Here is a 69623-nt window from a genome sequence, read left to right as displayed (position 1 = left end):
TTTAGGCCCTTACAGGTCTTTACGAAGAACATTTGTACAATAAGCCACAAGCTTCAGGCTCTGCTTCTAGGGAACCCTACCTGTGATCGTATTATGATTTTTTTTTTTTTTGGCTTTTCAGGGCCACACCTGCAGCATATGGAAGTTCCCAGAATAGGGGTCTAATCAGAGCTGCAGCTACCGGCCTACACCACAGCCACAGCAACGCCAGATCCGAGGCTTGCCTTTGAGCTATACCACATCTCACTGCAACACTGGATCCTTAACCCATTGAGCGAGGCCAGGGATTGAACTCGTGTCCTCATGGATGCTGGCCAGGGATTGCACAGCGTCTGCGACGGCAGTGTCAGATCCTTAACCCACCGAGCAAGGCCAAGGATTGAACCCTCATCCTCATGGATAGTAGTAGGGTCTGTTACTGCTGAGCCATGACAGGAACCCCAGTATTATGATATTTTGATAGAAATCTTCCTGATATGTTATACTTTTCTTTGCCTTTTTAAGCAAAGAATCTTATATATAATTTGGGGGTAGAAAAATTTGCAAATCATATATCTGATAAGGGGTTAATATTCAAAAAATATAAAGAACCCATAGAACTCAATAGCAAAAAACTCAAAGCCAATCCAATTAAAAAGTGGGCAGAAGCTCTGAATAGGCATCTTTTCAAAGCCATATAGATGGCCAACAGACATGAAATGAAGCTCAACATCACTAATCATCAGGAAAATGCAAGTCAAAACCACAATGAAATATCACTTCACACCTGCTAAAATGGCTTTTATCAAAAAGACAAGGAGTTCCCGTCGTGGCGCAGTGGTTGACGAATCCAACTAGGAACCATGAGGTTGCGGGTTCGATCCCTGGCCTTGCTCAGTGGGTTAAGGATCCGGCGATGCCGTGAGCTGAGGTGTAGGTTGCAGATGCGGCTCGGATCCTACATTGCTGTGGCTCTGGCGTCGGCCAGTGGCTACAGCTCTGATTAGACTCCTAGCCTGGGAACCTCCATATGCCGCAGGAGCGGCCCAAGAAATGGCAAAAAGACAAAAAAAAAAAAAAGAGAGAGAGACAAAAAACAACAAATGTTGTCAAGGATGTGGAGAAAGGGGAATCCTTGTGCATTGTTGGTGGAAAACAGTATGGAAAGTCCTCAAAAAATTAAAAATAGAACTACTGTCTGATCCAGCAATTGACCCCTTGGTATTTATCTGAAGAAAACAAACACGCACATTTGAAAAAATACATGTACATCTTTGTCCATTGTGGCATTATTTACAATACCCAAGGAGTTCCCATTGTGGCTTAGCTATAACGAACCTGACTAATATCTATGAGGATGTGGGTTCGATCCCTGGTTTCGCTCCATGTGTTAAGGATCCAGTGTTGAGGTGAGCTGTGATGTAGGTCACAGCTTGGATCTGGCATTGCTGTGCTGTGGCAGCTGGAAGCTGTAACCCTGATTGGACCCCTAGACTGGGAGCTTCCCTATGCCATAGGAGAGGCCCTCAAAATAAAATACAATAGCCAAGATAGGGAAACAGCCTAAAGTGTCCATTGATGGATGACTAGATTAAGAAAATGTACGCACATACAATGGAGTACTATTCAGCCATAAAAAAGTGAAATCTTGCCGTTTGCAACAATGTGGATGGACCTAGAAGGCATTTTATGCTAAGTGAAATAAGTCAGACTGAGAAAGACAAATACAGTATTATCTCATTTATATGTAGAATTTAAAAAGAAAAACAAATGAAAAACAAATACTGGAGTTTCCTGGTGGCCTAGCAGTTAAGGATTCGACGTTGTCACTGCTGGGTCTTGGGTTTGATCCCTGACCTGGAAATTTCTGCATGCCTCAGGTACAGCCAAAAAAAACCCAAAACTAAGTTCATAGATACAGATAACAGATTGGTGGTTTCAGATATGTGTGTGGAGGGAAGGAGGTAGAGGATGGACGAAATGGGTGAAGGCGATTAAAAGGTACAATTTCTGGCGTGGCTGTGGTGTAGGCCAGCAGCTATAGCTCCAATTCGACCCCTAGCCTGGGAACTTCCATATGCCTCAGGTACAGCCCTAAAAAAAAATAAATAAAAACAAACTAAATTGCATATTTGAAAGTTGCTAGGAGAGTAGGTTTTTGTTTTGGGGTTTTTGTTTTTGTTTTTGTTTTTGTTTCTTTTAAGATCTTTTTAGGGCTGCACCTTCAGCATATGGAGGTTCCCAGACTAGGGGTTGAATCAGAGCTGTAACCACTGGCCTATGCCAAAAGCCACAGCAACGCCAGACAAGCTGGGTCCAAGACCTACACCACAGCTTATGGCAACCCTGGAGCCTTAACCTGCTGAGCAAGGCCAGGGATCGAATCTGCATCCTCATGGATACTAGTCAGATTCATTTCCAATGAGCCACGAAGGGAACTCCTAAGAGAGTAGTTCTTAAAAGTACTCATCTCAGGAAAGAAATTTTTCATAACTATATATGGAGACAGATGCTAACTAGACTCATTGTGGTGGTCTTTTTTTTGTCTTTTTTTTTGGTCTTTTTAGGGCCACACCTGGCTAGGGGTCAAATTGGAGCTGCACCTGCTGGCCTGCATCACAGCCACAGCCACGTGGGATCTGAGCCATGTCTGCGACCTACACCACAGCTCATGGCAATGCCAGACCCTTAACCCACTGAGTGAGGCCAGGGATCGAACCCGCGTCCTCATAGATAGAAGTCAGGTTCGTTAACTCCTAAGCCACGACAGGAACTCCCCAAAGTCAACTTTTTGTTCTGGAGGGTTGAGGCTTCCGGTAAAAGATTTTGAGGTTGAAAACAGTTTTACCGCATCAGTGGACACTGAAAGGGGAGAGAAGAGAGTGAATCTGATCTTCCAATTAATGTTAATACCAGGACTGAAATTCTGAATGTAACAGTTCTGCCTTTCTTTTCCACAGTCCCCACGATGGGCAGAGTGTCTTAATATGATGGGTTTTGCAAACGGTAGAGAAACCCAAGGGAAAAGCCACGGGGTGTTTGTGCCCTGCAGCTCCTAATCACCCTCCTGTCATTCTCCTTTGATGTCTTCCTTGTCTGTCTCCCTAAATGCCACAGATCCTCCCAGCCTATTTGCTAGGGCAGAGTTGTCTTCTGCTCTTGCAGAGTCAGACAGGAGCCAGATGAGAGAGAGCTAGGATGCTTAATCAGCTGTCTTTACTGCTCAGGCCACCAAGCAGGGGTGGGAGGGGAGACAGCCCCTCTGAGATCAAATTCTACAAAAGTGCTGCAGTGGTACATTTTGTTCACACGACAATTAAACTGGTTAAACACTGCCTGACCCCGGGATTGCTGGCTGGGAGCCCGGGTTTGGTTTTCTAATCTAACAGGAGCCTGCAATGCAAGAGTCCTTCGGGGCTGCCTTTAGGTCTAGTAAGGGAGTATATTTCTTTCTTATCTTAAAGGCCCAGCAGCTTCTGGGCAAACCTCATCTGGCCAAAATTCGGTGGAGACGGGGGCATCTCCTCTCACAATCATTACCACACAGTTTTCCCAGATCTAGTGGTCTCAACCTGCCTGCCCAGCAGAATCTCCCAGGGATATTTAAAGAGCTCTCCCATGCCCAGGCGGTCCCCCAGACCAGTGACCTCCGAATCTCTGGCAGAGGGACATAGACATCAGTGCAGCCAAGGTGGGAAATGAATTGCCTTGGGTGAAGACCACCATAGGAAAGATGAAAGGTTTTAAATGATGGAGCTCACAGAGCTCAAGCTCAAGATTCATCTTTACTAGAGAACAAAGCCAAGCCTTAGGAAGGCCCAGGGATGAGATAGAAAGAGAATCTTCTAGGTGGTATCAGACTCGTGGGACTCAGGCTTTGGGACTGCCACCTGCAACTCTGTGATCTTAGGAAGCCAACCCTGGGCTTCCACGTTCTCATCTATACAATGGGTTTTCTGCAGTAGATAATATATGGAAAATACCTTGTACATAACAGGTGTTCAAAACCTTGTCATTACTATTAACACAGGCAGTGCTACTTACCAGATTCAGACTGCTTTTTCTTGGTTGTCTCTTTTCTTCCTTTGATCTTTTTAGGGCATATGGAAGTTCCCAGGCTAGGGGCCCAATCAGAGCTGCAGCTGCCAGCCTATGCCACAGCTACAGCAATGCCAGATCCAAGCCACAGCTTCTTAATCCATTCATCTGTCGATGGACATTTAGGTTGTTTCCATGTCTTGGCTATTGTGAATAGGGCTGCAGTGAACATGCGGGTGCATGTGTCTTTTTCAAGGAAAGTTTTGTCCAGATATATGCCCAGGAATGGGTCATATGGTAGTCTGAGCCGACAAACTGTAGCTGGTAGGCCACCTCTTGCTTTGCAACAAAGAGGTGCCTGAATGCTATTTGTTAATTGAAAAAAATGAGACTTGGTTGTCCTAAATCAGAGATACTTTCTATTTTCATTTTCTGAGTGGATTTTCCCTTTTAAATCCTGGAATCTGGGCATCACTGGCATATGGGGCTTTTAAGAGACTTAACCGAAATCTTCCAATTTAGGATAAAGGGGAGAAAGGTAAATCTTTTCCTTCTCTAGATGAGGAAACAAGAGTTGATGGAAAAAAAAAAAAGACTCAGCACTGGAGAACCACTGGTTACAAAATAAAATAATTACAGCGTTAAATGAAAACTTCTCCATGTGAACAAATTTCTCTTTTCTTGCATGCACGGGCAGACCGATGTGTTCCAGCATCTGTATGAGTAGGTGTGTACTGAAAAGAGGAGAAATGAAATCTCCCGGGCACTATTTGCCAAGGGATTTGCTCTCCTCCTTTGTCTGTTCTGACTAATCCCAGAGTGGCTGAGAGCTGCCCATTTTGTCTCTGGGTTCAGGCGGAAGGGCGACATCTTTTCCAAAATAGCCCAGGAGATGGCTGGGCTCCCCGAGACAGGATTTGGGGAAGGACAAAGGCATCGTGTGCGTATTTTGTGAAAGGTGTCTGGATTGGGGGCCTGGCGTTTGGAAGGCATCTGCTCCTGCCATTTGCACATCTTACGGTAATCCTCTATCGACCGCCGCCTGGCGCTCCTTCCTGCCCACTTAGACTGCCCCTCCCCGCACTGCCCTCTGATGTCAGGCCCTCTATTTTACTGCTCTAATTCAATGGCTTCTAATTGGATGCTCTGCCTGGCTAATGGCTTCTTCCCAACTGCAGGGCTGACATTTACTTACTTGATTTCCACCCCTGCCTGCGCTCTCTGGCCTCCTTTGTGAGCAGAGCTTAAATTAGGCAGGATTTCAGATCCAGCACCTTTTTATATTTCAGCGTGGGCCTCTTTTTTTTGGGGGGGGGAATGTTGGCTATGCAGGGGAGAGCCTTGGAAATAGACCCCGGGCCGATCAATCCTGACACCTGCAGATACACCCAGCTTTGTGACTTATCTGTATCCCGGAGCCCCAGCTGACTCTGGGCTGCCTTCCTTTGTTTGCTCTTTAACCTGGACCCCAGCCTGCTAATTTCAACTGGAACATGCTTTGTTTATTTCATCACCTAACATCAGACCACTGCCAAAAAGCCATTGCTTGTTTTCATCACTGGCAATGATCCGGGCTGAACATCAGACCGTCTCATCACTAGGACTTCACATTCAGAACTGCAATTTAGGGCTACCGTCTTCTTTAAAAACAAATGGCTGCACCTGCAGCATGTGGAAGTTCCCTGGACCAGGGATTGAACCCAAGCCACAGCAGCAGCCCAAGCCTCTGCAGTGACAATGCCGGATCCTTAAGCCACTGCGCCACAAAAGAACTCCCAAGGCTACCATCTTTTTTTTTTTTTTTTTTGGTATTTTCTAGGGCCGCTCCCACGGCATATGGAGGTTCCCAGGCTAGGGGTCTAACCCTAGCTGTAGCCACCGGCCTACGCTAGAGCCACAGCAACACAGGATCCGAGCCACGTCTGCAACCTACACCACAGCTCACGGCAATGCCAGATCCTTAACCCACTGAACAAGGCCAGGGATCGAACCCAAAACCTCATGGTTCCTAGTCGGATTCGTTAACCACTGTACCACAACGGGAACTCCGCTACCATCTTCTTAATGGCTATCCTAGTTGTGACATTCTCAACTCATTTCCTTCTCTCCCCTGTCCCTAGATGTGAGCATCTTGGGTGACATGAAGAGTAATCCTGAAAGGATTTCATGTTTGAATCATCCTCACCCTATCATCTTTTTACATGTGTCTCTCACTCAGTCTTGTATCCTCAAACAAATCAGAAAAGGAAGAAGTCCGTGCCCCCAGACATTTACTTAGAATGGATGGTCAAAGATTGAGTTTAAAATTATTCTCAGATTACAGGAGTTCCCTGGTGGCTCAGTAGGTTAAGGATCTGGCATTGCCACTGCTGTGGCATGGGTTTAATCCCTGGCCCGGGAACTTCAACATGTCTCCGGAGCAACCAACAAAATAAAAAATAAAATAAAATCATTCTCAGATTATGGATTATGGAATTATTTATTTATAGGCATCATCTCATAGGACAAAGAGAAACAAGCAAGCTTCCCTTTGGTCTGGGGCCATCTGGCAGCATGGCTTCTGTCTCCAGCATCACCCAAGCAGCTATCGTTTAGACAAGCTGTTTGCTTGCAGTCTATCTGTCTCCAGGGATCAGTTTTACTTGATTCTTAATTATATTCTACTTTCTACCCCCTCCAGTCCCTTTACACATATGCGCATGCTCACACACACGCACATACGCACACTCACAATTCCTCTCTAATTGGGCTGTAGCAATCTCTCAGGCGTTTCTAATGCGGCACACGGTTTATTCCTGGCCTGCTCTGACAGACAGCTGTCTCCCTGGGCCAGTACTTCATTATGTGTGACAGCCCACAGCCAATGGCCACCACGCCACCCTGCTCAGGGGCCAAAGTGCAGCTCGGGGGAGTCTGGGAGACAAAGGGCAGCAGCAGCATTGGTGAGATGGCCCCTGGAACAGATGTATCAAGCTAACTGGAGTGCAGTTCACTTTCTTATACCAGGTTATGAAATCAGGAGCTGAGTTAATAAAGGAAACTCAGTTATCCAGGCATTGCCTCTGCAACTGAGAGGCTGACATTCAAGCTTCAGGAAACATCCAGAATAGCTGTCTCCATGGGGGGTCTATTACCTACAAAATCAATGTGGCCAGTGTACGAACACCTGTCCGCCGCTTCCCCCCACAGCCCCTGTACAATCCTCCTCTTTTATGTCCAGTGTTCTCTCTTTCCTGCCTTCGTGGGGAGAGGGTCAGAGGATAAGAAACGAAGGACCCTCTCTCATGTTCTAGACACTTATGTCAGATATACTTGCTTATATAAACTCATACAAAGATTAGGGTGTCATTTACATATAATAAAATCCACAGTTGGATGAGTTTTGACAAATACTAAGCCATCAAGTATAATCTCTTAATCCTCGCATTTAACTCCACAGTGAGTTAAATGGGTGAGATAGATGGGTGTTATTGGCTCACGTTTATAGCTGAGGAAACGGAGAAGGACCAGAAAGATTAGTAACGGTAGCAATAATAATGGTAAACAGGGAGTTCCCATTGCGGCTCAGTAGTTAATGAACCCAACCAGCATCCATGAGGACGAGGGTTCGATCCCTGGCCTCGCTCAGTGGGTTAAGGATTCAGCTTTGCCATGAGCTGTGGTGTAGGTCGCAGACGCAGCTCGCTCGGATCCCATGTTGCCTGGGAACCGCCATATGCCGCGGGCACAGCCCTAAAAAGACAACAATAGTAATAATAATAATGGTAAACAGTACCGACCAGGCACTGTCCTAAGTACTTTCCACATTACCGCACTTAACCTTCTCCACAATTCTATTAGCCCCCTTGTCAGATGAAGAAACTTGCCCCAAGTCTCACAGCTGAACAGTTGGAGCAGGATGTCTGGGGCTCAGATGACGTCCTCACCGCCACAGTACTTTCTTCTCAGTGAATAAAAAAAGTTCCCCTAGTCTGATTTTCTTTTACTCCAGAGAGACAATCCCCAGCCCACCCCCAAACACAGAGTCGAAGGATGGAGAAGCCGTGGATGACATCTCTGCAGCGCCCCTCACTGGCTCTTTCAGCTCTGGACTGTCTGCTCCAACCTCATGAACAGAAGAGGCGGGGCTTAAACACAGCCTTGTTTGGTTACCCCGGAAAACACTGTGCTTTTCATCTATGAAATTTCTGCGAGCCCTCTCCCCAAGCAAAGTGATCTAAATTGCCTAGAGATTCAGTGTGAACTGGTTTAACGTGTCTAGCTTTGCTAGCAGGGCTGAGCGTTTCTGAGGGAGCTGCTCTCCCTCTCTGAATCCTGATGCCCCCTCTGTGCATGGAGGGGCAGGGGTGTGGGGTGGCTATTTGGAACTCTAATAACCAAGAGGTCACCCCACCCCACTGCCTCTTACCCACAGCCCCAGCACAGCGGGGAAACTGGCAATTACTGGATTAGGGCTGAGATGGACATTTGCTCTTTGCATAAAAGCCCTGGCAGTGAGGCAAAGGACGGCCCCTTTCTCTCTTCTCTCCATTCTCTCCCATCTGGCAGAGGAGTCCGAGCTCCCCACATCTTTTTGTTGGTTAGTTTCCATGGCAGTTATTGTCTGTGTGTGTGAGCGTGTCCGCCCCCTCACCCTCTCTCCTTATGCAGTGGGTCCTCACAGCCGAGGCTCAGTGAAAACTGCCAGGGATCTGCGAGCAAGCGAGCAGGCTGTGGTCCTCCTGGTGGCGGGGGAGGGTGCAGGGGGTCACGCCTCCTGGGCTCAGGGACCCCCCAAGCATTCAGGGTGGGGCCCTCTGCCTAGGCTGCCTCCCAGCTCATTGGCTAGAGGCAGCAGCGGGGGACTTGTCAATCCTGGAGGAAGCCCCTGAGATCCTGGGGACCCTGTGGACTCTGCCCCCAGCCTGCCCTGAGGAGAAGCCTCCAGCTGACCCCTCCTCTCCTTTGTCTTTGGCAGATGATCACCTGATGTCCTTCTCTCCTGGTCAGGTAAGTTTTATTTCAATCCATCTGTGCAGTGTCACTTTGGCGTTCCCAGTGCCTGCTGCTGGGGAGACAGGCAGCCGTGGAGAGACAGGCTGATGTGGATTGGGAGAGGTGAGGCTCTTTTCGTGCCTTTCTCCTCAGCTGGGCACCTCTGGCTCTGCAGTTCAAGGTTCCTTTCCAGCTGGTTTTAACCTAGATAATTTGCTTCAGAGATCTTTGTCTCAGGCACAGACTGACATCCAGAACTTTGAGCTTCTGGTCTGAATTTGGCTCAACTTACTGAATATCAGTTATGTACAAATTGCTGTGCTTGGCTTCGAAGGGGTTGCAAGAATGACACACATCACGTTCTTGCCTTCAAAATGCTTAGCGTCTGGTGAGACAGCTAGAACCACTCCACACATGGTAGGTGGACTTGGGGGTTAGACAATCTGGCTTTTATGTCCTATTCTGGCTCTGTAAGCTTGAGGTCATTTAACCTAAGTCTCAGTTTCCTCATCTGCAAAATGGGGATCATAGTGCCTACTTTATAGGCTAAATTATACACACACAAATATATGAAACTTAGATCACTTCATGACACATAATAATTACCATATGATTGTTAACTATTCTTTTAACATAACCACATGAAGTTTAAATTATACAAATTATGTCAAGAGGGAGTTCCCATTGTGGCTAAGCGGGTTAAGAACCCAACTAGTATCCATAAGGATGCGGGTTCGATCTCTGGCCTTGCTCAGTGGGTTAAGGATCTGGTGTTGCTGAAAGCCGCATTGAAGGTGGCAGATGCAGCTGGGGTTTGGCATTGCTGTGGCTGTGGCATACATAGGCCGTCAGCTGCAGCTCTGATTCAACCCCTAGACCAGGAACTTCCATATGCTGCAGGTATGGCCCTTAAAAAAGAAAATATATACATACGTAAAGATTTTGGAGGAGTTCTCGTTGTGGCTCAGTGGTAATGAACTGATTAGGATCCTTGAGGACTCAGATTTGATCCCTGGCCTCACTCAATGGATTAAGGATCTGGTGTTGCCACCAGCTGCAGCGTAGTTTGCAGATGTAACTTGGATCTTGCATTGCTGTGGCTGTGGCATAGGCTGGCAGCTGCAGCTTCAATTCGACCCCTAGCCTGGGAACCCCCATAAGCCACAGGTGCAGCCCTAAAAAAGACTAAAGGGAAAAAAAAGAATTTGGACTGGTGCTCTGAATATCGGTGGTGGTTATTATCATGCAAGGCAGTTGGAAGCACTAAGATGGTTACAGATAAAGTTCTATGGAAACATGAGAAGATGGCTCTTGCCTGCCCAGATCATGCGAGGCTCCTGGAGGAGGTGATACGGAGTTTGAGCACTGAAGAAAGAATAGGACTTCAACACGCAGGGACACATAAATGCAGCAGAGAGCACCAAGCCACTGTCCAACGCTAGGAAATGAGAGGCCTATTGGGCATCACCTCTAGAGCAGTTTGGCTGGAGACCAGGCTTGGAGCCTGGTGGAGAGGCTGAGTTGGACTTTGGGTCCCAGCGTCTTGAGGACAAGGGCCAAGTTTGGGGTGTGACACTGTGAATACTGGAATAAGCAGCCCAGCCATGGGAGGAGGGGGAGTGTGACATTTGAAAGAGATCCAGGCTGGGAGCCCCGAGACTGAACTACCAGTTGAGCTGGGTGCTCTGAGGCTCATCTCTTCCCCTCGTTTGGGTTTGTTTTCTCACCTGTGAGAAAACTTGGTGCACCTCATAATTTTACCATAATTCTTAACCATGGCATATAAATGTGAAATTACAAATCAGTATGTAAAACGCAAGGTGCTATTCTTCAAGATAAAGAAGACTTAGTGGATCATCCGCACAGCTCTGATGGAAGTACAGAAGGATAAATCATTTACCAAGGAGACTTTTGAAAATCATCATGCCTGATTCATGACAATAGTTGAATGAATGATCTCTCCCATAATTGACTGATGGGTTGACTTATTTATTCATTAATTCAACAAATATTCTTGGAGTTCCCATTGCATGCCAGGCATTAGGTGTGGTGGCAGGACAGAGTGGTGAATAAGAGGCACAGACCTGCCCTGAGATGCCCATAAGCAACTCAGGACACTGGCAACCTGAGGACGTCCCTGTGCCCCATGGGAGCAGATTCCATCTTGCTGGCTGTCTTCCAGTTTCTTTCAAGGATTATTGCTGTTGGACATTTACTTGTATGGTTTTAGGCTCCTAAGACTCACAGGCCTCCACGAGTCTTGCGAACATCTCCTCTCTGCCCTCTGCTGGGGGGCAGTTGTAAGGGCTTTGCAGTAAACAGCTCAGCGTTCATTACTCATAAATACCATGAATTCCTCCCGCTTTCCATCACCCCCGAGATGAATTGAAGGGCTTTAATATTTAAAGAGAAATGAATTTGTAATTAGCACCTTAACTGTTATATCAGAGCCATTCCGGAGGTTTTCTATTTAAATGCAAATTGAATCTTCCCGAAGGAAAGCTAATAAGTGATGAAGTAGATAGCCAGAAATGAGGAAGCTGGAGGAGGGAGGTGGCACTGAAGGGAGCTGTCCCTGTTGTGTCATTGACCTGATGCCTGCGACACAGTCCCCTCCCCTAAAGTCCGGGCTCTGAGGCTGAGGGAACCTGAGGTGGGGTCTAGGGTGCCTGGAGCCTACGTCTCAGTTCCTGTTGGTGGGGATGACCAAATCAGTAGCTGTCTGGGTAGTTCCTCACTGGACTGTTGGAGGTCATCAGATGATACCGGAATCTGGGTTCTTGTTCAGGGCACTCGAAGAATGAACTCCACAAACACACAGGCAACAAGCAAGCAAAGTTTTTATTAAAGGAAAGTAGATGGCTCCCAGGGCTGCTGGGAGTGGGGAGAAGAGCCTCCTTTCTCTATTGTCCTATAGGGGTTTATATTCCTTAAAGTTGGGTGGGTACCAACGTGGGGTCCAGAGAGATGTGGTTTTCTCCCATTGGCCTTGCGCAGTTACCTATATCAGTCCTTGTCCAGTAGGGCCCTAGGGGTAGAAATATCCCATCAGTCTCATAGTTTCTTTGCCCTTCTCTCCCTATAAACTGAGTCACAGGGGATTAGAGATTAATGTCCCTTTGGGCGTAGGTACACTCTCTATCGCAAACAAGGCCTGTGGAGCCCTTAAGCCACAAATGTTAATTCAATGGCCATATCAAAGAATGCATCAAAGCCCATGCTTCTACACTGACTAGCTGAGTTACTATCCTGTCTCAATCTTGGAATCGTGGTGGCCTGGAGAAGATAGTGGTTTTGGAAGAAGATATTTTCAGAGAGACCTAGGTTTGAACCCAGAATCCTTTTCTGATTAGCCTCAAGGACTTGGGTGAGTTTCTGAATCCCTCTGAGCCCCCATGCCTTCATAACGTAAACTGCTATTAGTGCCTATACCTCTCAAGGTTGCTGTATGAAGTTCTCTGTGCCACAGTGAGTTAAAGATCCAGCCGGCATTGTCCCTGCAGTGGCTCAGATCTCTGCTGTGGCATGGATTCAATCCCTGGTCTGGGAACTTCCACATACTAAAGGCACCGCCAAAAAAAAAAAAAAAGGAGTTCCCGTAGTGGCACAGTGGATATAAATCCGACTAGGAATCGTGAGATTGCAAGTTCAATCCCTGGCTTTGCTCAGTAGGTTAAGGATCCAGCGTTGCCATGAGCTGTGGTGTAGGTTGCAGATGTGGCTCGGATCTGGCGTTGCTGTGGCTATGGCGTAGGTCGGCAGCCGATTAGACCCCTAGCCTGGGAACCTCCATATGCTGCGGGGTGTGGCCCTCAAAAGACACACACAAAAAATTGCTGTAAAGACTGCATAATAAGGGGGTTTCCCTGGTAACATAGCGGTTAATGATTCCACATTCTCACTGCTGTGACACCAGTTCAGTCCCTAGCCTGGGAACCTCTTCATGCCTTAGGCGAGTCCAAAAAAAAAAAGATTACATGATAAACAGAAAAAAACGTGCCTAGTGTACAGTAGGTGCTCAACAAATGTTAGTTTCCCTCCATTGTCACAAGATATTGCTGTGCCAACTAAGCATGTTAAGGTAATCGAGAAGCAAGTTGTCAAGAAAAAGGTGGTATCCCTCTGTCTCCCTTAAAGTAGCCTAAGGCATGTGGGGGCCACTAACATCTTCTATAAAGCACCAGATAGTAAATATTTGGCACTTTGCAGGCCATACGCTCTCTGTTCTCTGTTGCAACTATTTCTCTCCACTATATTGTAGTGGGAAAGCAGCCACAGACAACACATAAACGAATGAGCAAATGAGCGTGGCTGCGTTCCAATATAACCTTATTTATAGATTATGAAATGTGAATTTCACATAATGTTCACGTGTCACACAATATTTTTCTTCAGATTTTTTTCCCAACTATTTAAAAATGTAAAAACCGGGAGTTCCCGTTGTGGCTCAGCGGAAACGAATCTAACTAGCATCCATGAGAACGCAGGTTCGATCCCTGGTCTCGCTCAGTGGGTTGAGGATTTGGCATTGCCGTGAGCTCTGGTGTAGGTCTCAGACATGGCTCGGATCTGGTGTTGCTGTGGCTGTGGTGTAGGCCGGCAGTTGTAGCTTTGATTCAACCCCTAGCCTGGGAAACTCCATATGCCACAGGTACGGCCCTAAGGAGCAAAAAGTAAAATAAAATAAAATAAAAAACAAAAATGTAAAAACTAGGCGTTCTCATCATGGCTCAGCGGAAACAAATCTGACTAATCCATGAGGATGCAGGTTTGATTCCTGGACTGTATTGCTGTGGCTGTGGTGAAGGCCAGCAGCTGCAGCTCTGATTCAACCCATAGCCTGAGAACGTCCATATGTGCAGGTGCAGCCCTAAAAAAGCAAAAATTTTAAAAAGAAAGAAAGAAAAAATTAAAATGTAAAAATTGTTCTCAGATCACATGCCATGCAAAAACGGGTGGAGGACCGAATTTGGCCGAGTCATGTTTGCTCAGCCCTGCCCTAAAGTCTGACAAGGTATCTTCACCTGGAATTTGGGAGTGTCTGCACCCAGGAACCTCTCAGGACATAACTCCTGAGGCTGAGGCCACCGGGGAGGGATGTCATCCAAGAAAGAAAATAGGCCTTTGGGCCAGGACTGCCAAGAACAAAAGGAAACACAAGATCCCTGGTGGCAGTCTCTACTGGGGTGCCAGCCACTGGGTCAGGGCGTGAATAGAGGTGTCCTTGTACTTCTCGGCCTGGTGATGTCCAGGAAAGACTGGGAGAGAAGCAGCCATCTTCCCTTAACAGGCTACGGAGGCGCTGAAGGGCTCTCTCCTCAACCGGGAAAGCAGTGCAAGCTTTTTGCTCTCCTCAGACCTCCCAGTGGCATCCCGGCTGAAGAGGACGGACAGGCCCTCTGATTCAGCCAAGACTCAGCCTGTTTCCACCCTTCCCCGGGCTCGCTTACATCTATTCTTAAACATGCACGCACAAAACCCACTTGCAGCCAGCCCGTCACGCCTCCCCACCCCCCTTCTCCATCTCCAGCACAGAGAGAACACAGGTCACCATGCCAGATGGCAACCTTGCTGCTGTGGCAGATTGCTGAGCTCCTGTGGGAGGAAGGGTTAAAGCAGGGCACTGGATGATGCCAGCTCTGCAGTCCCCACCCCCCTCCCTCTTTAATGTGCCTCTGCCTGGTCCCTTCTCCTGAACCTCTGGGGAGGAGGGCATGTGTGCATGCACGTGTTTGTGTGTGTGTGTGTGTGTGAGATGTGAAGCACCAGAGGACAAGGGGAGGCGATCAGGAGAGACCTTGCCAGAGGGAACCACCCTGACTCTCTGTAGGGGTCCTTCCAGCTGGAGGATGGGCTGGACCCACTTCTCTGGCACCCATGGAGGATGGTGGGCTCCTGGAGGTGAGCAGAGCCAAGGGGCGGAGAATGAGGCTGCTCTGTCAGAAGCTGCCCCGAGACCTGGCAAGGAGGGAGAGCCCAAGACGGCTGGGACCTCTGAGGGTAACTTCTGTTGGGTCCCAGCTCTCTAGAGGCCCCGAGCTGACTGTCATCTCACACCAGTCCAATGTGTGGGCACCCATCATACTCCTCCCAGCCCCAGGAAAGGGCCCAGAGTCTTGGATTCCAATGCACACCAGGTTCACACAAAACTTGGTGCTAACAGGGAGGCAGGGAAGGAGAGTCAGGCCATGAGACGTCTTCCTTCTCATGTCAGCAGTGAGGATCGATAGAAAACCAATACATATGATTTTACCAGGTGAGCAATACCCACCTGGGAATAAGGGGCTCTCTAAGGAGCAGTTCCAAACAGAAGTGAGACAACAGCCTCGCAGCCTGAGCTTTGTCCCGGGGATGGGTGGTTTTACTGGGAAATAAGGGCCCCTGCGGGAGGTGAGCAGGAGAGTCTTTTGTCTGAGGAAGGTCTTGTTCCTGGGCCTCGGAGCTCTGTGGGACTGGACTGTGGGTCCACCGCCCTGCTAGCTTAGAGCCTGCCTGCAGGAGAGCCAGCCCCCGACACTCCCCTTTACCCCGCCCCCGCCACCCTTTACCCCGCCCACCACCATCTCCTCCTTTACCCCGCCCCCACCACTCCCCTTTACTCCACCCCCACCACCCCCTTTACCCCACCCCCCTTTACCCAGCCCCCACCACCGCCCTGCTTTACTCCGCCCCGCCGCGCGCATCTGCCAATCAATCTTCCCTGCCGATTTCCCAGCTGGAGCAGCGGGGCTGGTGTGTAAATCATTCAGAGCCCTCTCTTCGCTCGGCCAGGACGTGGAGCTCTTTTTAATTAAGAAGAATGGAGGATGCTGCTGGCTCTGGAAATGGCGATATTAACTTACTAATGGGCATTTAAAGAGCTATGTTTGAGTGCTCTGCGGCTGCCTGCCCCAGCCTGCGGCCTTTGCTCCTCAGCAGAGCCGCCCAGGGCCCCGGGAAGGCTCTGCTCTCCTCTGTATTTGAAGGGGTGGAGGATCAGCCCTACCAGTGCCCAGCCAGGCCCTGGCCTAGTGACCTGTGACAGACGGGCCCGTTTTCACGTTTAGAGGAACGGCCAGAATCCGGATGACTTGAGCCCTCCGCTGCCTGGCCTGCCGGGAGGAAAGGCACCCCAGAAGTGTCGGCGCCCAACAGGAAGTTTGATTTGGTTTCCAGGTGCATGGCCAAGGTCAACAAGGAGCCAGCCCATTAGCACCAGCTGCAGCTAACACAGGTTCCCGTGTCCCCAGCTGAGGAGAAGGAATGAGGGTGGTAGGGACAGCTGTGTCAAGGGAAGCTCCCCAGGAAAGTCCCTTCCGGTGACCGGGTAGCGGGCAGTGCCTATAAAAGCCGGTCAGGCCAGACCTCTGTGCGTTCGCACCACCCAGAAGAATGTGAGGATGTCCATTCTGAAACTTGCTGCTTTGTCGCTGCGGTTAAACGATTCTCCCTCTGGGGCTTCCCACCCCACAGGGCCCGCGGAGGAAGAACACTCCCGCTGAGAGAGACCTCAAGCAGGCGTCCTCTTCCTCTCCCTTCCTTCTCGTTTTACTCGCACCAGAATGGCTATGACTCGCCCAGAGGTGCACAACCTGGCTAGGACGAGCCGTGGGCTGGGACAGAGGTCTCCTGACTCTCAGTCCTGTGTCTTTCCTGTTTCAGTATCTCTCAGGGGAGGTGGCACCACGGCCTCTCACCTCACCTCCTGCAGCTATTTTCATTTTCTGAAGCTCCTGAGCAGGAAATTCTTCCTTTTTATAACCCAGATCCTCAGGCTTTATTATAAGCCCCATTTCCTCTTACAGTTTCCTCCATAAACACAGGGAAATGGCCAGGGTCTTTCAGAGACGGCTTCCCTTCCTGCTGTCATTATCATCTTAGGCATTAAACAGCAGGGGAGTCGGCGGCTATCCAATTCTTTCGGCTATCCAATTCTTTCTTTTCTAAATCTCGCAGCTGACCTCTCATCCCTTACCTGTATTCACCTTACATGTCTCCCGATTTTACCTAAATAGGCAGAAAGTTGCTCACGGGTGGATGGGTGTGTTCATAACTGATACCCATTAAGTCCCTCTAGGCTCCAAGCTCTGTGGTCCGAGCTGTGGGCTCTGGGGAAGGAGGAGAAAGCAAGGTGGGTCATGGAAGGAATGTGACTAATTCAACTCTTTAATCCAGACTGCATGGTCAGGAGGAGAAGCCCCCTTGTCTGAGGCCATTCTGTGGGACCCCAGATGGCCACCCCAAGGGTGGCAGCGCCATGTGAACAGGTGCAAATGATGTGTCGAACCATCTCCCATCAAGTCGGCTTGAGCCCCAAATCCTTCATCTGGGGCTCTCTTTCTGCAGTGCTCCACCATCTTCAGGGCAGTGGGAAGGTGTGTGAATTCTGGAATCAGACAGACAGGGCCTGAATCCTGGGACTGAGCAGGAGGGGACTCTGGCGAGGCTTTTTCATGTTGGGGGAGGAACTTATGCTTCCCATGGTCCGCCTCCATCCTGACTGGATGAGCCATGCTCACTCCGCACCCCCAGCCCAAGCTTTCTGGCAAGGAGTAAGAAGCTGATTATCTAAAGGAAGGGCCCCTGTTGTTCTCTAGATCCGAATGCTGTTTAGGCTGCTGCGGGAGGGATTCCAGTTAGCTAGGAAGAAAGATATCCTGTCCAAGCCTTAGGCCCAGGAATGGTGGATTATAGTTGGGGGGGGGGGGACTGGTAAGGTGCCTACCTGGTGAGATTGGCACCTGCTCTTTGGGTGAGCTGGCTGGAATACTCAGAAAGTCAGAGGTGCAGAAACCTGCCATCACAGACAGAGGGAAGCCAGCTCCCTTTACAGAGGGCCCACTGCATGCCCAGGAACCATGCCTGGCATCTTGTGCTCCCCTAATGCTAGAAAGTTCATTTTCTTCTTCCCTTTTTCACAGATGAGGAGCTGAGGTTTGGGGTATACGTGACTTCCTCATGGTCATAGAGCCAGGGGGCGACCCCAGATTCAGGCCCTGTCTTGTGTGATTCCAGAGTTCACACACCTTCCCACTGCCCTCAAGACAGTGGGGCACTGCAGAAAGAGAGCTCCAGAGGCAAGGGGGACCTGCAGCCTCAGGAGGCTCCGGATGTGCCCCTCCACCAGCATGGTGCCCACAGAGGGCATTCCAGGGGTGCCCACTGAAGAAGGTAAACTATATTTCAGGAGGGAGAAAGGAGCTACTTTAGCACTTAATAGCTAAACAAGTGCTCTTCCCACCCCACCCCATATGTGCCTCCATCTGGAATCCCACCCGTCCCTGGAGGCCCTGCCACAGTCGCTCCATCCACAGTCTCCCCCGCTGGGAATCTGCCTGGTTTCCTGGGAAGAAACTGCCCCTTCACCCATAGCCTCAGCTTCTTCACTTGCAATTCAGTGAAGTCCAGCCCCTGAATATCTAATAAACTCAATCGATACTGAATCAGACTGGGCATTCTGTTTTAGGTAAAGAAGACCTTAATAAACCCAAGATAACACTTTAAAAAAAAAAAAAACTGAGTGGGAATTCCCATTGTGGCTCAGGGGAAATAACAACCCACCTAGTATCCATGAGGATTCAGGTTCAATTCCTGGCGTCGCTCAGTGGGCTAAGGATCCAGCATTGCTGTGAGCCGAGGTGTAGGTCACAGACATGGCTTGGATCCTGCATTGCTGTGGCTGTGGCGTAGACCCGAAGCTGTAGCTCCAGTTCGACCCCTAGCCTGGGAACCTCCATATGCTGCACTTGCAACTAAAAAAAAAAAAAACAAAAAAAACTGAGTTATCTTTTCTGGGGCTGAGCACCCCTTCAGTGAACTTGACTGATGTCTCAAATCACAATAATCAAGACTCCAAAGTACCAAAGGCTTTATCTTTAGAGGCCTTCATGGACTTTCCTCTCCCCTCATCCCTACCTTCCCAGTGCCGCCTTGTAACCAAGGCAAAAACTCAGACAGTTTCCAAGAGAGAAGAGAAACCCAGGCCCGGTGCAACAAAAGCAAGAAGGATTTCGGCTTGACCTGAGGAAGAACTTCCTGACAGGGAAAGTGATTACGCACTGGAATGAGCTGGTGAGGAATCAAAAGGGGTCACTGGATGCCCCAGCTCTGCCTGGCACTCCTAAGTCCCCAGCTTGGTGCACTCAGCCCAGGCGTGGAAACCGCAGGTGACTCAGGGAATCTTAAGTGGCCGTTGCTAGGTTACAAGCTTCCTCAATGTGCTTTCAGCGTATGGACTAAAGGATGTCACCTGGCTGGGAGGAAGAGCCGAGGGGGGAAGGCATGGGGGAGATGGAGAGAAGCCAGGACTTCCAGAACAAGCAATTAGGCCATGGCCTGGAAGGCATCCTCTTCTTAGTACTTTTCCAAGAGTCTGAGTCCCTAGATCCCATGGTCCTCATTGAGGGGGATGCTTGCAGGACATGAACATGAGTTGAATTTTTAAAAATTATTTTATTTTCTTTTATTATTTGCTTTTTAGGGCCTCACCCACGGCACATGGAGGTTCCCAAGCTAGGGGTCCAATCAGAGATGTAACCACTGGCCTACGCCACAGCCACAGCAATGCTGGATCCTTAACCCACTGAGCAAGGCCAGGGATCGATCCTGCATCCTCATGGATGCTAGTGGGATTTGTTTCTGCTGAGCTACGACAGGATCTCCTGAACATGAGTTTAGAATGGGGCTGATTCTGGGGCTGTTTTCCAGTCCTTCCCCAGCTATGCTACCTGGCACAGACAGTCTGGCAATGGGGAGAGGGTAGTTACTAGAGTCCTTTGAGCATCTGGGCTCCTGCCTTCTCTGTTATTGGACAGAAAGCCAGGTGAGAGCAGCGAAGCTTGGTGTCCTTGATGATGCGCAATTCTTTCATTTGTGATGTAATTGTAATGAAGTGAAAGAGCATCAGATTTGGAATTCACAAACTAGACTCACCCTGAATGGCTCACATGGTCATAAGTCAGTTACTTCATTTCACTAGGTCTCAGAGTCTCCATCTGTAAGAAGTGAGTATTAATACCTGGATGGCAACCTTTCTTAGGATTTTTGGTTGCCGGGGGCGGGGTGGTGGTGGTGGTGGTGGTGGTGGTGCAGTTTGGCCATGCCTACAGTGTGCAGAAATTCTCTGGTCAGGGATCCAACACTAGTCACAGCAGTGACAATGCTGAGTCCTTAACCACTAGGCCACAAGGGAACTCCCTTTACGGTTATTTTTAAGACTGGGAAAGTGAATATGCCAGGGCTTAATTTAGCTTGAGTTATGCAGAAATAAAGTATTATGGAACTTTTTATACCTGCTTATTGAGTTGTGTGAGCTGGGGTGGGGGTGGGGAGCACAAGAAGCCTTACCTCACTGTGCCACAGTGGAAACTCCCAGCATGTTTTTGTTTTTGTTTTTGTTTTTAATATTTTTTCCACTGGCTGTTTCTCAAGTAACTTCAACTTTAAGTAATCAGTAAGCCATCATGGTATATCTTAGGCCAGTCTTCTCTGAGTCCCAACACAGCCTACAACTATGAAGATTCTAGAGGTATTTCTTTGCAAGTACAAAGAATTCAAATTAAAAAAAAAAAAAAGGTGGAGGAGTTCCTGCTGTGGCACAATGGATTAAGAATCTGAATGATGTGGCTTGGTTCACTGCAGAGGTGTGGGTTTGATCCCCAGTCTGGCACAGTGGGTTAAAGGATCCAGCATTGCCACACCTGTGGCATAGTTTGCAGTAGTGGTTTGGATTCAATCCCTGGCCCAGGGAACTTCCATATGCCATGGGTGTGACCATAAGAAGAAGAAAAAAAAAAAAAACCACAGTGGAATTTCTTAGCCAAGAATTCAAGATGTTAAAATGAGCCTATTGTGAGCTGTGACTTTTGTTTCTCACAGGAAGTCATTTCTAAGTGAGGGGCAAAATATTTTCACTTGTTCTCACTTTTCTTTTTTCTTGGTTGACAGTAGTTGTAGTAGTAATAGTATTAATAGCAACTTACCAGGACCTTGCTATGTGTCACCATGTGTCAGAAGCTGAACTGAATATTTTGCAAATATCATCTCATTTAATCTTCACAAAAATCTACAAGGATATATCTATATTATGGAATGCTACTCAGAAAAAAAAAAAAAAAGGGTGAAACAGGAGTTCCTGTCGTGGTGCAGGCAGAAACAAATCCAACTAGGAACCATGAGGTGGCAGGTTTGATCCCTGGCCTCACTCAGTGGGTTAAGGATCCCTTGTTGCCGCCGTGAGCTGTGGTATAGGTCACAGATGCGGCTCGGATCCTGCGTTGCTGTGGCTATGGCATTGGCCAGCCACTGCAGCTCCGATTAGACCCCTACCCTGGAAACCTCCATATGCTCCAGGAGCAGCCCCAAAAAGAAAAAAAAGAGTGAAACATGCAATGACTTGGATGAATCTCCACGGAATTATGCTGGGAGCAAAGAAAAAGCCAATCCCAAAAGGTTGCATAAAGATTATATTTATATAACACTCTTACACTCTTGAAGTGACAAAATTATGGAGAACAGATTAGTAGTTGCCAAGGAGGAGAGGGAAGGCATGGGTATAAAAAGGCAACACCTACACCTGAAATTAACACAATGTTGTTAATCAACTATACTTCGATCTTTTAAAAAAGCCAACATGAAAGGTTCTTGTGGTGATGGAAATACTCTGTATCTTGACTCATCAACTTCCATATCCTGGTTAGGATATTATTGTACTATACCTTTTGCAAGATGCTACTGCTGAGGAAAACTGGGTTAAAAGATGTTATTTCTTACAACTGCATGTGAATCCACAGTTTATCTCAAAATACAAGGTTTAACCTAAATAAAATAGGGAAACTTGGGCTCAGAGCAGTTAAATCATTTCAGAGTCAGAGTTCAAACCCAAGTCTGTTAGCCTCCCAAGCCAGAGTGTTTCAAGACTTGGCTCTATTCAAGGGAACCAGGTAGGAGGCCCCCAGGTGCCTGAAGTTCATCACACCAAGGGGTTGACAGGTGTCCTGGGCACTTTGTTACTGGGGACAACTGCCCTCATAAGGCCATTAGAGAATGGCTTAAAAGAATTATTTGGCAAGCCCTGTGGGTTGGTGCTGAGAACCAAGATGTGATGACCTGGTTTCCCCTTCCTGAGGTGTGTGAAGAGGGGTGATGTGGGAGGGACCACCCCCGCATTTGTCTTTACATGTTTGTGTCTCTGGCTGTGTCCACGTCACTGGGCATTTGTCAGTTTCCCCGGCTATGACTATTTCCCGGTGGAGGGAGAGAGGATGTGTGAGTTAAGGCATATGTGCGCAGGTCGGGGTGTACCTGCTGTTTGGATGCACCTGTGTCAGGTCTGCGCGTGTCACACCCACATCACTTGTTTCTAGCAGGTTAAACCATTTGATAATACCTCTCCAAAGCAAAGCCGACTACTGAGCCAGCCTGTCACGAACTGGGTCTTGTGTACTGTAGATAAACTGGGTAATTGGACTCTCCGCCTCCTCATCCAAAACAAACACTCACAAACCGCCCACCCCCACACTGGAGGGAGTCTGGTCCCTGTCATGTGGGTACTTGGCTCTAGTGCCCCGCTTTCCCTGAACGGTAGATAAGGTGAGCGTCTCCCGCCGGCCCTTTCCCTCCCCCGCGGGCTGGGTGCCAGCCAAGGCTTATGTAAAGAGGTCACGGCTCGCTCGGCCGCGGGGTGCACGCGGATTCCTGCACAGGTGGAGCAGGCTCGCCGGCCTCCCCTTACCCCACCCCCTGGCCGCAGCTCGGTTTCTCCTTCCCGCTGCTCATTTATTCTCCTCATCTGCATGTGTGACGGCGGCGATCGGACTGGGGAAGGACAGAGCGCCCTCTCCTCCGCTCCCCGCGCCGCTCTCGGGTAATGCGCTGCCTGCGCCTTGCCGCCGCGCTCCTCCGGCCTGGCTGTGTAAGTGGCGCGGGGGCGGGGACGGGGGATCGCCGGGAGCAGAGGCTGGGGGAGGCAGGCGTCGCGCAGAAAGGTGTTAACTCCTTGTTTCGCCGGGAAGCAGCCGGACCTCCCAATCCCGGACGCCCCCGGCCCCCCCTCGCTCCGCGGGTTTCCGCGAGCTGGGGAGCGGCGAGCGGCCAGCGGCGAGAGGCTGGGGACAAAGCGGAGCGGGCGTGATGCCGCCGCGGGGTGGCGCTCTCGCCGCCTCGTCTTCCCTTGAAAGTTGGCCGGGGGCTGGGAGCCGGCGCGCCCGCCCGCGCCAGGAGGCCAGGGCGCGTGGCCCCGGCTGCCCTTGATTCGCCCCCCATTCCTCCCGCAGGGCCGCGCGCGGACGCCGCCGGACCGCTGAGTCTAGAGGGACGGTGAAGCGCTGGCCGGCGTCGGGGCCCTTGCCGGGGGTCGGGCGGGAGCCGGCGGACGGGAGCGAGATGGAGGAGGCGAGAGGGGGCGCGGAGTAACTGGCGGATCCCCAGCCTCGCACCTCTCCCGGCCCCCTGGCGCTCCGCGGGGCCACGGCGGGCGGGGCCCTCGGGGCTGCCATGGAGGTGCCTAACGTCAAGGACTTCCAGTGGAAGCGCCTGGCGCCACTGCCCAGCCGCCGGGTCTACTGCTCCCTGCTGGAAACCGGGGGGCAGGTCTATGCCATCGGGGGATGTGACGACAACGGCGTCCCCATGGATTGCTTTGAGGTCTACTCCCCCGAGGCCGACCAGTGGACCGCCCTGCCCCCCCTGCCCACGGCCCGAGCCGGGGTGGCCGTCACCGCCCTGGGGAAGCGGATCATGGTGATCGGGGGTGTGGGCACCAGTCAGCTGCCCCTGAAGGTCGTGGAGATGTACAACATCGATGAGGGCAAGTGGAAGAAGAGGAGCATGCTGCGTGAGGCCGCCATGGGCATTTCGGTCACGGCCAAAGGCGAGTGGGGTCAGGGCTGAGGGCGGGCGGAGAGAGGGAGTGGGGGGTCCGTGGGGAAAGGGATGGAAGCCAACACTGCGTTGGAGGCCGCTGTCATATTCCTGGTACCGTTCGATCCTTATAGTGGACACTAAAACTAGAGACCCGCTGGCTTTATTTGACAGAAGGGAAAACTGAGACTTCAACAAGTGAAGTGTCAAGTAAATCCTTATTATGCCAGAGCTCCACTCCTCACACCCCCAGGCCGGTCCCAGCAAGCTGGGCAGGCGGGGCCAGAGGGGAGAGCCCGAGGGTTAGTGCAGTGTCTCTGTAGATATCCATCCCTTCCCACAGTGCCACGCAGGTGCCACCACCTCCAGACACATGTTTGGGGTTCTGGGAATGTTCGTGCCATCCTCATACCATCACCAGGCCCCACTGGAAGGACGTAGGGACCTGATTCCAGGACCTTCTCCCTCCCCACCATCTGTTTCCTAACGTCAAAGATACTGATGAGTGGAGACCCGAGGGTTGTGCTCCTGGGCCATCTTACTCAGGTTCACTGAGTTCTCGGATCATGCCTGTGCTGACCATGTGGTTTTGTGATTCCCATTTCACTTTCTCCAAGGCCATCCTTTCCTCCTTTCCAGGCATAGTACAGCCCAGACCATTGAGGGGGCTCTGAAAGCTCTTTTGCTAAAACACGCAAAGTTTCATGGGAAATGGTCCAACAGGAGTTAGGAGACCCCAAGTTCAGATCAGACAGGCTTAGTGGGAGGCAGCCTTCCCTCCTTCTCTGGACAAACCATTTCAGCTGCCTGTTGGGTCGACTGCAGATCACAAACCAGTATTTCTTGAGCATCTGCTCTGTCCCTGGCACGGTTCTAGGTCTCAGGGAGCAAGGAAAGAGGCAGAAGATCTGACCCCTGCCTTTAGGAGCCCAGGTCTGACCACTGAAGGTGACCAGAGAGAAACTCTAATTCAGAATGGCTCAGGGCAGAATGGTCAATAGGGCCTCCCAAACACACAGTAACAAAGATGGTCAGCAGGGAGGCTCATGGAGAGATAGAAAAGGAAAAGGTAATCTTTATCCCCAGGCCTCAATCATTGGTGCTGAAAGACGAAAAACGAACACTCATTGAGTCCTTGCCATATGTGCTTTATATATATTAACCCCTTTGACCCTCACAACCTGTCCGATGACTTAAGTGCTACCCTCATTTTAGAGAGAAGCAGTGTGAGGCCTACAGAGGTTAAATAACTCACCTGTGGTTACCCGGCTAGCAGGTGATGGTCGAGTCTGTGCTCTTAACTGTGGCATTGAATGAGTTCAACTGTTAGTTTACTAAGAATTGACATGCCTGTCTGCTGGGCTTTATACCAGATGTTGAGACCACCAATTAACAAATTCTCGAGGACTTAACCATCTAGTGAAAGGCACCAATAAAGATGATTTCAATAATGCATGGCAAGTAGGATGACGCAGGTGCCACGGGAGGTACTGAGCTGCTGCTCTTGGCCCAGCCTTGGAGCTCAGGGACACCCAGGTGACTCCAAAAGGATGATAAGAATCAAGTGCAGACGTGCTCGTCTGGGGGTGGATGGGAAGGTTCCAGCTGGAGGCGTGCAGGTAGACACCGGAATGGCAGAGGCAGAGTTTGTGTAAGGCAAATTTCTCATTAGTGGGCCCCATCTCCCAGCCACAGGCTAGGGCTAGGATCTTTTTTTTTTTTTTTTTTTTTGCTTTTTGCCATTTCTAGGGCCACTCCCGCGGCATATGGAGGTTCCCAGGCTAGGGGTCGAATTGGAGCTGTAGCCGCTGGCCTACACCAGAGCCACAGCAACACAGGATCCCAGCCGTGTCTTCGACCTACACCACAGCTCACGGCAACACCGGATCCTTAACCCACTGAGCAAGGCCAGGGATTGAACCCACAACCTCATGGTTCTTAGTCAGATTTGCTAACCACTGCACCATGATGGGAACTCCATAAGGCTGGAATTTTTTTTTTTTTTTCTCTCTCTCTCTTTCTCTTTAGTAAGATTGGAAAGTAGAAAGAAGCAGTCCTTAACCCTGAAAAATAAAGGCCCCTTAGAGCCAGAAGCGGTAAGGACTGGCCATGAGGAGACAGACTCCTGGGCAGGAGTGGATCCCTGGGAAAAAAAGGGCCCTGGGGGTAGGGCTGTGTCCTTAAGAGGCTGAATGAGATATCAGGGTGAGGCCCCGGGAAACGTGGACACCTTACCCATCCTTTCTGGTGCTATGTGTCATCAGCAGCCAAGAGCAGTAGAGAATGGGAGGGGACTCGATTCTCTTCTCAGAGTCCCCAGCTCACCGCCTGGGCAGGGTTTCTTCAAATTTTCTCTCCTCCATTCACCCCTAACCCTGTCCCATTCAGTGTGTGATGCCTCCTGGAGCCCACACGCTTTCCAGTCTGCAAAAAAAAGATGGCCCTCCCCTACGCAGACACAGAAAGAAACAGCAGCAGTCCGGCATCCCGCAAGGCCCATGACAGCAGGGCTGACCTTATTTCTAAAGGCTCCTGCTGGGTCTAGAGAGCTCTATACTCCGGGAGTGCCTGGGGAACAGGCCATGACTGGAGGGCATCGGAGGAATGCCCCTCCTCCTTGGCATCTCCTCTGGCTGCCCGGGAAGGGAGAACAAGGGACGAGGCACAGAACAACCCTTTGCACAAGGCCTGCAAAGGGTTGTCTGGGCCTAGACTGCACCACAGTTTACCTCTGTGCAAGGCTTAGTATTTCGGGCTTAACCAAGAGCCGGACACCAAGCAAGGCTAAGGCATGTAGCCCTGACATGGGTTCAAGAAGACCCAGGCTTGGAGTTCCCATTGTAGTTCAATGGTAATGAACCCGACTAGTATCCATGAGGATGTGGGATCGATCCATCCCTGGCCTCGCTCAGTGGGTTAAGGATCCGACGTTGCCATGGGCTGCGGTATAGGTCGCAGAGAGAGCTCGGATTCGGTGTTGCTGTGGCTGTGGCATAGGCCGGCAGCTGCAGTTCCAATTCGATCCGTAGCTGGTGCAGCACTAAAAAAAATAATAAAAATAAAAAAAGGAAGATCCAGCTGAACCATGGCGGGAACTTTTAATGGTGCCACCAACCTATTCTCTGGCAGAGCCGTGGTTGGGAACCTGGCCTGGCTTCGGTGCTGGTGTTCAAGGGGTTAACAGAGCCCGGCCACCACAGGGCATGAGGACGATGGGCCTCTCTCATGGCGTCTGTTGTGTGGCCTTTCTCCTTAGATTATCGCGTGTACGCGGCAGGCGGGATGGGCCTAGACCTCCGTCCACACAACCACCTCCAACACTATGACATGCTCAAGGACATGTGGGTGTCTCTGGCCCCCATGCCCACCCCAAGATATGCTGCCACCTCCTTCCTCCGAGGTTCCAAGATCTATGTGCTGGGTAAGGCAGGTTCTGTGTCCTATGTCTGTCCCTCCTTCCCTCCTCTGGGTCACTTCCTCTGGGAAGCAGGGCCTGTGTGCTGCGCATCTCCTGGGCCCCGGGGGTTAATCGCACTGCCCCATCCCTCAGGGAGCTTTTCGTCTGGTCCAATGACAGTAAGACGGGGAACACCCAGCCCTGTCCCCCGAGACTTACTCACCCTGCTCTGGCCTCCAGGCGGACGACAGTCCAAGTACGCAGTCAATGCCTTCGAGGTCTTTGACATCGAGACTCGCTCCTGGACCAAGTTCCCCAATATTCCCTGTAAGCGGGCCTTCTCCAGCTTCGTGACCCTGGATGACCGCTTGTACAGCCTGGGTGGCCTGCGGCAGGGTCGGCTCTACCGACAACCCAAGTTCCTCCGGACGATAGACGTGTTTGACATGGAACAGGGTAAGCTGGGTACCAGCCCGTGGCTGCCCCCCTCCCTTCTGGCTGAATCCGCCACCTTACCTGCACCCCATCCATCAGGCCCGCTTACCCAGAGGGGTGAGCCTTTCAGAAGTCTGCAAACCCCCCTCTATTCAGAGCTGCCCTTGGGATCAAATTCTCTCATCTGTACAACCCTTTGGTTGGCTGCTTGTTTTTACCAGAGCCTTTTCCACCTGTTGTCTTGTCTTCTGAGATCCAGGCAGGGCCGGGTGAGAGAGGGCTTTCTCTTGCTTTCTATTTATGGAGAAAGGGGAGGGTCCCTGACTCCCACAGTCTCTGCCTCTAGTCACCCTCCTCTCCGGCTGAGAGTCTGTGCGAACAGAGGCAGAACAAGGTGATTTGTTACGAGATTATGATTCCTTGGGCAGCAGGCAGCATGCAAGAGGGTAGGGTGTCATTTCTAATGGCAGGAGCCATGGGATATGCCCTGAGCACAAAGGGCAGATGGAGCGGAGATGCTGCCCAGGCCAAGAGCTGTGTGGGTGTCCTGTGTCTTTGGTGGGGGGTGGGTGGTCACAATCTCATTCTCTCTGTGAATCTCCTGCCATCATCCATGGCCTCTAGGGGGTTGGCTGAAGATGGAGCGCTCGTTCTTCCTCAAGAAGCGACGGGCAGACTTTGTGGCCGGCTCTGTGAGTGGACGGGTCATCGTGGCTGGAGGCCTTGGTAAGGGTAGAGCTTCCGGGCCAGCACTGTGGTCCTGGGGCTCGGTGGGTTCTTGGCATGCTGCAGGAGCAGGAGAAGATGCTGGCTCCTTCCTGCCACTGCCTACTGCTTTATTCCATAGTCTTCAAAGCACCCTGTTCCTCCCAGCTGGATGTCATGTCTCTGTGTATAGGCCTCACATGGGGTCTGGCGGTCCTTTCATACAAGGGAAACTGAGGCCCAGAAAGCAGAAGGGACATACCGACAACAAGGTGACACAGGCTGGCTGAGCACAGGTCCCTGGGGCCCTATCCAGGAATGACTGGAGGTACAAGTGTAGCAGGGATGGGCCCTGCTCTTCTTTTGCTGACTCATCTCTTCTCCCTGGATAGCCAGTTCTGTCGTGGAGTAGGAGAGCCATCTGACCAAATCAGTGATTCTAATGAATTCAGGATTTGCTGTATAAAAACCCTCCCAAAGCTTAAGGTATTGTGAAGGCAGGAATATCAACAGAGGAGAAACAGATGGGCAGCCAGGCTTCCAGGCACCCAGTGTTTACTCAGTGTGGATAGACCTCTCCACACACACTTTTTTTTTTTTATGGCATCACTGGGGGCACATGGAGGTTCCCAGGCTAGGGGTCAAATTGGAACTGCACCTGCTGACCTACCCCACAGCCACAGCCACAGCGATGCCAGATCCTTAGCCCGCTGAGTGAGGCCAGGGATCGAACCCTCCTCTGCATGGATACTATTTGGGTTCACTTCCCCTGAGTCACAGTGGGAACCCCAGATGTCACCCTCCCCACTTTACCCACACAAGAAAGGAGCTTGATGAGAACTACACCATGTGAGCTGTCCTTGTAGTAAAAGGCAGACGAGAGACAGCAGTGTCTAGAAACTCCTGGTAAAAGCAGGTGGTGGGGAAAGAAAGCTTACTCTGGAAGAGATGAAAAGATAGAGAAGGCAGGAAGGGCACAGGGACTGTTTGACCGAAGGTGGGGAAGGAGCAGGTCTGCAGCCAAGGGAAGTCAGGGTTGCTTGGCTTCTGCTTGTGGTCCCAAAGGGAGGGAGGGAGAGAGACTGCCGATTCGATTCGGATTGGTGGCTGGACTCCTTTGTAAGGTCTGGTTCCCGTGGCTCTTTCAGGGAACCAACCCACTGTCCTGGAGACGGCAGAGGCGTTCCACCCAGGGAAGAACAAGTGGGAGGTCCTCCCTGCCATGCCCACGCCCCGCTGTGCCTGCTCCAGCATCGTCATCAAGAACTGCCTCCTGGCCGTGGGGGGCGTCAACCAGGGTCTGAGCGACGCCGTGGAAGCCCTGTGTGTCTCTGACTCTTAGCTGGCCCTGGACCCAGAGCCTGTGGCCTGGACCAGATCACCCACTCTTGGCGAGAGCAATGGTCTCATCAAAGCAGTTTGGGGCTGCTTCTCAGGATGCCAGCTCCTGACAGCAGCCTGTGGGGTCAGTCGTTGGGGCTCTAAGTGACCTCTCCCCCCTCCAAAGCCTAGCGATCCCAGAAAACTGTAAGAGGTCTGGATGAGTCTGCCAACGCCACCCCCACCCCCACCGTCCCCCATTGGCGCTCATGTGACCTCTGGGGAGAGTCCTCACTCTCAGGCAGAGAAATGTACAGGAGGATCTGCTACCTCCCCTCCTGTGGGTTCACCTCTCCCCATCTCCAGGATAGGGGGAGGCAGGGCTGTCTGACCCAGAGGACAGCTGCTTGTAGCTGTCTCCCTCCCACCCCCGCCAGCTCTGCACTCATCTGAGGGTCTCCTGGATGGAAAATGGAGAAGGGCTGCAGGGGTCCCAGACCCCTCTTCTTTCCCTTGGTCTCCATCCCTTCTCCCTTAGGTGGCCATCTGTGGGCCTGCCCTGGACCTCAACTACTCAGCAAGCATTGGCCCTGGAGCTAGAGGTGGCTGACTTGGAAGGGAAGCCAGATTCCTGAGGACTGGTCCTGGTCAGCAGCCTGGGCCAGGAAGGACCCGTGCCTCTCGGGGCCCTGATGGGAGTGAGACGATGAGGAAGGCGCAGACCCCCAGCCCAGGGTCTGCTCCCCACCCTGCTCCTCATTCCATTTCTCCTTTGGTCACCCCTCTCCACCAGAAGCCTGGCCCTTTGTCACCGATGGTCCCAGAGTGTTTCTTTGTGAAACCTTCTCATTTACACTGTGGCATCAAAATCCATGAAGGATGGATTCATTGCACTCTGGTTAACAGCAGCAGCACAATGATTAAAACCTCTATTCCTATCTTCTCTGCACCCTGGTGCAGGGGTGGGAGTGGATGGTGTCTGGATGTGTGGCGCGGACCCCATGAAACCATCCCTCTGCCATCCTCGGGCTAAACGGGGCCCCAAGGGACCACTTGTTCTATGCTCTTCCCTCTGAGGAGGTCCCTTCCTGACCAGTCCTCTCATTTCCTCACTCACTCTTTTTCCATCTCTCCCAAACGTGGCTGCTCCACGAGTGTGTTGAGAAAAGGGAGCACCATTAACCGACTTCTTCATCGCCTTGTGTTTCTAGCCTCCGTTCATTCAGCTCCAGCTCATTTCTGCTTTGCCCAAAGTAGAAAGGGAATTGCTCACTCATGGAAAACCGCGAGGGACGGGCCTTCTCTTAGCTGGCACAGCACCTCTTTCTGATTCCCAGTTATTTTTCAAAAGCTGTGCTAACCCTGGGGATACAAAGAGGAAAAACAAAAACCAAAACCTGCCCTGGAGGGGCTGTGGGGGTCAGATAACACTCAGCAGGCAGTGGTATCATTATTTCTCATGAGGCAGGGACAGTGGCAGAACACCTGTCCCGCTCGGAGGGATTAGAGGGAGGCTCCTGGAGGAGGTGACACCTCCCCTGAATCTTCTGGGACAAGGGGTACGGGGGGTTTCCCTCTTTCTCTGGGTTCCTGGTCTTTCTTTACTGAGGCACTGGAGGACACTGCCACCTGCTGGCCCTGCCTTTCCTTCCAACACTGGTATCCTGTGGCCACGGGTGCCCCCTGGTGGGCAGACTGCAGAGAGACCCTCCCTACGGCTTCTAGATCCACCCCCTTCTGGCTTAGACCCCTAGAGTTGCACAAGGGGCTGGAGGATCAGATACTATGTGTGTGGGGGGGCGGGGGAGGGGGGTAGATGGCACATCCGGGCTTCGCCGTCCACTTCTGTCTCTGCACTGCCTCCTCCCACCCACCCCCGCCCCTCCCCCAGAAAGGCCTTTACAAACAGGGCTCCTTCTAAGAGGAAGCCTAGGCTTGTGTATACAGGGCTTTCCAAGCACACAAGATGGCACCAGATCCGTGCACGGGACTGAGGTGTTTTTAAGTAGTCCGGGTCCCTTAGGGGTACAGCCAGCCCTAAAACGTTCTTCCCGTTATGAGAATGAGGGACTGACCACTGGAACCTGTGAGCACCATGCAGGGCTCAAGCTGGTATCTGTTGGAGACTCACCTCTCAGATCCATTCTGGGAAGACTTTGGGGTTGTCTCCTTGAGGAGTGAGGGAAATGGGGAGTCAGCGGCAAACCTCGTGGCTGTACCTTGTGGTGCTAAGGCGGCTGCTCAAGATCTGGATCCGGTGGCCTGGCTCCGGGCGCCACTCCCCTCCCTGCTCGCCATAGGCCGCCTCCTCTGAATCCCTCTCTGGGAAGTTCCCTCCTCTTGTCTTCGTTTCCCAGTCTGGAAAACAAGAGCAGTGACGATGCCATCCCACCAGGCACCTTCCATACTCCGATCAATGCTACTGGGGTAGGTAGTATCGTGGTATTTCACACATGAGAAAACTAAGGCTCAAAGAGATTATATAACTTGTCCAAGGCCACAAGCTAGTAAGTGACTGAACCAGGTCTGATCCCCAAACCAGTGACCACAGCAGTGCATTGCCCCAGATGGAGCACATCAGCTGCCCCGCGCAATGTCAGGGGCTCAAAATGCCAAGCTTGGAAAGATGGAGACTGTGTTTCCCAACGAATGAGGATGAGGATTAGCAAGGAAAGACTGAGAAAGGCTGCTGACATGAAATGCGCAGGCAGCATTCTAAATGTACATCCCGAGAAAGTTCCCTTCTGGCTCTTTCACTCCATCAGCTATTCCAAGGCATTGTTGAGCATTGAACACCGATTATGTGTATGACATGGTCCCGGACGTGGAGTTCCTGCCCTCCAGCAGCAGCGATCTTGGGAGGGAGACTGGACTGAATCTGCTGTTATGATTTGATGAAGGTGTCAGGCAGGTTTCTAGGCAACAGTTCTCAAACATCACTTTGAAGGAAGAGGGAGACCAGGCAGGCAGAGGAGGATGACCCCAGGCTTTGAAGCAAGAGCTTCGAATCATGATTGTCATGTGCTGATTGATCTCCGGTACATTGTTAACTCCTAAGTCTCAGGTTCCTTATTTGTTTGTTTTGTTTTGTTTTGTCTTTGCTGTTTCTAGGGCCGCTTCTGCGGCATATGGAGATTCCCTGGCTAGGGGTCTAATCTGAGCTGTAGCCACCGGCCTACACCACAGCCACAGCAACTTGGGATCTGAGCCGTGTCTGCAACCTACACCACAGCTCATGGCAACGCCGGATCCTTAACCCACTGAGCCAGGCCAGGGATCGAACCCGCAACCTCATGGTTCCTAGTCGGATTCATTAACCACTGAGCCATGATGGGAACTCCTCGGTTTCCTTATTTGTAAAGTGAACAAAATAAGGCCTCACTGTGAGATGAAGAGCTACCTAATTTACATAACTTGAGATGCATATATAAGGTGAGTAGCTGCATTATGATTTTTATTGTTGAGGGGGAGACAGGTGTTCTCAAGCCCACTTCGAGAACAGCATGTAGCAGAGAACCTAGGGAAATGGGCTGGAAGTGTAGGCAGGCAGATCAAGAAAGAACTCACGTGCCTTGCTGAGGACTCTGAACTCTCTCCATATGGAAACTGCGAGCAAATTAAGTGTTTTAAGTGGAGAAGCCCCATGATCGGATTTGTGCCATTGGAACATGGGATAGTTTCTCCTCAGAGGAAAATGAAGTGAAGTCAAATCACCAAGGCATCATCGAAGATCAGAAAGAACTCGAGATTCTGCTACGGTGCAGTGGGTTAGGGATCTGGCGTTGCCACCATGGGTCGAAGATGCGGCTCCAGTTTGATCCCTGGCCCAGGGAACTAACATGTGCCACGCACGTGGCCGAAGAAAGGAAGCAACAACAACAGAAGGAACTCCATCTGGGGTTGGAATCCTCTGAAAAACATGCAGCCCTTCAGGCCTCTTTGGAGAAGGTCCACACAAAGTGCTAGGAGAATAGATCCCTCCCTTCCATCGCTTCCTTTCCTCCAGAATTTCTTTCTAATGATTTCTTGCATTTACATTGAGCTTTCTGGCCCACAGAGACCCTGCACGGGAGGTGGGATACCCTTGGCCTTTTCCAGTCTTCGTCTTGCAGAAGAAGAAACCAGGAACTGGAAACCCTGTTGAAACTGTGACAGTATTAAGGGCCTGAACCCAGCCTAAACCCAGATTGGGACTTGAACCCAGTGCTGGGACTCAAACCCAGCCTAAACCCAGATTGGAACTTGAACCCAAGGTTTTAAATTAGAATCACTCATCCTGTGTCTGGACTCACTGAGGTTCAGGTTCTTCATGTCTCTGCACAGAACGATTCAGCAAGAGACAAAGTGATAGCAAGAAAGAGATTTATTAAGATAGGATGCTTGTGAGAGATGCAAGCGGGCAGGCACGGAAGCTCTGCCCCAAGGATCCAGTGGGCTATAGTTTTATCCAGTGGGGGTTGGAAAAGCCTGCCTCTTCCTTTCTGGGAGTACCAGCTGCTCCCTGGTATCTGGTAAGATGCATATTCAAATCCGCAGAAGGCTGGTCCTCAAACTCTTGCCCTTGGTCTGAATCTGAATGCAGCCCTCACCCCATCCCCCAGCCTGAGGCAATTCTCAAGTCTCCACTAATGAAGCAAAGCTGCCTTGTTCTGGTGGCTTTTCTGAGCAATCTATTTACTTACAGGGTTATCCCACTGTCCCCTAAGTTTCCCTCGTTATCTGTGGTCCTTTATAGGGGCTTCTAAAACTACCTGCATCTGCTCCATCCCTATCACTGTGACTAGCCTTTGGTGGCTCAGCTAAGAAGTGATGGGAAGGAAGGAAAGGAAATTCTAACCCAGTTGGGCAGGGGCGAGGGTGGGTTGGGGGGAGTGCCAAACACCCCCTGCCCCTGCCGTTCTAAGCTCTGCCCTAAGAGACGGCATCCCTGCCCCCAGATCACTGCAGAACAGGATCAAAGCCTCCAGAGAACTGGAGACGAGGCCACCAGGTGAGATCAAAGAGCTGAGGGGGCAGGTGCATTCTGACCCTGAAGGAGACAGACCTCATTCAGGGTCAGAAAGAGGCAACCGCAGAAGTGAAAGCAGGAGGTAGGGCCTGGGCAAGAGCTGAAGAGGCGGGCACATCAAAGGACCCATAAAAGGACCCAGGTGGGCTGGGCCACTGTATTTCCATTTCCTCAGTTTCCCAGGGCTGCTGTAACAAAACACGGCACACCGGTTGCTTCAAACAGCAGAAATTGCCTCATGATCTTGGAAAGTCTATCATCTCACGAGTCTGGAAGTCTGAAATCCAGCGCAGGGAGAACCCCGTTTGCCTCTTCTTAGCTCCTGGTGGGTGCCGGCAATCCTTGGTGTTCCCAGGCTTGTGACAGTGTAACTCCAGCCTCTGTCTCTGTCTTCTGTGCCCTGTGTGTCCAGATGTCTCTCCTCCTGTAAGGACACCAGTCATTGGATTAGGGCCATCCTGACCCTGTATGGCCACATTTTAATTTGATAACATTTGTAAAGGCCCTATTCCCAAAAAAGCCACACGGATCCCAGGGATTAGGACTTCAACGAGGTCCTATGTACAGCACAGGGAGCTATATCCAGTCTCTTGGGATAGACCAGGATGGAAAATAATATAAGAAAGGGAATGTATATAAATGCATAACTGGGTCATTTTGCTGTACAGCAGAAATTGGAACTACTTTGCAAATCAGCTACACTTTAATTTTTAAAAATTGTTTGAAAAAAAAGAAATAAATTTTTTTTTGGTTTTTTAGGGGGGGGGAGGGGGCCATACCCGCAGCATACGGAGGTTCCCAGCATAGCGAGAAACCCTCTCTGGGAAAGGGTGACAGGCCCGCTGGCTGCAAGGGCACCATGTCTCTAGAATGCCCTGTGTTGCGTCCTTGTAGAGCCGGCATTCTCCCTTGGGATGTGATGCTTTCGTGATTTAAACTACAGGCTCTTTTCCCAAAAATTCCAGTTCATTTGTGTGCCTGCTTCAAAGAACCCCCAGAGCCAGTGCTCCTGAAGCAGAGCACTGAGAAACCACCGTCTGCAGCCCAGTGGCCAGAGTGTCCCTCTTTCCAAGAGCGAGGGAACCCCTTTCAGACTATGTGTAAGTTGGTGTTTCACACCGGATGAACTTCCTGCAAATCTACCCAGCATGCTCTGGGTCAGCCTGAGCCCCTGCACATGTACACACTCACACACACACACACTCTCACCTCACACTTCCACATACCCCTCGCTCTTACACAGACACAACTTACATGCACATAATCACGTATTTACAGTCATGTAATCACTCATGTTCACACACATGACTCACGCCTCACTCTCCTGCTTCACACACACCTCATGCCCTCACAACAGAGCTCACAGATGTACCTTAAGATCTTACGCACCTCAGGAGTTCCCATCATAGCGCAGTGGAAATGAATCCGATTAGGAACCATGAGGTTGTGGGTTTGATCCCTGGCCTTGCTCAGTGGGTTAAGGATCCGACATTGCCGGGAGCTGTGGTGTAGGCCGCAGATGCAGCTCGGATCTGGCGTTGCTGCAGCTGTGGTGTAGGCCCGAAGCTATAGCTCCTATTGGACCCCCAGCTTGGGAACCTCCCTACGCCATGGGTGAGGCCCTAGAAAAGACCAAAAAAACCTTACACACTTCAAATACACCTCACACATGCACCCATTTGGATACACACCTCATACCTGGGCACATACCTGTTCACGCATGTATTTATGCTCTTACACGTACCTTACACTATTTACACGCTGGTGCTCACACAGGGAACAGGTGACCAGGCTCAGAATCCCTTTAAGGTGGGTGATGAGTTGCAGTCTCCCCAGTGCAGGAGCCTCTGCTGCTTTGATGTCCACACTGCCGGCCCCTCCAGAACCCAATGCCAGGATTGGCAGGTTGGCTGTAAAAGTTAGAGGGACCTTTGCACCCTTGTTTCCCCAGGAGCTTGGGAAAGACTAGGATCCAATTGTTTTACAGATGAAGGACCCGAGATCCAAAGGAGTCCTGTGACTTCCCCAAGCTGCCCCCAGCTCCGAAAAAGGGGAACTGGATCTTTTCCGTTTATTTTCCTGGGCTCAGCCTCTGGTCCGAGCCTGGCACACAGCCAGCACTTGATAAACAAGGGCTGCAGGAATGAGTGGATGCTTCCTTTAGGGAAAGAATGGGGGGAAGATGCTGGCGCCCCAGTCCCAGTTCCTAATTTAGCCAGACTGGATTCTCCTGATTCCTGAGACCGTTTTCTGCAAAAATTCCCAGCCACCTACCCCCTCCAAAGAGGAGATATCTGGCAGGTGACTCAGAAGGTCAATGGGGTGAGGGACCAGAAGCCAGGCAAGTGTCTAAAGACTTGATGCCTGAGGCGACACTTTAGAAGCGATGGGTTTTCTAGGTGGCTCAGGGAGGACTCTGTCTCCCTCAGGCTCTGGGGTCACCTTTCCCCTCCCCGCACCCAACGTTGCTGCACCACGGAGACAGGGGGCCAGTGAGGGTGACAGGGACAGTTGGTGGCCTTCTAACCCGCTTGGACTCCAGTGGCGCTGTCTAGGCTCCAGTCTTGGTCAGCCATGGGAGGTGCTGTGCCAGCAGGGCCAGGGACCCCTAAAGCCACATTTACTGTCTCCTGAGGGTGGCCTGCCCTGCTCCCCCTTATCTGAAGGACCAGGAGGAGGATTTTAGGGTACTGGGCCTCCCATTCAACAGAAAATTGGCCATGGTCCTAATCTCGGTTTAGCAATACACATTCTTTTTTTTTTTTCCTTTTTTCTCTTTATGTCTGCACCCTGCTAGGGGTCTAATCAGAGCTGCAGTTGCCAGCCTACACCACAGCCACAGCAACGTGGGATCCGAGCTGCGTCTGCGACCTACACCACAGCTCACAGCAACACTGGATCCTCAACCCACTGAGAGAGGCCAGAGATCGAACCCACATCCTCATGGATAACCCACTGAGCCACAATGGGAGCTCCAGTAATTCACATTCTTAAAAACTAACATTTAGAAGGGAATGCTAATTCCAAATCTTTTTCCCAGGCTCCCCACTCCAGATCCAGGGTCCCCATCTGTAGAAGAAGGGGACTGGATTGGAACTGCCCTTCCAGCGTGGTTTTACTCTACCTCAGACCACCTGGGGGAAGCCGGCCCAAACCTGGGTGGGAAAAGACCACCTCATTGCTCTCCAACCCACCCTCCAGGTCACTGATCGATTCCCCTGCCCTTCCAGAAGCATTCTCTTCTACAAGTCTGCCTACACTGTTACAGACCCTAAACACCTTCCCTCAGCTTCCCCTGGTCTTTCAGGTGAATCCCAGCTTCCATCTTTTTTTTTTTTAATAGCATTCTGTCGTTTTACTTATTTATTTATCTGCTTTTTAGGGCCACACCTGCAGCATATGGAAGTTCCCACACTAGGGGTCAAATCAGAGCAATAGCTGCCAGCCTATACCACAGCCACAGCAACCAGGGATCTGAGCCGCATCTGCAGCCTACACCCCAGCCAGAGCAATGCAGGATCCAAGCCATGTGTGCCACTTACACCACAGCTCATAGCAATGCTGGATCCTTAACCCACTGAGCAAGGCCAGGGATCGAACTCACATCCTCATGGATCCTAGTAAGGTTCGTTAACCGCTGAGCCACAGCGGGAACTCCCCCCAGGTTCCATCTTGACCTCTAACACCATTATTCACAAAAGTTCTGTCCTTCCAGCATCCCCTCCTCACATCTGTCCTCTGTGGCCTGCAGGGGACCACTGAGAGCAAGCCGTTCCCTGAACTGTCCCTGCTGCTCGCCTCCCTGTCCTGGCCCAGCCTGTCCCTCCCTCCAGACTGCAGAATGCCCCATCCCTTGTGTACCTGATAAATACAAGCCCCTGTGTCCCCACCTCACGGCCATCCACACAGGTTCTCTCCAGGACCACGACGATGTCATTAACCCTTGTGGGTCCAGAGCATCCCAGTCCTGGGCATGAGGCGCCTAAATGTGTAACAAGGAACAGAATGGAATAAATGTGGAGCACACACTGAATGCAAGTCAGAAGTCCAAGAGCCCTGAGAGTCCCAGCTTTGAGAGTAAACTTGACCCTCTGAGGGCATCTGGCGGCCCCAGGGAACCAGATCCATGAAATCAGCAATACTTCAAATCCCCCTGCCTAGGGAGTGGGTTCCCTTTCCCCTCTGCCGGGGGACTCTAACAGGAGTGATAGGTCAGGATTGGGCTTTTCATGAGTTCCCTGGTAGCTCAGTGGATTAAAGATCCCGGTGTTGTTGCTGCTGTGGTATGGGGTCAGTCCCTGTCCCAGGAACATCTATATGCCATGGGTGCAGACAAAAATAAATAAATAAAGGCTAGGGCTTTTCATAAACGGTGGGCGACAGCCAGCCTATTAATCCAGGCTGGTAGTAACCGCCCTGGCACCAGAACGCACTAGAGTCATTCAGGGCCAAGAGAAATGCTAGCTCCTGCCCTCCCTTACCGAGAGCCAGGAACTGGTGACCTGGCTAAAGAATGTGCTTGGCTTGGGGTGCACATTCCAGGACCAGCTTGGGAGGCAAAGGGCTCGGGTTGCCAGTGGGAGCCAGGCACAGGCAGGGAGGCGGAACCAGACAGACCCTCCCCCCTCCCCCTCCTGGGCACACCTCCCGTGCCCTGGCCGCCCCGGTCCTGCCTGGACCTCCCTGAGGGCAGCTGTGGAGGCAGGGCCAGGAGGAAGTGGACACTCAGCCCTTTCAAGGGAGCAGCATTTAAGAGGGGTGTGAAGTACTGAGCTTTGAGTTACAGTAGCCACAGCCTGAAACCCCTGGCTGCCAGGGAGCCTTTTTTGGTTTACAAAATGTCTCTCTGTCCAGGGTCTCCTTTGACCAATAGGAGCTGAGGCCTCCAGGGGCCAGAGTTAGGTATGGAAACTCATTCTCTGACCGCCATTCTGAGGCTTATGTACCTACCACCCCCACCGCCCCACTCCCGCCTCCACTTTGTCAACATCAATAGCCTCTGTGCTCCAGAATTTAACACAAGGGCCTGATTTCACAGAGTCAATAGAGTGGGTATGAAGGGAGGTCCCGTTGTGGCTCAATGGGAATGAATCTGAGTAATATCCATGAAGACGCAGGTTCGATCCCTGGCTTCACTCAGTGGGCCAAGGATCTGGTGTTGCCGTGAGCTGTGGGGTAGGTCGCAGACAAAGTTTGGATCCCCTGTTGCTGTGGCTGTGGCACAGGCCAGCAACTGTAGCTCTGATTCAAGCCCTAGCCTGGGAACTTCCATACGCCATGGGTGTGGCCCTCAAAAGTCCCCCTCCCCCCCAAAAAAAGTGGGAGTGAAATTCTTGACCCTGTAACAATAGGGGTTTATTTTTATTTTCTTATTCTCTGTCTCATCCCATCAAGGATCTCAGACGACTTACAGCAACAACACACCAGAATTAGTGGAAGGCACTCGGGGCTTGGGTACCCAGTGGATGAACCCCATGAAAGTGTTGGCCCCAGTTGTAAGCACAGGTGACACCCTCCACTTCTCTACCCACCAGCAATGGGAGTTACACAACCTCAGAGAAAAGAACATAGAAGTGAGGGGCAGAATAAGAGGTCTGTTCATTTTGCTGTTAAGGATAGAATAAGGAGACCCTTTCCCAAAATACTGACTAGAAGCCCTCGATTTTAAATCTACACAGATATCCACCCACCCCACCTCTCGACTCTCAAAAAGAAACCTCGTCTGGCATTAAAAAGCCAACAGCGGGAGTGATTCAAAGGCCCTTCCTTCTCCTCCAACCGCAGAGCTACAGCCTGAGGCATTTTCAATGATTGCTTCCTAGCTCTGAGCTTATCTTAACTGTCCTTAGTTCCAGATCAGATCATCTGTAGCTCAGGGAGTCTGAAAAACCCCTTGCCGTCATAGCTCCCACCGTCACCACACAGACACACGCTTGGGTGTCTGCCAGAATCCAAGGGAGGGGACTTGGGAGGACCAGATCCCAGCAAAACCCAAAGCCAACGAAGAGGAAACCATCAGTCTGACAGTTTCACATCTTGTATCATCCCACAGCCAGCCCCCGAGGCACATTTCAGGTTGAGTGAACTATGATTTAGAGAGCTTCGTCTATTTAAGACTTGGGCAAAACAAGAATCCTCTCCAAGGAGGTCCCATTGTGGCTCAGCGGGTTAAGATCCTGACACAGTATCTGTGGGGATGCGGGTTCGATCCCTGGCCTTGCTCAGGGGGTTAAGGATCCGGCATCGTCACAAACTGCAGCATAGATCACATATGTGGCTTGGATCCGTACAGCTCCCATTTGACCCCTAGCCCAGGAACTTCCATATGCTACAGGAGTGGCCATTTAAAAAAAAAAAAAAAAATCCTCTTGAAGCCAAATAGTGCTAGCTGAGAGTGCTGTTTCTCAAACCAGGTCACCTGGACTCCAATCTGTCTCCATCCCTTGCCAGCTCTGTAACCCTGCGTGGACACTTACGTAATTTCTCTGTGTCTCAGTTTCCTTATCTGTGTAATGGGAATAATCGGCTCTGCTTTAAGAGTTGCGGTGAGGATTGACTTCATCCATCCAGCGACTAGCTGTTATAATAAGTGTGTTAGCTACAGAAAAGAGAATGATTCTTAACCATAAAGTTGCCAAGAGATGAGGGATAGTCATAGTCAGTTAGTGGGAGAGCAGAGCCTAGAACCCAGGGTGCGAGACTCCTGAACCAAAACATCATGCCAGCCTGGGGTGGCAGAGTGAATGGGGCTCCTGAGTGTCCTGTAGTGAGGGAATCAGTTGTCAGGTAGGCAAAAGAACAGGTGTGACAGGTTTCTAATTTGTACCTGCTTAAATATCACAGAGAAGTTATAGCAGAGTTGAGGAGTTCCCGTCATGGCACAGCGCAAATGAATCCGACTAGGAACCATGAGGTTTCGGGTTCGATCCCTGGCCTCGCTCAGTGGGTTGGGGATCCGGCGTTGCCGTGAGCTGTGGTGTCAGTCGCAGATGCGGCTGAGATCCCAAGTTGCTGTGGCTCTGGCATAGGCCTGCAGCTGCAGCTCCAATTAGACCCCTAGCCTGGGAACCTCCATATGCCATGAGTGCAGCCCTCAAAAGACCGAAAAAAAAAAAAAAAAGAGAGAGAGAGAGAGAGAAAGAGAAGTTAGAGCAGAGTTGAAACGAAACTCTGAGTTGATGTAACCAAATCTCTTTCTATCAATGAGGAAACTGCCCCTAAGAGAGAAAGTCCTTGGCCATGACCACAGGGTGAATTGTTGGTAAACAGGTAAATAAATGCTCTGGAACGCAGGACTCCTGACTCTTGTCCATCTGTGCTCCAGGCGGGAGACAGAACAAGCCCTCTGGCTTGAGGAGAAGGGCTAGTTTCTCCTTAGGTCACATTCCTCCCAGGCCTGGCCCAGGAATAACATTCAACTTTCCATTGTCATCAAGAGCTTGGGGTCTGTTTTCAGTGTTTGCAGCATAAAACTCCCCCAACTCCTTGTAAGACTGACTAAAATTTAGATTGTAAGCAGCTCGCCAGTTCCATCGGGTATTTCCAGAGACCCTTTGGGCACCACCAAACAATGTGATCCTTTGGGACCTAAGCTGTGACATCAGACTCACAGGGTTTTCTTCCCAACTCTGTTACTCCCAGCTAGGACTGGGTGGTCTCAGACATAACACTGTATCTAAGATGCTTAGAACCAGGGCTGGCTCAATAAATGTTAAATAATATACCTATTACTGTAGTTGCTCAGTACATCTTTTTTGAACGAATGAATAGCTTGCTGATTAAAAGAACAAATTGCCTAAGTAGACTCCCACTTATGGTCACAGCTTTGGGCATCCTATAAAACTTGCTAGGCTTCGTTTGGTCAGCAGAGAGCAGCATTGAGTCAAGCATCCCAATTTGCTGAGGACCTGGATGTCACAACCCTCTCTTTGCATTCCCACCTCCCAATCCTGGAGGACCACCTCTGATGTGTAGGTTCCTATCCTATCCAGGCAGTTCCACCAGCCCCTGAGAAAGGAAGGTTGGCACCTTTTAAGGCCACATTGACTGCCACCAGAGAGTGACAGTGACTGAGGGCTGTAATTCGCAATTCTGAGGAAGGGCAATATAATGGTTGAGGTCTCAGGCTAGGTGATGGTAAGCTAAGCCCTGCAGCAGCCCTTTCCCAGAGAAAAGGAAAGAGGAGCCCAGGCACCCAAATGGAGATAAATCCCAAGGCAGGAGATGCCCTAAGACCTGGGAGCCCCCCTGTAGCTCATCAGACCCAGAGAGCAGAGTACTCAGCCGGCCCCCACTACTCTCTCAGCATCTCGCCTCTCTCTCACCCCACCCCCATCCCATCCCTCAAAGCCTTTTCTCACAGTCTACACACTCTCCCCTCTCTTTAGGTTCCAGCTGACCTTCCGTGAGCCCCTCCCTCAAATCCATGAGCCAGCATAAGACCCATCCTTTCAGCCCCCCATGGCATTTTCGACCTGTCTTGAGAGCCTTCCCAATTTCTGCTTCGGATTAGATGGTAGGTTGTATATTTATCTTGTTTCCCTTACTACACTGTGAACTTCCTGAGAGCCAGGAGGTAATTCTTAGTCATCCATCAAGAGTCATCTTAGATATACTTTTTTCCAGGAGAACTGCCCCACTCCTCAACTCCCCCCGCCCCAAGCATGGCCGTGGTACCCCCTACTTGGCCTCCCACGAGTAACCTGTACTTGGCACATCGCAGCAGTCCTTACTCTGAGTCACATTAACTTTCTCTTCTGCTGGTCTGGACCCACAAAGACACACACACACACACACACACACACACACACACACAGGTTGTGAGGTGTGTAAGGACTGGAACAGATGCGGGTTCCTAATTGTTTTCCCAGTGAGGCACCTAGTAGGCTCAACAAATGGTTAATCAATAAATGGTTCATCCCAGAGCCCTTCACACAGCGATCACCACCAGCAGCCACATCCACCCCCACCCCAGTCGCCGCACCCCCAACCACCTCTGCTTACCCCTAACACTGGATGTTGAGGTGGGCAGGATTGAGATGGCTCAGCTCAGCTCAGATTCCTGGGCACATCCGAGCACATGACCCAGGAATTCCCCAATATCTGCCGGCAGCCAAATCCCCTGACGTAATCAGATTCCCTGTCAGGCATTCACTCCACAGTAGACCAGGTCTCCCTTTAAGGAATTTGAGCTTCAGCAGTTAAGATCATTTCCGAGTCGCAAGCTCTTCCGGCTCTGTGTCTGTTTGTCTGCATCCCTTGCCTGTCTGCTGTGGACAGACAACAGCCAGGTCCATTTATCACTAAAGCCCTGTCTCGCAGTTTCTCAGGGGGCCCCCAGGCTGCGTCATGACTGAAACTGAGCAGATCTGTTTTCTCTGGAGACTTTGGTTATCATGGCTTGTCCCCTAAACGGGGATTTACATTCTGGTCAAAGGAAGCTGAAGAAGGGGTGGGGAAGGTCTGAGAGGTGCAGGAGATCTATCCCTAGCCCCCTCCCCATCCCCAGCCGCCACCCTCCTCCCTGCAATCATCTGTTTAGCTGGGAATGGAAGTAAATCACTTCAGTCTTTGAATTCCACTGCCCGTGCATTCCTTTGGTTCATAAGCATCTATTGAGCGCCTTTTTTTGTGTGCCTAGCAGTGGGCTAGGTGTTGGGGATAACCAGAAGCTCGATTAAGTCCTAAGTAATCTAGACTTCATAGGAGTCTACATTAAGCATGACACAGAATTTTATGCTCATCTGTACGAGCCTTTCATCTTATGAGAAAATGTTGATTCATCGGGCCGACTGTCTCCCATTTTGCTGGTATCAGTCTAAAAGGCCCTGTCTGGGAGTTTTCATTGTGGCTCAGTGGAAAGGAATCCATCTAGTGTCCATGAGGATGCAGGTTCGATCCCTGGTCTCGCTCAGTGGGTTAAGGATCCGGCGTGGCTGTGAGCTGTGGTGTAGGTCGCAGACGCAGCCTGGATCCCACATTGCTGTGGCTCTGATGTCGCCGGCAGCTATAGCTCCAATTCGACCCCTATCCTGGGAAATTCCATAGGCTGTGGGCGTTGCCCTAAAAAGCACAAAAATAAAATAAAATAAAAAATAAAAGGCCCTGTCTGCAGGAAGCTGCCCCAGATCGACCTCTTCCTGTCTGGCCCAGAGGTTCCCTCCTTTATATCCCCCAACAGCATTCTGTTCTCCCCCCATTATGGACACATCTTCCTCTATTAGGATTTGCTTGTTTATTTCTCACTGGACTGAGCACTCTCTGAGGGCAGAGACCGCGTCCATCCTATCCCCATCATATCCATAGGCCAGCACCTAGTGGGCACCAGTATTTGTAGAATGACTAAGTGATTGGTAAAAGGCCATCAAAGGGGTTGGTGTCCATCAGGACTAAAATTCGTGTCTCAACACTCAGCCCTGTGCTTGCTCTTTATTACCCATGCTTCCTCTTGACAGCCCTAATCTATCTGGATGGCCCCAGCTACCTGGACCCTAGGAATGATGTAGATCTAATTGGGGAAAGGAGACAGGTGATCAGGGGAACTGTCCCCTGGGCCTCATTCTCTTTTCACGGGTAACCCAGAGCCAGAGGGGAGGCTGGCGGAGAGAAGAGTGCCAAACTGGCTACCACCTCCTATGACCTTCAAGATTTGGGGAAAGAGATTGGTTTCCTGCATAAGTGTGTCCTCTTCTGCCACAAAGAAAGCAAAGGGCCCCATTCTCCATCCCTAACTCACAATAGAAAGGATCAAAGGATCAGTGGAAGTAGGAAAGTAGGCAGATGCTAAATGCAAAATTCAGTCCCTGGGGATCTGGTCCTTCTTGATCCTCAGGGCATCCTGAATTCACAGCTGGAGGCACCATCCTGCTGGTGCCTGTGAATCCCATCTCTGCCAGTTTCTTACCAGTTGTGTGGTCTTGGACAGAATAATACCTCCTTCATAGGAGTGGGCAACCATGAAGCCTCAAGGAGAAATGTTCCTTTCTCCCCACACTCTCCACATTTAAAGGAAGAAGGGGAGCCTACAGATATTCTCATTTCACTCTAAATGACACTCAGAATGGGGATTCTGGACCTGGGGATTCTGCCCTAGGTCTTAAAAACCAAGCCACACCTCATGATCTACCTGGCTCCAAAACCACAGAAAGAAAAACTTAGGTGGGCAGCTATTTACTGGTTTAACAACACAAGTTGTATAGGAGGAGTGTATTGTATTTTTTAAATGTTTCGTGGAGTTCCCATCGTGGCTCAGAGGTAACGAGCCTGACTAGTATCCATGAGGATGCAGGTTCAAACCCTGGCTTCGCTCAGTGGGTTGAGGATCCGGTGTTGCTGTGAGCTGTGGTGTAGCTCAAAGACAAGGCTCAGATCCCACACTGCTGTGGCTGTGGTACAGGCCAGCCTCTGTGGCTCAGATTCAACCCCTAGCCTGGGAATTCCATATGCTGTGTGCGTGGCCCTGAAAAGACAAAAAAAAAAATAACATAGCAATGAATAAATATCTCCTTTTGGCTCTCTCTACCTCCTTCCAACATTTCATAAATTCTACCACATTTCGAGAACTTGGTACTTCTACTCAGCCCTAGAAGCCTTCTTTGGTGAAGTACTTTCTGGAACCACATTTTGGGGATACAATTAAGGTTGATCCAACTGAGGAGAGGTGAACTCAAGAACCCTGGAACAGCTCTCCATCAGCCCTTCCTCTTGACTGCAGTCTGTCTCCATCCCATTCCGTCCCTCCTTCCTCCTTATGGCCTTATCCAAGTGGTCAAGTGACTGTATAGATTTCTGCTAGAAAGAAGCAAAGCTCTCAGAACGGAGAAACACGTTGGGGACTTCTAGTACTGTCATATTGTCCCTTGCTAACTGAGAACAGCAAATAGAAGGGGAACAGGTGGCTCTAACCAGGACCAAGAGATTCTCAGAAGCAAGAGCAGTTTCAGGGGCCCTCAAAGGTTCCGGACCCCAGTAGCGTCAACAGCAGTAGCCTCTCCCCTCCCCCCCTCCGAGTAGCCGCCACTGTCGTCCACTGTTCCCTTGCCTGCCCCTCAGGGGCCCAGGTGGGCGGGGCTCCATTGACACCTTTCCCTGCAGCGCGGAGGGGAGGAGGCGTGGCCGGAGCCAGGGAAGCCAGTGTGGGCGGCCCTGGTTACACGCATAAGGGAACTGGCCAATGGATGGACACTGGGGGGCGTGGCCAGAGCCTCCGGCTTGGGGCGTTTATAACAACTTGGAATGCGGCGCCTGGTCGCGCGCGCTGGTGTGGCCGTGGGTTCCCGGCCGGGGTGTAAGACGGGTTCCCCGGCTCTACCTCTCCCCGTGCAGCCAATTCCCCCTCTGCTCTCGCTCACCTGCTCGCCATGGAGTCCTTGGCTTTCCCCCGGCGCCTCGGCCCGGCTCCCTCGGCCACCGCTGCCCTGGCAGCGGAGCTCGTTCGGCCTTTGGCCGACGGGCTCCTCAAATCGCCCAAACCCCTGATGAAGAAGCAGGCAGTGAAGCGGCACCACCACAAGCACAACCTGAGACACCGCTACGAGTTCCTGGAGACCCTGGGCAAGGGCACCTACGGGAAAGTGAAGAAGGCGCGGGAGAGCTCGGGGCGCCTGGTAAGTGCACTTCCCTGTCCCGGCGCGCAGTGCCGGGCTCCGGGGCTCGTGGGGTCTCGGGGCTTGGCCGCCAGCGGTGGGTGATGGAGAGTGGGACTGAGGCTAGTGCCTTGCTCCGTGGAGAGGCCCGCATTGTCTTTACCGCACCAAGGTTGCGTATGTGTGTGGGTTGCTGGTGGTGTCCGCTGTAGTTCGTCTCTCTGATATTGCAGTGCTAATGGTCATGGACCTGAGAACCCCAACAGCTCAGCATATGATGATTGCCAAATGAGTGAGGCGGGGCGCATAGAGGACGAGGAATAGGGTTCTGTCTTGGGATGAGAAAGCTCCTAAAGAACGAAAATGGGTTTTAAGTGGAATTTTTGCTGGTAACAGACTATCTATCCAATAGACTGGGATGGGAAGAGGAAGTAGAAAACACCTGATCTTAGAAGGACGTTAGTAAAAGTGTGTCGTTGAGTACATGAATGAGGTAACTAATTCCTCAATTCAGTGTGGATAGTTCCGCAGCCCAGCACACTATGGAGATTACCCCCCACCACCACCCCATCAGGGGGTGCTGGTGAATTTGAACTTTAGGCCGTTTCCAGCTTTAAGACTGAGTCCAACTTTCATTATGATGGGTTTTTAATTCTGAGAATATGAAACCAAGCTCTGGTGCAAAGTCCACTGTGGGCCTCAGGATACCTTTGGGACTGGGGCCTTTTCAGGTATATGCCTTATTAATTTGGGGGGGTGTGTATATATTCTGTGGGCAATTCACTTTATCTCTATGCGCTTGTTTCCCCTTCTGCAAAAATGAAATAAAAGAGTCTCAGTCATGGATGCTTATGAGGACCGAATGAGATACAAATATGAATTTAAATTGTTCCTGAGATTGAGAACTGATATTTATATCTGGAAAAGAAGGCCAGCCCTGAAAGGATGGCAAGTTTCTCCAAGTTAACAGTGGTTCCCAAACTGGAGTTTATATACACAGGAATCACATGGGTGCTTGTTTAATAATTCCCTGCTTCCACGCTCAGAGGATTTTACTCGGAAGGTCTGGAAGGGGCCAAGTCATCTATATTATAACAAGGCTTTTAGGGCAGGTGGTTTAGGGATTGTTTTGCCAAATCCAGTTGCATGCTGGGTGTGAGATGTGCCTGGATGTGTGTGTGCCCGTGTGTGTGGCCATGGTTTGCCTTATCAGCTATGGCAGCAGTCACCTCCCCAGATTGTTTGCTTTTGCAGCCAGTAGCTGGTTTGAAATTCGAGAAGTCATTTCATTGGCGAAGGAGAGTGGACTCTGGGGAAAGGAGGCTGGATTATGGCCCCATCAATAGGACCGAGTATGTTTTTCCTGCTAACGCCTGGCACAGTCCCCAGTTGCCCGCTGCCAGGTTACAGCTATTGGGCAATCATGTACTTCCTGGCTTTCCTTTTCATTCCCTTTCTATAAAGTGTGAGGGCCTCGTCAGGCTCCAGGCTTGAGACTGCTGGGCTCAGGCTTTGTCAGGGGCTCAGCTGGAGGATAACTGCTTGTGGCTCATGCCTCTTTTGGGGGGCAGACTGGATTGGGGGAACTGGGATGGCCTGGAAACTGAGACTGAAGTTCAGAAATTCCACTGAGTTCTTGACCTAGGTCGCTGCGTGTGTGTGTGTGTGTGTGTGTGTGTGTGTGTGTGTGTGCGCGCGCAAGAGAGAGAGAGAGAGAGAGAGAGAGAGAGAGAGAGAGAAAGAGAGATGTCATTGATTCTGGAGTGAGAGAAACCAGCTTTCAGTTTTCAAACCTCATTGGCTGTAGGCAGGGATTCCAGCTCTTATTACATCAGAACAGAGAGAATTCAGAAGGTGCTCTCTGGCCACTTGTACACAGGGAGCCAAGACCAGTAGGAGTGGGAACCTGCCCTAAAGCTCCCTGATCCATAGACGTGCCCCCACCCCACCCCCCGCAACCTTGCCATACTTCTGCTGGGAATCTGCTCAGGGTCTCCCTCCTCCTTGAAAGGCAGCTCCCAACCCTCATGTTTTCTCATTCTGGGGAGGAGTCCTCTTCTCCACCCCACCCCCATTCCTGCCTCTTTACTCTTCTCCCTGAAGAGGGACCCACCTGGTGCCTTGGGATCTTCAGTGGGGGACGGGGTGTGGGAGCAGCCCACCACCTCCCTCAAAGTGAACGGAGGTTGTTGGGGGGGGGACTAGGTTCAGAGGAAAGCCTGCGGGGTGGGGTGTCTTCCATCCCATTTTCTCTCCGCTACATTTCCCATCCCCAGCCTTGCCCAGATGAGATTATCAGGGGCAGATGGGATTGTCTAGAGGGAGGGGCAGGCGGGCAGGACTAATGGCTGCTCCAGGAGGGCATTAAAGGAAAAACAAATATTTGCTCTGGATCTGCTAGCTCGGAGGACGTTCCTGGTATCCAGATGACATTTCCTCTTGTGGTTCTTGTAGCTCTCCTGACCACGCCTCCCCCCTCAAACGAAAAACACCTGCTGGGGTCCCTGCAGCGGTGGAGTCCACAAAGGCCTTTAGGATGGTCTGCCTGGAATTCTTTTTTTTTTTTTTTTTTGTCTTTCTGCCATTTCTTGCACCACTCCCGTGGCATGTGGAGGTTCCCAGGCTAGGGGTCAAATCGGAGCTGTAGCCACCGGCCTACACCGCAGCCACAGCAACATGGGATCCGAGCTGCATCTGCAACCTACACCACAGCTCATGGCAACGCCAGATCCTGAACCCACTGAGCAACACCAGGAATCGAACCCAAAACCTCATGGTTCCTAGTCAGATTCGTTAACCACTGAGCCACAATGGGAATTCCTGCCTGGAATTCTTACCCCCACAAGGAGCATAAGGGGAAGCCAAATGGGCAGGGGTGCTACTGTCTCATTTATACATTGGATGGCTACATGGGATTTTAGAATGTTTGAGAATGACTGAGAGTTTGCTTCCCTCATTGACAGGTGGGAAAACTGAGACCAGGGAAGGCAGGTGACTTGTCCTATGGCTGGTGAATGGCAAGCCTGCAACCTAAGCTGCTGACTTCAGCACCGCAGGCACTAGATGACCAACACCGAGTCTGGGAGTTGGCTTTGAGCTGAGCCCAGGCTTGCCTCCATGTGCTTTGTCATTCCAACAGACTGCCTTTCCCAGAGCTCCAGGCACGCCGAGGGTGGGAGGAGCCACAGGGAACAGCCCCCACCCCTACATGCACACTGACTCTCTTGAGGGATCCTGAGTGGGTGAACTATACAGTACATTAGAGGCTCAGACTTTGTCAGGAAGACTGCTCAGCTCAGCATCAGCGTGCAAGCCGTCCAAATCCTGGCTCTCCTGCTCCGTAGCCTTGTGACCTGTCCATATCTCAGTTTCCTCATCTGTAAAGTAGGGATTATAATAATTCCTACCTCATGGGGTTCTCATAGGATTAAATAAGATAACATATGCAAGTACTCAGCATAGTAACTGACACACGCAGGTTTATGACCCCGGCAAGGCTGGCTTTGTCGAGGTGCTACCCTCCCTCTTTGGGTGGGGTGAGGTAGTAGGGGAGTCCCTCCATCAGAGTCTGTCCTGCTCTGGACAGTTGAATGGGCCGTGCTGGAATTCCCCAAGCCAAACCACTTTGGTCTCTGCTTTGTTCAGAGTTCCAGGCTCTCCTTCAGCTCTTGATCCAGAGAAGAGCTCCTGCCTGGCCAGCGGCCAACAGCCTCTTCTGCATGATGCTGCCCTTGCGGCTTCTCCTGCACCTGCCTGCTCAGTGGCAGGGAGGGAGACTCCGGCTGCAGGCAACTCTTGTCCTTGGGCTCTTGCCAAACCACACAAGAGGGCTGGACGGGGAAGCGCCTTGCCCAGCGGCCTGGCTGAGTGGGCAGGAGGCTGGCAAAGAGGGGGTGGACACTGCATGGGGTTTAGGGAAGGTGGCTCAGACCCCCTTTGAGCTCATTCCTGCTCCCTCCCTGGTTCTCTGGCAGGCTTGGTGAGATGGTGAACCACTCCCACCCCATCAGGGCCATCCCCACTTTGCCAAGCCCAGGCCAGCCCAGCCCAAACTCTCCTCCGTTATCTAAATGGGTCATCCTCCAGCTCCTTGCCCTGTCTCCCAGAGGCAGCTGCTCTTTGAAAGGCCAAAAAAAGAGTCAAGGGTCTTGGCTCCAACTCAGGGCAATAGCCATGACCAGGGATGCCCAGCTGGTACTCTCTCTCCCAGCACCTGAAATGAGTGTCTATAGATCTTTTTCTAAGACCTCTCTGCCATCCTCTGTTGAATCCAGATTATTCTTTTTTTTTTTTTTTTTGCCTTTTTAGGGCTGCACCTGTGGCACATGGAGATTCCCAGGCTTGGGGTCGAATTGGAGCTGTTGCTGCCAGCCTACACCAGAGCCATAGCAACACCAGGTCCCAGCCATGTCTGTGACCTACATCACAGCTCACACACGGCAACACTGGATCCTTAACCCACTGAGCGAGGCCGGGGATCGAACCCGAAACCTCATGGTTCCTAGTCAGATTCATTTCTGCTGCGCCAAGACGGGATCTCCCAGATTATTCTTGATCTGAGTTCCTGCAGGGCCTGGGGGTTGAGGAGGCAGTGTCTAACTAGTTGAGCCCCAGCACCCATCTCTCTGCCGTGTCTCCATATCTGTAAGTGGGATGAGGGTGGCTAGTGGTACTGCCCAGCCTGGCCCACAGCAGACAGTGGAGGCATTCCCTTCTTCAGAGGTAGGAGGCAGGGAGCTGGAGGCAGGGCATAGCATCTTTGTAAGGCACTTTTGTCTTCTGAGATGACAGACACTCCTCCGTCTTGGATCCTGACTGCCTCGATGTGTTGGGGGGCCTGGGAAGCGTCACCTTTCTGGCCTTCAGTGTTTGCCATTTGCAAGGCAGAATAGGAAAGTAGCCCTGCTTTCCAGCACGCTGGCCACAGGGGCAAGAAAATCCCTAGGCTAGCATCAATAGGAATTTTGCTCTGGCAGGTTAACACAGGCATAGTATGGGGCCTCCAAACAAGCCCATTATAATAATCCTTGGCTAGCACTTTCCTGGCATAGCACCCATTTCTGAAGAAGCTCAGCAGAGAAGTCTAGAGTTTGGAAGAGAGCTTAAGAGATCCTAACTTGCAAATTCATGAAGGGTTCCTTTCCTTTGGCCTGTGAGCAAACATTTCTCTCTGCCTGGAATGCCCTGGTTGCACCCCTCCCCTCACTGAAGGCCTGCCCTAGAGATAATGGGAGTTGGCTTGACAAACCCCACTCTTCCTTCAAAATCTAAAACGAAGTTTTCCCCCAGGGGTGGTTCACCCTGCTCCTCCAGGCAAAAGGAGCTCTCCAGGGCTGCTGGAGCCCCTGGGCAGGCGATGGACCTCCATTGGCATGTTCATTACACTAGACTGGAGCGAGGGTTGGGCTCAGGGACTGTCCAATTTTTGCCCTAATCCCTAGCACCCACCATAGCACCAGACACATAGTAGGTGTTCAGCAAATGTTTAGAGAATAAACGTCTTTTTATTTTTCAGATGAAGACGTTAAAACAAACCATACCGGTTAACCAGATCGCTTAAGTGACTTGTCTTGAGTTGCATAGCTCCAAAGGGGCAAATAAAGATTCGTTACCTGGGCTCTTGACACCCCTCTACGGACCTGGTGGTCACATTTATCTTGTCACTGTTGTGCCTAGGTTTCCTGCTCTTTCTGAATAGGGCAGTCATATAATATGTCTCAACTTGAAAACACTGGAGAGTGAATGGGGCACCATTAATAATTATATGGGGGAGTTCCCACTATGGTGCAGTGGGTTAAGAATCCAACTGCAGAAGTTCCTGTCGTGGCTCAGTGGTTAACAAATCCAACTAGGAACCATAAGTTTGCGGGTTCGATTCCTGGCCTCGCTCAGTGGGCTGGGGATCCAGTGTTGCTATGGCTGTGGTATATAGGCCAGTGGCTACAGCTCTGATTCAACCCCTAGCCTGGGAACCTCCATGTGCCGCAGGAGCGGCCCTAGAAAAAGCAAAAAGACAAAAAAAAAAAAAAAAGAATCCAACTGCCACAGCTCAGGTTTCTGCTGCAGTGCGAGTTCAATCCCCAGCCCAGCACAGTGGGTTAAAGGATCTGACGTTACTGCAGCTGAGGCATAGGTCACAGCTAGCTGCAGCTCAGATTTAATCCCTAGCCCAGGAATTCCATATGCCTCATAGTGTGTCCATAAAAAAAAATTGTATGGGAAGAACCAGGACGGTTCCCAGGCCCGTGGCCTTTCCTAACTCTGGGTGATCCATTCAGTCACTGCTTTTCGCCTCCTTTCCTCTAGTCACCGTATTTTTATTCTAGAGAATATGGTTGCTCAACTATCTTGAAGAGGAGAACAAAGTTCCCTCAAAATGAGTTCTCATAAACAAGGTTGACTCTCCACCCATTCCTCAGAAGAAAGGCAGAAAATCTCCTCTGGGCACCGGTCCCATCAGTCAGGGATCAGCCCAATGGCTTAACCAATAAATATTTATTTGTATTCACCAGTCAACAGTTGTTGAATGCTCTCAGTGCACTGAGCTCCTTCTAAGCCTAAGCTGTTGCTGTATCTCATGTACTTTGACAGGCTCATCAGCAGATAGTTCAAGGCCTTTCCAGTAAGGCTGGGACAGAGGCCCAGCCCCACCAAGGCAGCGGCACCTACTCTTCTTGTCTGCCACCTGCTTGGTGACTTGGTGGCGGCATGATGACCTTAACTTGTTTCTTTCCTGGCAAGTGCCAGCCAAGCTGTGGTCTCCTAAGACCTAACACAAAGGGGGTGGGGTGGGGCAGTGGTCCTTGACCTTGTCCTCTGAGGCCTGAGCCTGAGCTTGCAGGAGGATGGAACTGTCCACTGAGGATAAACAACTGTGATTTAAAATCATTGGCTTCCACAGAGTTCCCGTTGTGACTCAGTGGTAAATGAACCAGGCTGGTATCCATGAGGATGCAGGTTCAATCCCTGGCCCCATTCAATGGGTTAAGGATCTGGCATTGCCATAAGCTGTAGTCACAGGCTTTGGCTTGGATCCTGTGTTGCTGTGACTGTGGCATAGGCTGGCAGCTGCAGCTCTGATTAGACTCCTAGCCTGGAACTTCTTTATGCCAAGAATACGGCCCTAAAAAGATGAAAACAAAACAAACAAAAAAACACAACCAAAATAATAAAAATCAAATCAAATCAAATCAAATCATAAGCTTCCAGAGTTGAAAGAAAGGGATCTCAGGGTTCAACTTGTATACTCTCTACCCACGCAGGGACTCGTAGCATTTCACAGAGCCCTTTATTTGTTTTGAAACCTCGTTTCTTTTCGGCCTTGTCTCCTTTAGAGCTATGCCCCCTAGCCTATGATGATTTATCTCATTGTATATGTTTATGTGTACTCAACTGTACATCCAAGATATGCCTTGTGTTTGCATACTTGTGTATTTTAGGCTCTTAAATATTTGTTTCATTATCTAGGTATGTGTTTTATATGGTGTTTTGTTTTTTTTTTTACTGTCTATTAATTCAATTTTTATGGCCCTTTATCTGAAGAGCTCATGGTATTTTATCTATTGTCTGGTTTTTAAAACAAAGAATTTAGAAAGAAAAGAACTAGTCCGTAAAATCTGCCCTTCAGGGAGAGAAAAATGTATGGAAAGTTGTTGGGGAACCAAGCTCCAGGTCAGTTCCTCAGAGGTGGGGGAGCATTTAAGCCCCTCCCCCCCATCGCCACCCCCTGTCCGATTCTAAGCCAGGGATTTTTCTGTTTAGCTCTTGGGGTGGTTTGGAACAGAAGGGGTGCGGGGCGTGAAGAGAGCGCCTGGGGTCCAGTCTGGTCCCTGCAGCTGCAAGCGTGGGCCTCTCGGGGGGCTTGCCCAGGAGGTATGGTGACCGTCCCTCCTTGCTGCCATTGTCCTGTCGGCCCCGAGCAGGGGGCGGGAGAGAGCCGGGCCTCCCCTCTTTCAAGGATGCAGCTCCAGGGCAGGAGCGGGGCGGAGGCCACGCCATCCCTGGCCTGTTGCCGGGGTGACCGGGCCCGGGGGGGGGGGGGGGGGGGCATTGTGAGCTGCGCCTCTTACGGGATTACGGCTGTTCCGGCTGTTCCGCATTCTTGTCCGAGGGGGACACAGGCCCACAGGCCCGCAGGCCCGCAGTCCCAGAGCCGGAAGCCTTTGTCTGCCTCCAGAGCCCTCTGAAAGGGGGATTAGACGCCCCGCCCCTTGGGCCCTGGGTTGCTTTTGTGTGTCTCCTTTTGAACCTCGAGGGGAGGCAAACCCTCCTGGGAAATCGATGAGGAGCTGTTTTCCTCCGCCCGCGCCTTCCAAGTTCTCTTACCCTGCCCTGCTCTCCTAAAGGCGAAGTCTTGTATTTACCCTTCGTGTCCTTGGTCGGGACCTGTCAGGAACTGACCAGCCCTGGGACGCCGCCCCATCCCCGCCCAGCACCTGATGCCGGCATTGCAGCCCCGTGGCGTGTATATGGTCATTTCACAGAATCAGAGCCGGGAAAGGACCTCGGAAGGCGTAGTCCAGCCTGTTTGTGTCACGGAAAAGAAAACTGAGGCCCTGCCCTCGAGAACAGCCACAGAGCCTGGAGGGCCCAGGGCCTCTGACTCCCCACGCAGTGTCTCCCACACACACCACGTACACTGCTGGTCTTCGGCTCCCACGGCTGCAGAAAGCCGCGGAACAGACAAAGGGGCCAGCCGCCTCCGTCTCTAAGAGCGCCGCTTCAAACTGCTTCTTGGCAGTTCTTTCTCCACTTCCTTTTGCCTCACCCCACCCTTCCTGAACCCACCACAGATACCAGCCAGAGAGTTGACTCCTTATATGGCTTTTTCACCTTTGCAGACAAAATAACAAAGCCCAGAGAACTCTGTTTAATTGTCTTGTTGGTCTGTTGGTTGGAGAAGAGACATCACAGACCTTGACTGAAGAAACTGGCACTTTTCAAATGACCTTTTTGGGTGATATTGTGTGTGTGCGCTCAGTAAAACATATATAAGCTAAAATTTACCATTTCAATCATTGTAAGGGGACAATTCAGTACATTCTGAGTGTGGTAAGGCATCACCACTATGCATCTTCAAACCCTTTTCATCATAACCCTTTTCATCATTTCAGAGGGAGGCTCTGTATGCATTAAACAATAACCCCCTACCTCCCCACCCCCAGCCCTCGTAGCCACTCTTCTTTCTGTCCAATGCATTTGCCTATTCTAGTTACTTCCTATAAGTAGCATTGTACAATACTTGTCCTTGTGTGTCTGGCTTTTTTCACTGAGCGCAGTTTTCAAGGTTCATCCACATGGGGCTTATATCAATACTTCATTCCCTTTTATGGCTGATTAATATTCCATTGTATGAATAAACCATATCTTGTCTGAGCAGTCATCTGTTCATGGATATTTGGGTTATTTTCCACCTTTTAGCCAGAGAGGGTTTGTAGCAAATGAGAATGCTGTGGCAGAAAAAATACCAGACACGGGATCGGGTGGTCAGTTGTGCAACCCAGCCTGTGCCAGTGAGTGACTGTGTGACTTTGAACAGGTCGTTTAGCCTCTCTAGGAACCAGCTTCCTCACCTGGAAGTGGGGGTGATGAGGCTTTCCGTGTCTACCTCCCCAGAGTGGTTGCAAGAGCCAGTTCATTGTCCGCTGCAACCAATGATTATCTGGTCAGTGCAGTTAGCGCCTACTGTGTGCCAGGCGCTGTGCTCAGCATCCAGTGGAGTTCCCGTCGTGGCTCAGTGGTTTAATGAACCCAACTAGCATCCATGAGGACTGGGGTTCAATCCCTGGCCTTGCTCCGTGGCTTGAGGATCTGGCGTTGCTGTGAGCTGTGGTGTAGGTGGCAGACACTGCTCGGGGTGGTGTAGGCCGGCAGCTGTAGCTCTGATTTGACCCCCAGCCTGGGAACCTCCAGGGGCCTAAAAAGACAAAAAAAATAAATAAATAAAAATAATAGCCCAATCCTTTCCTGGCAGTGGAGTATGCAAATTTGCTTTGAATCATAAAGCTTTAAAAATTCAGCTTGTTATCTACCTTCTTCACTCTGAATAAGGTCATTGCTCCCTTTTCCTTCCTGCTCCATAAACTGCACCTGACTCAGGGGAGGCCTTTCTCTACGGAGGGTGCTCTCCAGCTTCTCTGCCACCCACCCCAGTGAAGGATGGAGAGGCTTCTCTGTGTGCGTCCTGTGGCCTTTGTAGCATCTGCAAGGCAGATCACCAGGGTCAGGGCTCCCAGAGCGTCCTCAGCGACACCTTTACCTGCCAGACCTCACTCTCCTGCATTCTCTGTTCTCAGGTGGCCATCAAGTCAATCCGGAAAGACAGAATCAAAGATGAGCAAGATCTGATGCACATTCGGCGAGAGATTGAGATCATGTCGTCACTCAACCACCCCCACATCATTGCCATCCATGAAGGTACAGAGGCAGAGCATTAGAAGTTGAACTCGAAGCTGAGTATGCGTGTGTGCGCGCGCGCGTGCGCACGTGCAGTCAGAACAGATGATCCAAAGAAATAAAAAAGACACAGGTTTTAGGGTTTGGCAAAAGCTGGATTTGAAACTGAGCATTATGACTTTGGGCAACTAATTTAACGTAGTCTCTGGGCCTCAGTTCCTCATTTGTACAACGGGATAATCCCTCCTGTATCACAAGGTTGTTGGAACTTAAATATCACCCAGTGCTCAGCTCATGGGGGGAATTCCACAGATTGTAGGCATTTTTGTTGTTAGGTCTTCTTTTTTCTTTTCTTTTCTTTTTTTTTTTTTTTGGCTGAAACTGCAGCATGTGGAAGTTCCTGGGCCAGGGATTGAACCTGCATCAAAGTTGCAGCCTGTGTCACAGTCAAGTCAGATCCTTAACTCATGTGGGAACTTCCTGTTAGTTCTTCTATACTTGAATGCTGCCTCCCTAAACCAAGGAGATCCTAGGAGGCTAGGGGAGGCTGAAACATATAGAGGCTTACACCTGCCTCAGGTGCGTGCGTGGGTGCTATTTTTCTTTTTCTTTTTTTTTGGTCTTTTTCTAGGGCCGCATCCTCTGCATATGGAGGTTCCCAGGCTAGGAGTCGAATCGGAGCTACAGCTGCCGGCCTACGCCACAGCCACTGCAACGCAGGATCCACTGAGCAAGGCCAGGGATCGAATTCGCAACCTCATAGTTCCTAGTCGGATTCGTTAACCACTGAGCCACGATGGGAACTCCCTATGTTTCTTCGTACATCCCAAGAGCCAGGCCTCCTGTCCTCTGAATCATTCCCACGGGGCTGGCTCCTACCTCTCCGCATCTCTTTCAGCCTCCTCTCTCTCTGACATCAGTGCTGCCTTTCTACTCCAGCTGCCCTGTTCCCTGTGACCCCGACAGAAAAGTGAGCAAGAGAGGGTGAGGAGGAAAAAGGAGAGGCAGCCTCCCACACACCTGTCCGATTCCAGCTTTTACGTAATATCCGTTAGACAGGAAGCAGGGAAGGGCAGAGGAGCAGCAGGAGGGAGAGGAGGGAGTCTGTGGCTTCACCTTCAGTCTGAATATTCCTGGTGGGAAGAAAGAGAGGTCTCCTCTCTTGCGTTCTGTTTAGAGGAAGACTAAGAGCAGAGCCACTGAAGTGACCCCATGGTCTGAGCCTGTCCCACAAGAAGCCCAGGCAAGTGGCTGAGAAAGCTAATTGTGTATCTCCAAGTATCCCCCTCACTCGCTCCCTGGAAGAATAGGCAGATGGCAGGGTATGGGTTAAGCCAAACTTGGTGATTGGGCTGTGTGTGCACGTGTATGCGTGCATTCTTCCCCACATGCCTATCTCTGGCTAAGGCTGAGAATTGAGCTTTGCTGCTTAGGATGTAACTTCTACCTACTGCACCTTCAGATTCAGCAGATGCTGGGGCATAACGGTTACTGTGTATCTGGCAGGGCTCCCCCAGATCCATCCCGTCCACAGCCTTCAAGAGGTAGGGACTGGGGGCTCCAGTCCCCAAAACTGACCTTTAACCTAGCTGCCCTCCAGAATGTGCCCTGGCTGGCTCCTGACCCCCAGTGTCATGGCACAAAGTTTGCACACACCCTACAGAGATTTAGAGAACCAGAGGGGTGGAGCCTCAGCTAGGCACCCCTGGGCCCCCATGCTCCCCTGGGGAAAAGCACAGTCCTCTTGGCCATGGATCCAGTTGCCTGGGAGCTAGGACTCCTCTTGGGAGAAGGCTCCTCTCTCAGGCCCTTCTTACAGGCTAGACAGTTGCTCTGGAGCTGGCTGAGCAAGCCAAACTCATAGGACCCGTTTGACACAAAGATGCAATGTCATAGACATGCATGTTTGGACACACACCCAGCTGAAGGGCCAGTTTGGTGAACCAGCCATTCCCTACTTTTCCAGGAGGCAAGACACGACCTGAGGTGGCAGAAGAGCCCCACCCACACATGGAGATGAGCCAGCTAGAGTAGGCTGACTGCCAGGAGTCCAGCCAATTAATCATGAAATATTTATTGATTGTTTCTGCATACAAGGCCCCAGCCAGGATCCTCTAGAAAGAGATATTAAGGGTGATGATTAGCTCAGCGCTCCACAGTACTTTACAGTTTACAAACTACTTTTATATACTTTTATCCCTCTTCTGATCCTTAAGACAAGGCATTATTGTAGGCATTATTTTTCAACTTTACGCATAAGGATGCTGAGAATAAATATATCAGTAGGTACCCTCTGCTGAGCGCGTGCGTGTGTATCAGACCTTACACTAGCTTGCTCAGCCAGCCCGAGAGCTGTCACCCACCTTTCTCTATTTCCCACCCCAGTCCTTTGAGGTTGCTGTTATTATCCCTCATCAAATGAGGAAAATGAGGCCCACTGGTTGAATAACTGCCCACAGGCACGTACCTAGTAAGTGATGGGGCCAGGACTCAAATCCCAGACCTATGTTCTTACTCATGTAGCTAGAAGAGATTTGCCCAAAGTCACAAGGTGAAAAAGTACTGGATTCCAAACAAGACAGCATGACGTTTCCTAGGCATCCAGTGATGTCTCGGAATTTGTAGGGTAGGTTTTTTAAAAATTTTATTGATGTAATTCATTTACAGTGTGGTGCGAGTTTCAGGTGTATAGCAAAGTGAATACATACATATGCATATTATGTATATATATACATATGTATATTCAAGTTCTTTTCCATTATAGGTTATTATAAGGTATTGAGTGTAGTTCCCTGTGCTATACAGTAGGTCCTTGCTGGTTATCTATTTTATATATAGTAGTATGTATATTTTAATCCCAAACTTCTAATTTATCCTTCCCCCACCCCCTTCCCCATTTGGTAACTGTGTTTGTTTTCTATGTCTGTGGGTGGGTCTATTTCTGTTTTGTTTTCTTGCGTTTTTTGTCTTTTGTCTTTTTAGGGTCTCACCCAGGACATATGGAGGTTCCCAGACTAGGGGTCGAATTGGAGCTGCAGCTGCCGGCCTTCACCACAACCACAGCAACTCAGGATCCGAGCCGCGTCTGTGACCTACACCATAGCTCACGGCAACGCCAGATCCTTAACCACTGAGCAAGGCCAGGGATCGAACCCGAGACCTCATGAATACTAGTCGGGTTTGTTAACCACTGAGCAACAACAGGAACTCTGTCTATTACTGTTTTGTAAATAAATTCATTTGTGTCATTTTTTTAGATTCCATATTAAGCGTTATCATATGATATTTATCTTTCTCTAACTTTCTTCACTTAGTATGATAATCTTTAAGTGCTGGGTAGGTTTTGGGTTTGTTTGTTTGCTTGTTTTTTGGCTGTACCTTCACCAAGCGAAAGTTCCTAGGCCAGAGATCAAACCCACGCCACAGCAGCGATCCAAGCCACTGTAGTGACAATGCCAGATCCTTAACCCACTGCACCACAGAACTCCAAGTGCAGGGTAGTTTTAAGAATCCCTGTATAACTGAGGAGTTCTTATTGTGGTCCAGCAGGTTAAGAATCCAACTAATACCCATGAGGATGCAGGTTCTATCACTGGCCTTGCTCAATGGGTTAAGGATCCTGTGTTGCATTATGGTTGAGGCTTGGATCTGGTGTTGCTATGGCTGTGGTGAGGGCTGGCAGCTGCAGCTCCAATTCAGCCCCCAGCCTGGGAACTTATGTATGCCAAGGGTGAGGCCCTAAAAAGAGAGAAAAAAAAAAAGAATCCTTGTATAACTGAGTCACTTTGCTGTACAGCAGAAATTGGCACCACACTGTAAATCGAACTATAATTTTAATAAGCGAATTAAAAGATAAATAGGGGAGTTTCCGTCATGGCGCAGTGGTTAACGAACCAACTAGGAACCATGAGGTTGCGGGTTCAATCCCTGGCCTTGCTCAGTGGGTTAAGGATCCAGCGTTGCCACGAGCTGTGGCGTAGGTTACAGACACAGCTCGGATCTCACATTGCTGTGTCTGTGGTGTAGGTCAGTGGCTACAGCTCCAATTTGACTCCTAGCCTGGGACCCTCCATATGCTGCTGGTGCAGCCCTAAAAAGGACACAAAGACCAAAAAAAAAAAAAAAGAAAAGAAATAAAAAATAAATAGAAATAGTGGTGCCTAAGCTACATACAATACAAAAATCCTTTAAAGCCTGAACTTGCAAGGAGAGGGAGGATGAGCCAGTCCCCTTGGCTTTAACTCGTTGCTACTGGAAGGTGTGGGACGCGTCACAGGCCGCCGTCTTGCCCCCTGAGCGGATTTCTCTTCAGGGAGGTCCTATCTGGTTTGGGGCCAGGGAGGCGTATGTGGCCCCCAGTGGGGAGCAGTGCACTCTGGAGGGGCCTGACATTCCTGTCCTGCTGTGCCCCAGTATTTGAAAACAGCAGCAAGATCGTGATTGTCATGGAGTACGCCAGCCGGGGGGACCTGTACGACTATATCATTGAGCGGCAGCGGCTCAGCGAGCGCGAGGCCCGCCATTTCTTCCGGCAGATCGTCTCCGCTGTGCACTACTGCCACCAGGTGAGCAGCCACCTGCCCGGCCCTGGGCTGAGGGGGTGGCCCCTGGGGCTTAGGGGCTGGTTTGCACCAGAGAGATTCCACGATTCATCCAGGATCACACAGGGAGACAGAGCAGAGGCAAGACTCCGTTCTGGACGCAGCCCAGGGCATGTTGGTGTCTCTAGCTTTGCGTCTCTTGACCGGGGGTGGAAGGACTCACAGTTTGTTATATGAGGTGCCAGTAAAGATGGACATCCCAGGCCACCTGCACTCACCCCCACGCAGCCCCCTTTGTGTTCATGTCACTGTCCAGATAGGTCCTCATGTCCTTCTCTCCTTGGCGACCTTCCCCTCACTCTCCTCATTCCCTCTTTCAGAATGGAGTTGTCCATCGGGATCTCAAACTGGAGAACATCCTCCTAGATGCCAATGGAAATATCAAGGTGAGCCCTACTTCTTGTTTAAAGCTGCCCACATCCCTCCCCAGCCTGTCTGCACCGTCCCTAGCCAAGCATCTCTAAGCCTCTAGCACTTTTCGAGAAGGAGCTGAGAAAAGCTCAGACATTTATATTGGTACTGGAAGGGACCTTGGCCATCATCCATTCCAGCACCTCATTCCTTGGATTGAAAACTGAGGGCTGAAGATAAGGGATGACCTGCACAAGGTCCCGTGGCTAATGAGTGGCTGCGCCTGAGTTATAACCAAAGTCTTCGGACTCCCTGACCAGTGTTCTTGATGTCACAAGGCTGACGGGAATCTAGATCTAGGGTTGGCATCTGCTTGCAACCTTGGGGCTGGCCAGGAGAGGCCACGGCTTGAGTTCTCCCCACCTGCCCGCATGTACATACACACACGCGTGCGCACTTGAATCTGCTGCCATCAGGCAGCCCTTCGGAACCTTCCACTCCAGCGCCAGCTCCCTGCAGCTGCCAAATTCCCATGCCTACGTCATTTAACTTTGCCCTGAGACGTTCACGTAGATGTGATTAAACTCAGATCCCAGGGCTGGAAGGGGGAGTTGGTAAGGGCCAGCCACCGCCGGGACCTGGGAGGGCTTTGACTCTGCACTTGGACCTTTCTCAGAATCTTCCCGAACCCAGGTCATCGTCCCTTCCTCAGTGGCCCCTGACCTGTGCCCTGAGGTACCCTGGCACTGAGTTCTTTCTCCTTAGCCATTCCTGGACTAGGTGGGGCTCGCTTTGATGCTGACCTGGGGGAGGGAACCAGAGCCAGTAAACCCACACCACCCAGGCAGGCACGAACGTTCTCATGGGCACAAATCATCTGCCTCGTTATGGGCTTCAACTGGTAACTGCTTGATAAGAGGCCAATAAAACCATAAATGAAGGAGCCAGAGTTCATAAACAGCCCCTCCCCACCCAGGGCACACATAGCTCTCTGCTGAGAGTGATGACGTCCAGAGCAGAAGGGCATTGACCTCAGTCTCAGGAGAACTGGGGGAAGGGGCTCTCCAAGGAGCAAGAAGATGGGCTTAAGGCCCTCTAGCCCTGGCTATCAGAGGGCTCAGGAAGTGCTGTAGGAAGGTTCCTTCTCGTGAGCTGTAACCATGGCCATAACCTTTGTTCTGCCTTCCCCACTGCTTCTTGACCCCAGTCCTGCCATCACATTCCTGCCCGGCTGTGGGCAGAGAGATGAGTCCTTTGCTGGGAAAGGCAGCCCAAGCCCACATCATGGGGTAGCTTGCTTCTGAGGTCCATGGCATTGGCATGAGACATTGGCTCTCCCCCTCCCACTGGTAGACCCTTCCTTTGGTCAAGAAGTGGCCATTAGTCTCATCCATCAGCCATACCTGTGCTGGGAGCTTCAGGATGGGTCGGGACAGGAGGTCAACACAGGGTGCCTATTGTTGTGGCAACATGAGGAGACAGAACTGACAAGCAGGGGCCACCATGAGCCATCAGAGGTTGTAGGGCTTCGTGGGAGGAGATCTCGGGGCAATGGAAGGCTTGCTGGGGAGGTGGGCTGGCTGGTGCTTAGGCAGGAGAGTGCCTCCCTGGTGTGCAGGACACCCTGAGCAAAGGGACCTGAGGAGCAGAAAGGACCCAGGAGCCCCCATACCTCTGCCTAGGCGCTCCTCGCTGACACAGCCTTCACAAGCTCTTTCTTCCAGGGCCTGGGCTGTGTTGGTGGTGTCCAGTATGGGGTAGGGGGCATGGGTACCCTTTCTGCTGGAGCCTGGGTTTCCTTGGGGTCCGGAGAAGGGATGGGCCGGGAGCTACAGGACAACCCAGGCCTTGGTGTGACCCCTGCCCATGTTTGACCCTATCCTGCAGATCGCAGATTTTGGCCTCTCCAACCTCTATCACCAAGGCAAGTTCCTGCAGACGTTCTGCGGAAGCCCCCTCTACGCCTCACCAGAGATCGTCAATGGGAAGCCCTACATGGGCCCAGAGGTGAGTGTGTGCCCTGCCTCGGCCCTTTCCTGGCTCCGATCCTGGCTAGTTTTCTGGTTATTCCTTTCCTCGGAGCACAAAACTTGCCTCTCTGCTAAAGTAGCGCTTGGCTCCTCTCTAGCCAATACGGCAAAACTGGAAGGAGAGCTTGTCTCCTGAACCCCATTCTGGTTCTGTGCCCATCACCCATCACATTCCCCTTACCCTTCCCAGCCCCCAGCCAGCCATCCTGGACGGGTGGTATCTGTGCCAGCCACCCACTCTGGCCCAGAAGGGATGACCTTGTCATTGACCTTGTGTTTGTGGCTCCCTTTCCCAGGGGAGGCAGTTGACAACAGCACTCCCCATGAACCTTCTGCAGTGTCACCCTCCCTGCCCCTGGGTATAGAAGGAGGTGGGGGCAGATTCCGTTGTGGCACAGTGGAAACAAATCAAACTAGGAAGCATGAGGTTGCAGGTTCGATCCCTGGTTATCCTAGCAGGTTAAGGATCCGGCATTGCCGTGATATGTGATGTAGGTCACAGATGTGGCTCCGATCCCTCATTGCTGTGGCTGTGGTGTAGGCCGACAGCTGTAGCTCCCATTCAACCCCTAGCCTGGGAACCTCCATATGTGGGAGCTGAGGCCTGAAAAAGAAAAGCAGGAGATGGTCCTCAGATACATGGGCTCTGACTTCTCCAACGTGGGCCCCCCCCTTTCTCCATGGTTTTGAAGGCGAGGCTGGAAACCCTCCAGCCTGTGACATGAGGACACCCTGGCTGATTTTCCCTCCCTCTCTCTCCCCCTCAGGTGGATAGCTGGTCCCTGGGTGTTCTCCTGTACATCCTGGTGCATGGCTCCATGCCCTTTGATGGGCAGGACCATAAGACGCTAGTGAAACAGATCAGCAATGGGGCCTACAGGCAGCCACCTAAACCCTCTGGTGAGTGAGAAGCATGGGTGTTCTCATCTAGGCCCTGGGTGTCCTTTTAATTCCCGAGGCAGAGATTAAGCAGTGACGGTAAAGTGAGGCGGGCAACCCGCTGTAGATGAGGGTAATCTCCACCCCATCTCCTACCGTCATCTCTGCCTCTTGTGTCTGTGACCTCCAAGGAAGGGAAGAGACCTCTTCCTTCCTTTATGGGCATGCTTTATTATATTTGGAAGTACTACCTAAGGTCTAACTTAGATCCTCTTTGCTACAACTGTCTCATTTCCTACTGCTTTTGTCCTTGCTCTTAGAAATCTTTTTGTCTTTTCAAATACGACATAGAAGGCAAGAAGGAGGGTGTAAGAACCTTGGTTTACTCTTGGGCAGTCCCTACCCGCAGAGGGTTGCATTTCATTGGCACAAAAGAGGATACACAGTAACATAAAAACATGGGTAACGGGGAGTTCCCATCGTGGTAGCTCGGAGGAAACGAATTGATTAGTATCCATGAGGATGCAGGCTCTATCCCAGGCCTTGTTCAGTGGGTTAAGGATCCAGCATTGCCGTGAGCTGTGGTGTAGGTCACAGATGAGGCTTGGATCTGATATTGCTATGGCTGTGGAGTAGGCTGCAGCTGCAGCTCCAATTTGACCCCTAGCCTGGGAACCTCCATATGCTGCGAGTGCCCTATACAGACAAAAGAAAAATTAAAAAGTTAGAAAAACATGGATAATGAGGGGACCATGGTCCTGAGGGTCCTGGGATGGAAGAGGAAATTGGCAGAGTCAATCCAGGAAAGCTAGAGGCTGTGGGAAGCTGGCCAGGGCTGTGGCTTGTATGGACCCTTAGGTGGGAGTGGTGTATCTGACCCAGGAGTGAGCACAGATGGGGGTAAACTAGTGATGAGGGCTGCGGGTGCCCATACAGAAGCCTACATCTTTCTTCTTCTAGACGCCTGTGGCCTGATCCGGTGGCTGTTAATGGTGAACCCTACCCGCCGGGCCACCCTGGAGGATGTGGCCAGTCATTGGTGGGTCAACTGGGGCTACTCCACCCGTGTCGGGGAGCAGGAGGCTCTGCACGAGGGAGGTCACCCGGGCAGCGACTCTGGCCGGGCCTCCATGGCTGACTGGCTCCGGCGGTCCTCCCGCCCCCTCCTGGAGAACGGGGCCAAGGTCTGCAGCTTCTTCAAGCAGCACGCGCCAGGAGCAGGGAGTGTCACCCCTGGCCTGGAGCGCCAGCATTCGCTCAAGAAGTCCCGCAAAGAGAATGACATGGCCCAGACTCTCCAGGGGGACCCAGCTGCTGATGCGTCCCCTCGCCCTGGCAGGGGCAACCTCAAGCTGCCTAAAGGCATTCTCAAGAAGAAGGCATCGACCTCCTCGGAGGGGGCGAGGGAGGGCCCTGAGCTCAGCCCAGTCCCTGCAGGCCCGGGACAGGCTGCTCCCCTGCTCCCCAAGAAGGGTATCCTCAAGAAGTCTCGCCAGCGGGAATCTGGCTACTACTCCTCTCCTGAACCCAGTGAGTCTGGGGAGCTCCTGGATGCAGGGGATGTGTTTGTGAGCGGGGACACCGTGGAACACAAGCCCCCCGAAGCCTCAGGGCTGCTGCTCCATCGCAAGGGCATTCTCAAACACAACGGCAAGTTCTCCCGCGCAGCCCTGGAACTCACAGCCCCCGCCTTCGGCTCTTTGGATCAACTGGCCTCACCTGGCCCGCCAGCCCGGGCCAGCCGCCCCTCAGGGGCGGTGAGTGAGGACAGCATCCTGTCCTCTGAGTCCTTTGACCAGCTGGACTTGCCCGAACGGCTCCCCGAGCCCCCACTGCGGGGCTGTGTGTCTGTGGACAACCTCATGGGGCTTGAGGAGCCCCCCTCGGAGGGCCCGGGAAGCAGGGGCTTGAGGCGCTGGCGACAGGACCCCCGGGGGGAGAGCTGCTTTTCCCTGATGGACTGCCAGGAGGTGACAGAGGCCCACCAACAGGCGCTGGGGGTCTGTGCCAGGTTCAGCTGAGGGTGGGGGGCCTTGCCCCATCGGGGCAGGCTTTAAGATGCAGCTGGCTGCACCCTGAGGGGAAACACCTTCTTCCCTCCTGCCTCCCAGGACCAGCGTCTCAGCCCCGAAGGCTGAGATGGTCTGCGCTTGAGCCCTGGGGAGAGCTGATGTGGGAAGCGGGCAGATGAAGTACATTGAGGGTTCAATGTCTTCAGCCCCGTGGAACCAAGCAGATAGTAGGGCCAAAAGAGTAGAGTAGAAGAGGGGAAGGCCCGTGGCCAAGTCCAGGCTGCATGTTTCTTGTACACACAGTAGGGCCACAGAGATCTGGAAAGAACCCTCTATTAGGGCCCATCTCCCTTCTTGCAACAAGTTACATTTTGTCTATGGTGTCTTCCTGCCAACGTGGGGATGGAAATTCCTTCCATAGATGATCCCGCCCCCACCAATCACTGCAACTGGAACACGGCACCCCCTAATGTGCCCAGGGGTATCCTGGGATGGTCTCTCAAAGTGTGCCCTTCCTTATTTCTCTGAGCAGTAAGAGAACACAACCTCTGTTTCCTCAAAGGTTCTCTCCCCTTTCCCATCCTCCGAACCTGGCCCAAGCCTCCTGAAGTCGCTGCTATGAATCTAAAAGACTTGAAAAGCCTCAGGCTGCTATTGGACTTCATCTCAAGGGGCCCAGACTCCCCTGGACCCCACCTTGGACCTCAAAGACTCTGAACTTCTCTGGCCTCCAAGCTGCTCCTGCTTCTGAGAATGGATGTTTCTGTTTCTCTGGGCTGTCAGGGCCCTAGAATGTTCTTATTTATTTTTATGTTTTTTAAAAAGTGAGTCCTATTATTTTCCTTAAGGTGAATACTATGTTCTGGGGAAATCTGTGCCATGTAAGTTTTGGGTCCAGGCACATACGTTTGCAGTGATTCCCCGCTGATCAAGGGGAAGGGGGGAGCTTTTATAAATCTACATGTCCCATCACACTGTCTGGCGGGGTCTCTGGCTTCCTCACTCCATGCCCTGATTCCATGGTCCCTCTTCCCTTCTGTGGCTAGAAAGAACCACCCCATTAAAAACCAGAACGGTGATTGGAAAATAGCCTGTGTGGTTTTGTTCGGGGGAAGTAGGGCGCAGGTCTTCGAATTTTCCTGTAACACATACTCCCCTTGGCTGTCACAGGTAGAAGATAGAGAAGCTCCTTAAGGAAAAAACAGACAACAAAACCCCAGCTCTTAGCTCCAAAAGGCTCCCCAGCATCCCTCCATCAGCAGTTCTGCCCTTGTGAGCACACAGGTGGGAGAGAGCCTGGGTTGAGGGTCTCAATTTTCTCTTGCCTTCAGCGCTAAAGAACTGGTTTGGGAGTTCCTGTTGGGGCTCAGTAGAAACGAATCTCGCTAGCATTCCTGAGGACGCAGGTTCGATCCCTGGCCTTGCTCAGGGGGTAAAGGATCAGGTGTTGTCGTGAGCTGTGGTGTAGATCGCAGACCTGGCTCAGACCTGGCATTGCTGTGGCTGCGGTGTAAGCTGGTGGCTACAGCTCCAATTCCACCCCTAGCCTGGGAACCTCCGTATGCCGCAGGTTTGGCCCTAAAAAGACGGGGAAAAAAAGGAAGAACTGGGTTTGGCCAAATGTACAGCCCCGCCTCCCAGTCTTTTCTCCCACCCTCCCCCATCCAGCTCTGTCCCCTGCTGCTCGGAGGCACCCCCACCGCCTTTATAAGAAATCCCTTTCCCTCCAGCACAGGGCAGCTGGTCCCCCTCCACCCCCACCGCCTGGCTCCGAGAGGAAGTAAAGAATGCTAGGAATGCCCCCCTCGTCTGCCCGCCCTCTCCACCCCCTGCAGAGCATTCCCTGGACGCCAGCTCCATTGAGAAACTCCCGGGCTCAGAGGGTTGGGATGAAAGGGAGGGTGAGGACAAAGTGCAGGCCAGCAGCCGGCTGGCTCCGGCTTCAAGCGGGCTCCCTCCCCCATGCCTTAGCCACCCCGTGGTGTTGGAGGGCCCCCAAACATCCCCAGTCCTGGCCAGCTCCAGCTGCCCGCTCCATGGCACACCTGTCTCCCCCACCTGCCATGGGCGCCTGCCG

The 69623-nt window shown here is 51.4% G+C and overlaps 2 protein-coding genes and 1 long non-coding RNA gene across 4 annotated transcripts; 2 read left to right on the top strand and 1 right to left on the bottom strand.

The window, feature by feature from the left end:
• Window positions 1-22625: 22625 nt before the first annotated feature.
• Window positions 22626-30624, top strand: KLHDC8A (kelch domain containing 8A). 2 transcript variants are annotated; one of them, XM_047753781.1, is made up of 6 exons: window positions 22626-22882; window positions 23244-23839; window positions 27086-27250; window positions 27467-27682; window positions 28286-28387; window positions 29515-30624. In XM_047753781.1, the coding sequence occupies exons 2-6, from the start codon at window positions 23464-23466 to the stop codon at window positions 29706-29708; spliced, it is 1053 nt and encodes a 350-aa protein (XP_047609737.1). In that variant the 5' UTR covers window positions 22626-22882; window positions 23244-23463; the 3' UTR covers window positions 29709-30624. The 2 variants fall into 2 exon arrangements, with proteins under 2 accessions (XP_047609737.1, XP_047609738.1); XM_047753782.1 differs by lacking the exon at window positions 22626-22882 and having other exon boundaries at window positions 23177-23839.
• A 3503-nt stretch (window positions 30625-34127) lies between these two features.
• On the bottom strand, window positions 34128-44006 carry LOC125110963 (uncharacterized). Its single transcript, XR_007130779.1, has 4 exons — window positions 43698-44006; window positions 38556-38676; window positions 36439-36604; window positions 34128-35118 (listed from the first exon to the last, which is right to left on the bottom strand). It is a non-coding gene; the product is annotated as an uncharacterized LOC125110963 (long non-coding RNA).
• Window positions 44007-46919: 2913 nt separating this feature from the next.
• Window positions 46920-68633, top strand: NUAK2 (NUAK family kinase 2). Its single transcript, XM_047752952.1, has 7 exons — window positions 46920-47299; window positions 57574-57694; window positions 62087-62238; window positions 62595-62660; window positions 64513-64632; window positions 65423-65555; window positions 66495-68633. The coding sequence occupies exons 1-7, from the start codon at window positions 47054-47056 to the stop codon at window positions 67553-67555; spliced, it is 1899 nt and encodes a 632-aa protein (XP_047608908.1). The 5' UTR covers window positions 46920-47053; the 3' UTR covers window positions 67556-68633.
• Window positions 68634-69623: the final 990 nt, after the last annotated feature.

This window comes from Phacochoerus africanus, chromosome 11, assembly GCF_016906955.1.
Source record: "Phacochoerus africanus isolate WHEZ1 chromosome 11, ROS_Pafr_v1, whole genome shotgun sequence".
Classification (NCBI taxonomy): domain Eukaryota; kingdom Metazoa; phylum Chordata; class Mammalia; order Artiodactyla; family Suidae; genus Phacochoerus; species Phacochoerus africanus.
This window is presented reverse-complemented; position numbering and strand designations above follow the sequence as displayed.

Bases quoted from the DNA above. Each gene is read 5' to 3' on its own strand.
- KLHDC8A (XM_047753781.1), top strand. From the start codon at position 23,464: ATGGAGGTGCCTAACGTCAAGGACTTCCAGTGGAAGCGCCTGGCGCCA. The intron at 27,251-27,466 runs GTAAGGCAGGTT...TCTGGCCTCCAG, and splicing joins TTCCAAGATCTATGTGCTGG to GCGGACGACAGTCCAAGTAC. The intron at 28,388-29,514 runs GTAAGGGTAGAG...TGGCTCTTTCAG, and splicing joins CATCGTGGCTGGAGGCCTTG to GGAACCAACCCACTGTCCTG.
- NUAK2 (XM_047752952.1), top strand. From the start codon at position 47,054: ATGGAGTCCTTGGCTTTCCCCCGGCGCCTCGGCCCGGCTCCCTCGGCC. The intron at 57,695-62,086 runs GTACAGAGGCAG...GCTGTGCCCCAG, and splicing joins CATCATTGCCATCCATGAAG to TATTTGAAAACAGCAGCAAG. The intron at 64,633-65,422 runs GTGAGTGTGTGC...TCTCCCCCTCAG, and splicing joins AGCCCTACATGGGCCCAGAG to GTGGATAGCTGGTCCCTGGG.